Raw genomic sequence first — 72,089 nt, 5'->3', positions numbered from 1 at the left:
GGGCTCCACTGAGACGCAGTATCTTAAACTAAATCCAGGGTCTTGCCAGCAACAGGCTGAGATGTTCTGGCATCTATTGAGGACTTTATACTACAGCATATCCAGACGCTATATTTAAATGATCTATAAGTGAGGACTATTTTATTTTATTTTTACTTCCCCAGGTAATTCTAATGTGTAATCAGTTTTGAGAACCACTGACAATGGCAGACCAATACACCAGTTCTGGATGGAGCCTATGATTCTGCATTCCTAACAATTCCCAAGTGATGCCCATGCTACTGGTTCAAGAACCATACCTCAAGTAACAAGGCGCTACATGACCTCAGCTTCCATTTTTATTTTCTCTGCCCTCCAAATGACGTCCTTCATTGTACACAATGAAATGTGGAATGCTTCCTTTAAAAGTCTCCCTTTCCATCTTATATACTTTACCTATTCATTTCACAAATATCTGAGTTCTTACTATGTGCCAAACATTGTTATAAATAGTGTCTGAAGAGACTATAAATTATCACAATCAACTTCTTTAAAAATAAAAGTTTTAATAAAGCTCATCAAACTATTCAAAAACAAGAAGTTGATATTGGCATCCTACCTTGAAAATTTACAGACCCATGGTTGTCTTGGAAATGAACAAGGCAAAGGGAAGACGTGGGATATAGTGGGAGGATTACGTGACTCAGAGGAAAGAACGGAAGCCTAAGAAGTGTGTATCTGAGCCTCTGTTCCCTCAGCTTTAAAAAAAGAATGATGATAGCAGCAACGTCACACAACTGTTATGAGTCAACAACAGCATGCATTTAACAGTGCTTTGTAAACAGAAATGTATTATATTATTCTCGTAAACTGGTTCTTGACTTTGAAATCCTGAGAAAATTTTCCAAAAGATTAACTTCTCATTTATGAGTAATTCCTAACAAATAAGCTCTGCAAATATTTCTTTACCACTTAACAGTTTTATAAATTTAATCTAATTTTTTTAATAGTAGGGGAAAAATCAATAATGACAAAGCTAATATATCTTCTACTATAATAAAAGCCTTTACAAATATTCAGATTACGTATGCAGATCCTTAACTATTTTCTGAATGAGTGCTTTACACTTTTTAGAGATGTTATAATAACTTCAAAGCAGTAACGAGAGGTAATGAAACATACGAAGCCTTATTATGGAGAAAAAGGTTACCAAATACGTGCCTAGGAAAAGATATCTTTCTCAACTAATACACATATATGCTGTTAAGAAAAACCCCTTACAAATGGTTTCTTTACATCTCCTTCTGATAAAGAAAAGGGGATTGCCATCATACCCACCAAAAAACAGGATGCTTCCTGTTGTATAAATCATGCTAATCTGTGATTATATCCTTCTCTTCAGTCTGAGAAATTCTCTAACATGCAAAGTTTATCAGAAACAGTAGCAAGCAGAGCTCATTTCCCGTTTCCAGCCTTAGCAACAAAAAATGAAACTTAAAGGAAATACTATTAAATACTCATGTTTCAGTAAAAGTTAACTCCAGTCTTTCTTACAAAATTTCAAATTTGTACTGATTTTTCTTATCCCTCTGCATACTTTGATTATATTTGCCCAATCTTCCTTCTAAAGTCAACTTTGGCTTTAACTCTTATAAGAATTGCCAAATGAGACAAATTCTAATGTCTAACAGGGTCTTGAAGAAAGCTAACTGTATATTTCTCTCTATTATTTTACAACTTCAGCTGAGGGTATGTGGGTGCCTTTTTAAGATTTTCATCTTTAGTCTGTTTTTATGAAATCAATATGTTCTGCTACGTGATTTTTTAAAAAATTACTGCTGACAAGTATACGCTTCATTCTCTCTCCTTTGAAATAGTCACAAGAAGCAAACAAATACTATGTGAAGAACTAAAAAAAATAGTAACAAACAGCTCTGAAAAAGACACGTGGCCATCAAAGTTGTGCATATCATCATGATTAGTTTGAGAGGCATAATGTTTATGAACAAGAAACATATTTTTGCTACTGGTCAAATTCAAATATTCTAGAGACTTAGAATTACAAACATTTGCTTCTCTGCCTGCCAGGGGACAAATATGGGCAGGAGCTAGAGAATAATTAGTAGAAATATGACACCAGGGAGTAACATCAAATATTATTAGTTAAAATGACAGAAAAGCAAAAAATGTGAAAACTCAATATATGGTCAGCAAGGCATAAATGGAAAAGATTCTGAAAAAGATTAGCTTGTGATTTAAGGAATTTTAATCTAGAAATAGTACCTCCTAAAAAAATCATTTCAGGATATATCACACCCACCGTATCTTCACAGGTCAGAATAGACTGCCCTTTTCCTTGTGATGGTGAATCATAATATTTCTAAAGTATAGTCTAAAAATCCACTTAGGTGACAAATGATTTGAAATAATGAATTCTAGACTTCTTCCTTTTACTATCAGTCACCTTGAAGATGAAAGTGAGAAAGTTGGTAGCTACATATTGCTTTCCCAATTCATAGCACCAAAATCCACACACAATGGGTTCTGAGGAAAGCAAATTGGCATTATCTTCTCATACTTTCTAGCACCATAGATTTCAAACTAACTAAAAGGGCAAATCATTAAGAGGACAATACTGGTCATTCATTTACATGATGATTTGATAGAAGGGAGTTGTGAAACCTGCACCATCTCTAAAATGTCCTTCTTGCTTAACATAACCTGTCATGGGCATGGATACTCTGGTTTAAATAGAAATGTGACAGGGTCTGTTACCTATGAATATTCATACGAACATATCTTTTATTACTTGGAAGGGAATAAAATCTCTTGGAGTCTCCTCTAGCCTTATCTCATTGGTTTAAAGATGTAGATTAATGTAATAAAGTGAGAAAGTTGGACCTAAAATGAAAATTACAAAGAAATGTTGATTGGTGACATGAGTAACGAGGACACAGGTAGACAGCAAAAATTAACCTGGCAGAATGAGAGACAAGAATGAAGGTGTTAAGTCTGGTTGGGAATACCTACTAATGGAACAGAGTGTGGGTCTTGGGTTGGAAAGAGGGAACACCCCTTCTTCATTTAGCAATTTTTCACCGGACCAGTGCCATAATAACTTGTCCTCCCACAATGATACCTAAGTCTAGTTGAAGTGTCACTCTATACTTAGGAGAGGATTGCTCAGCTTGTCCTTCCACTCAGGAGACAAAAATTTATAGAAAAAGAGATATATGGTAGACTCTTGCAATTTATGACAAGTACATCTTGAAACATCCATGATTTTCCAAATTCATAAGTACTAATTTTATAATGAATCTCCTCATAAAATGCAACAAAATTCAACTGAAAAATTTAAGCAAGCCCTTCAAACTCTTAATGAAAATAAGCATACAAGACTAATGAAATACATAATTTTTTCTAACTAAAAATAGTCATAAATTTTTTTTTCACTTTCTCTCCTCTTTAATCCTCTAGAATTATCTTTCTATCCCTACTCCTGTGCCGGATCTGGGTCAATTTAACAAAGAACCCTAATGCCTAACACTTCAGGCCAGTTACAGCAATGTTTTGAAAAATATGGAGGAAAAGAGGATGCCTGGTGACAGCCAAGGCTTTCTGGGCAGAAAAGCTTTGTGGAGGACATTCTGATTACATTGCCAACGTGAGCGCATCCACGTCTCGGCAAAATGCAAATCATCGCCAACACTATCTAACATGGATGTCTTGTTGCTCATGCAAAATCAAACACACGTTGAATCTGTAAATGCCAGCCAACAATCTACTTTACACAGATTATGAAACACTTTACGTAAACGTTGCTATTCTCACTTCCTCTCTTCTCACTGAGGAATTTGGGAAACTAACAGCTGGTGAAGTTATGTCCTTCGGGTCCTCATTTTTCACTGGTGTTCCATGCAATCTTCACCCACCAGTTTTCCATGAAATAGGTATTGTTTTTACCATAGTGTCATATTTTCCCTGGGGATAATTTTCAGTTCCTCATTCTCTAAGTCTCTAACTGATCAAACTGATATTTTAAATAAAGAGTCATCACCTTTGACATTTCTAAACCAGTTTTCCTTCACCGTCAATGGTAGCTGCCAATTCTTCTCTGGCAGCACTTCTCTATTTGCTTGGTATTTTAGTTTTCTCATTATGATATGAGCAAATTCTCAGCAGCATCTCTGTACCTCTCTCCTCAGAACTACCATCTCTCTAAAATACTCCAAACTATACTATAAGAAGAGATTTTTATGTAAGCCCTGGCCACAGGGGAAAAGAGAACAAGTTGAGTTCAAACTGAAGAAAGACCACCCTCATGGAGAAGAAATTACTCGTTCTCTGATTGTTACCATCTGAGTCTCCAAAACCCTGACTCTGGTTGTAGTTGCCTAGTGTCTACTCTTTAATTACAGTATGCTTATTATTGCGGCATCCAGAATAGCACTAATGAGACCAGAAAACAGACAAATTTACAAGTAATGCCTGCATTTTAGTCTAATTAATGACTAATTTCCTACATCTAAAGGTAAAAGTCAGAGCAGAGTCTTTTCCTCTAACCTAGTGAGTCCTTTCTTAGGAAACACAGACTAACACAGACAAAGCAAGTATTTACACTTCCTGTCACTCCAAGACTGAGAGGCAAGATAGAGAAAGTCAGCCTTGCAGGTCTGCCACTCTAGGCCAGCTGTAGCCATCTGGGACCAGCTGGTGGCCCAGGTCTCACAGACAAGGACTTACCAATTTCAGTTGCTATAAGAAATAGAGGTGATCCCAGATGTCTGTAAAGGAAACTGCCTTTATATTGAACTCTCCCTCGAAGGTTTCCTAGAGATACACATTTAAATCTCTTCTAGAAACTTTATCATCCATCTTGTCACTGCAAATTTCTTTTGTTTGTCATGAGTGCTGGGTTCATTGAGGAATATCTAATATAATATATCTAATATAAAATAACTAGTGTTTTAATGACATACATATTACTTATCTATTTCAATTTACTTTCAAGCAAAATTCTACATCCCATGCCTCCTCATGATGACAGAGAACAACCGCTGTCCATGATCCATTGGTAAAGAATTTACTCGATTGACCCTAAAGTACACAATTTCGACTTAAGTTACTCCTGACCACTGAGTGGAATTATAGGATCAATCTATAACTCGGTGGAATTTTTCACTATTCAAAGCAGACTTTCTGGTTTTGGAATCCAAGCCATGATTTTGGCCACATAACATCATGATTTAACAACTGAATTAAACTGCCCAGATCCCTATGCTCTATTTTGTCAACTCTAAGTGTATGGATATTTACAGTACGCCAATTTTAGGTTCACAACAAAAGTATTTACATGGGGTTTTGATTCAAGTAGAAACAATGACCAGGTGTATATCTCTATTATTTTACTTATCATCTTGAATAGTGATTCTTCCTTTGCATGTCAATTACCTACACCTGGACATTGACTTCGCTGAAGACAATAATAGTGCCTTAGCCATTTCTCTGTGTGGCTCAGTATGGCCCAGTATGCTTGTTAAATGAATAACTGCTGTCAACAAACACTTGTTAAATGAATGAATCAATCAATCGACCAATGAAGAGGCACTGAAGAAATATCTTCCCCACAGAATCTCTCATGAGCAGACTACACAATTGCAAAACCAAATTAGTAGTTAACAGTTTGAACTCCTGTATAAAACCAAGAAGCCTCTGAATAAAACAAGTTTCTATTTGCAACAGCAATATAATAGTTAAATCCATTTTATCATAACCATTTAATTATCTACTACTGTCTACTCATTTAGGGAGGTGCTAATCTTGTTGATTGTATTACAATTAGAAAAGAGTTCAGACTTATGGGGGGAAATCTGAGCTTGTAAAGAGTAACTAATATTTTGTGCAACCACACAAACCTCTGAGCGCTATTAAAATCACTGATAAGCAATCTTGGAAAAACATTCTCCAGTAATGGCTAGCTGGGCTCTTGGAGCAAAGCAAATTGTTTTTTCTTGGCAAACATCCCACAAGCAATAGGCAGCAAGAAATTGTTTGTTCTACACATGCAAGTTCTCATGTGTATCTGCAATTCTAATGCCAAATTTGGTTCTATCTCAAAAGCCACTTTAATTGCAAAGAAAATTGCCAGAGACTTTACCAGGATAGCTAGTTGACCCTTAGCAGAGGCTCCAAGGCCATCAGAATGAATTCCCCTGTGTTACTGCAGTTAGTATAGAAAATCACTGTCCATTTGGCTAAAGATTTCTGAACTTTTTCTACCCCTTTCCCTCGGCAAGAATTTTTGTTTGGTCAGGAACATCTGTTTAGCATGTAGCACACAGAAGACATACTGCTTGCCCTTTAGAAACTTAAAAAGACATTAACACCAAATAAAAGGAAAAATAGAAGAAATATGCATTGGTGCCTTGTGATGGACCACCGGAGGGATTGCAGTGGCCAAGCCAACTGGGTGAAGCTCGAAAGCATCAGTGAAGATCAAGAATTTGAAGCAACGTTTTTAATAAGAGACAGATATAGTCAAACCACTGGAATTTAAGTAGACATTTCTCAAGAAAAAGGTTTCAAAACAATAACTTGGCAGGAGAGAAGAGGACCAATACATATAATGAATGTAGGATAAGTATTCCTGAATAGCTGTGTGTGAGTTACATATGCATGCACACACACACACATATGCATATACACTACACATTAGATTTGGTAAGAAATGATCTTCAGCTATTCTGATCCACAAAGACAATTTCTTGATTATTGACCAAACAATCTAGGGTGTCTGAAGTCAAGAAAAACATAAATAATAATTTTCAGAATTTTTCTGCTTCTAGATTGTGCCTATAGCTTAACACTGACTCCTTTGTGCACTTGTGCATAGATAAGAGTTAGGCAACAGAGCGAGAATAGAGGTTGGAGAAGGATTAGAAAGCAAAGCAGAACTGCCACCAGGATCTGGATAGCTGCTCGATGACATGGAGTTCACGGGCGATCACCCAGACATGATGTGTAGTTGGAATTTGACAGTTAGCATCAAGCTGTCATTTTCTTCCAACATTCATCAAACTATACTATTCCATCACTTATATGTACCTCTGCTTTTTCTGTGTCAGAAATCATACCCAAGAAAGAGTTTTTTGTCTTAATTTGTTTATTGATTTAGTACATTAAATGGAGGTTTATGTGGTGATAAGGCAAGAAAAATGAGAACCAGATTGTCACTCTGTTTTCACTAATTCCTGCCAAGAAAAGGAGCGAATTAAGCAAAAGTCTCTTAGATTTTAAAAACTGTAAAGTTTCCTTTTTATGAGTCTCCACATTATTTTAATTCTTTTGTGACATTTTCTTGCAATATTTTTAGTTACATGGCATGTGGATGAAAAAACAAAGCAAGATAGAAAACAAAACATTCAAAGAATAAAAACGAGATTATTATTACTTTGAGGTTAAGGAGTCTACATAAAAACAAAATATCCAGATAAAATGTAGATAAAAATTTTACTGGTGACTTACCTACATGGCATATTTTACTATTTCCAGCTGTCCTTGCGTTGTTAAATTCTATGCTCAAATGCTCAGTGTCATGAAGATACAATGTTTTTCTCCATAAAAGAAAATACTCAGAAAAAATATATTGATATATAACTGATTTTGAGACTCATACTCTGGATATACACTTATTCCTAAATGAATTTTATTGTCAATTCATATTATTCTTCTGTTATCAACTTGGGATGGAAACTGCGCACATTTAATGTCCTGGTGTAGGTAGGTGATGACTGGCACAGAGAGCAGTATCTGGTGGAGCAGGTCACCGTTCCAACCCAGCTGTCTTAGCAGTTTGTAAATGCAGTAAAGTCAGATTTGGTATTGGAAGAAACTGCAGTTCTCAGGAATATGTCAGTAGTTAAGGAAATGGAAGAAAAAAAAACATTCCATGAGCTATATGTAGCAATAAGGAATGTTTAAATGTGGAAAAATTCCAAGGAATAAAATCAGAGACGAGAAGCAAGAAAAACAGTGCTAAAATATCTTCAAAAGAAAATTAAACTCTATGGGATACTATAACGGCTAGCAAGCGTGGTTTATAAAAACCAATATCCTGCATGCCCAACTGACCCCACAGACTTAGCCCCTTTCCTCAAAAGCACAGCTGATTGATAAATTTATTCACTTTTTCTCCATGTGAACACTCATCCCATTTTATAATGGAGGAGATACAAAAATAGGATTAGGTGCTTGGAGATTCACTTTGCAGTAACACTTAACTATACAAAGAGATTGCTGGACTCCTGAGTGGGATATGCAACAAAAGACATCTTAAGGACTTTGCTTCTCAGTGAATCAGAGGATCACAATGCTACTCACCTGCTTTATCACACAGATCACCTGAGCACTCCAGAATCCTGGGCTAGGATGAAAGCAATTAGACAAATCACCTACTATTGCTGGAGTTGCCTCAGCAGGACCCCTGTCCAAACCCAAGAGGGAGAAAGGACAAGGAGGATTGGGGTCTGAGCTCCAGGCCTAGGCCTTTTAATCAAAACTGTTGAGGCTACAGATAGTGCACCTTCTCCTAAGACACCACCCTGCCTCTGACGCCAACAATGAGAGTGTTCTCCCAGCCCCAGGTGGTCTCTATATAACCAGGGCCTCCAAATAGGCAAGGGGAGGCCCAATCTACTACTTCCATCTATAAAAGGAGCAAAAGGTTTGAGAGTTATCAAAGTAACTGTTCTTTGAAACAAAAACCAAAAAAGTAGTGCTTGGGAGCACCTATTTTTATAGACCTGCCTCATATGGTGGCTTCCTAGAAGCATCACCTCAGTCTTTGTTTATGAATTCACCTTAGAGATAGATTGGACTACTGATCAAGAAGAGTACTGGCTGTGGGTTCTCACCACCTGGGTTGAAAATCCACTTACTAGTTGTGAGATTTTTGGCAAATTACTTCTCTGTTCTTCAGTTTCTTCATCTTTATGAAGGGTAGAAATTGCGTCTCCCTAAAAGCATTGTTATAAAGTGAACTTAGTTAACATTCATGAAGCTCTTAACACAGAATCAGAAATACGGCATGTGCTTACTAAAATTTAGTCATTACTATTACTAACCCCACATGTGACCTACTGAGAGTCTAGACATCACAGCTGTCTTCGCCTTTCTCCCTTGTTCCCTTGTCACCTTCCATGGCTAGCACTGCTAGATTGGGGCCTTGGTCGCCTATGTCTATAGTCTGGGGACTCAAGCAATCAAACATGCCATATGGCACAGTTATGTTCCATTAGAGTTCTATCCTAATCTTACCATGTGATTTCATTCATCTCCTTCTCTATGGTTTAGTTGTTCCAACAGTGAAGTGACTTGAGATTTTCTAAAAGTCCCCCAGGGCAAAAGCAGATATATTGATATTTGTACTTCCAAAGTATTCTTAACTATAGTTTTGAAAACAATTTTGAAGCAATAAATTTTTAAATATGAGACTGTTCCAGGTATTGCTGTATATCATTATACAATTCCATAATTTTTAAGTAGGCTGCTCTTCAGTTCCCAATTTATCATGTGTATAAAACTTCTAGCTATCATGTTCAAGTTAAAATAAAAGTCTACAAATGAAGATATAGAATCAGCTTCACGTTTAAACATCTAAACTAACTTGCTCCAGGAAAAGGTTTACACATTAAGAATTGAGAGAGTTTCTGCTGACAGCCAGGTTCTGGTGTTATATTTCAGTTGTATAGTCTGCTCACAGTTCACAACTGCAGAGACAATAAAAGGGTCACATGCAAGTTAGCTGATATTCTAACACATATAATTTTGACTTCAAACTTACAAAGAAAGGAATGTGATATAAACCCACAGTCATGTATTGCATAACGATGTTTCAGTCAACAATGGGCCACACATACAAGGGTGGTCCCATAAGATGGAACCTAGGTATGTACAAGGCTACACCATGCAGGTTTGTGTAAGTACACTCTCTGATGTTCACGCTATTGGGGGCTGAGGATTGGACCTCATGGGGCAGACTCCCATCATGGTGCTTGCGCCACTGGCTTGACGTCGCTGCCCCACTGGGAGACCCAGTGGCTGCCCTGAGCACTTTGCTCAGAGGACCTCTCGATGGAGATTAGAGCCACTGACTCTGCGGGACATCATGAAGAGTTATTTCTTAAGCTGTCTCACAAAGTGTGTTTAAGCCTGGCTCTGGTTTTGGGAGTTCAAGGCCCCTCTGGAGTAATTAAGGGAATGCACAACATCGCCTAGATGATCCATTTCTCAGAACTTATCCTCATCGTTAAGCCACACATGATTGTAGTTAATGGTTGGTACCCAGGGTCTACAAATCAAGCTCCCAGTCTTCTGAGAAGATCGAATACAAATGATGGCTGGCCGCAGCCTCAGCAAAGCGCTTTCCTACCAGACGTCCAAGAGCTGCAGGTCAAGCTTTGTCAAGAGGAAGGGTTTGAACTGAAGCACTTGAATTTTTTATTAATGCTGCATATAAATCACTGCTGGCAAGAAAACTGTCATCAGTAATATGCACCAGAAAGCCTGCAGTTTAGAGCTTCTAAACAGCAAAAGATACTAAAGAGCAGGGTACATATACAAACAGAGTTTGGCATCTAACATGAGCGCACATCTCAGTTTTGTAGTCCAACTAATATAAGAAAAACGGCACTTCTATCTTAAAAACTTTATCAAAGCACAGTCATCTTCTGACATCCCCAATAAAGGTCTTAAGCTGAACCTTAGGTGCTCTTTTACTCACTACTCTAAAATAGAAGGGACTGAGAAGAGGAGAGGATAGTGAGAAAGACGAACAGGAAAGAACATAATTCTGTTTCTAGAACCTACACACCAGCTACACCATGGTAGAATTACAAATATCTGTATTTAAATTATGACAAGTTTGCTAACAAATTAAGGGGCTCCAATTGGAACTCCCAGGAAAAACCAGCAGCAGCAAGTAGTTAATTGTCCTGAATGTGAAGACCAAATGTCCTGAAATCTCTTTTCACCTCTTCTCCAACTTGGCCTGTTTGGAAGTTGCTTTGCCGGCTTCAGCTCAGGAAAAATGGGACAAGAGAACTCACTCTGCCTTGAGTGAAATAAGAATGCTTCATATCCCAGAATAATACCTGTCATTAGGTGCAACATAAAATATACCATAGAGTGAAAAGTCAACTTTTTACTCCCTTTCTACTGTTCAGCACCAACAATACAAAGCCTTCCTTCTTTTTCCTGAGCTACCTGACCAACGTATTTTGCCTTGGTCCTCCCTTGATGACACATCTCCCTTCCTTTCCTGGGAAACCCAATGTCCCACGTCTGTTTTCTACAATTAAGAAAATTCATTTCTTTCCTTATAGAAAACATACTCAGCAACCAACTGCTTAGCTTCTCCCTAGCAGTTAGATGCTGCAAAATTTAAGATTACCTATTGATAAATGGAAAGGAGCAAGAGAGATTTAAGTTAGTTGGCCTATGTTTTTCCCATAGTTGCTTCCCATCATTGCTGAGTTTTGTATATATTAAAAATGAAAATTGCATATTCTTGGGCATTTTTTATAGATGGAAAGACATCTATCAACTATTCAGAAAATATTAAAGTTAGCTAAAGGTAACAAATACACTGAGATCTTCTGAGAATGAGGCTCACTCATTTACAACAGAATGGAACATCTCTATGGTAAGAAAGAGGCATTAGAATACACAATCGATAGGTAAGACAAATGGTGATAGGGAACTGCGCATGTCCATTATGCTGTTAGTTCCCTGAAGTGGTCATGAGTAGTTCTTTCCTTCCTTCCTTCCTTCCATCCTTCCTTCCTTCATTCCCCTCTCACTCCCTCTTTCCCTCTCTCCCTCTCTGCATCCCTCCCTGCCTCTCTCCCATCCTTCCTTCCTTTCTTCTTCCCTCCCTCCTTTCTTTCTTGTCTTTAGTCATATTTGGAATTGTTTTTCAGAATGTTTAGACTATTCTCCTCACATTGTCACCAGCTCATTACTGCAGAATTGCACTTCACAAACAAGAGCTGGCTGGAGACCCAACTTGGCTTAGCTGTGCCATCTAAGGGAATTATTAAAGGATGAATTTCTTTCTTTTTGAAAAGACAAGCACAATCTGATCAGCAGGCAGGCAGGGCCACTGCCTGCTTCTCTCTTCAGTGCAGTCTCGTGGCCTTTTGCTCTCTTAGAGTCACTCACTGATGAAGTGCACAGCGGCAGTGTTGTTTTTCAACTCAGAACCAAGATCCCACATTCTTTGTTGCAAGAACACATCCTTCACAGCCTTATTGTAATCAGCTTTACAACTTGTGCTGTTGTTATATGTACTAACAACTAGAAGTCTGTATTTCACACCAATGATAAACACTGAACTTTATAAACAGACACAATAAGAATTAGCCAACATACTCTCTTTTACATGGGAAAGTTAAATGTAATTTTCATCATATTAGTAATATAAGACAATGATTCTTAAATTATGGTATCTATACCATGATTTTAGATGGTGTATTTTGAGATAACATGGATTTGAGATAGACATATGTCTCTCATATCCATCATTTTTGGCATAGTTTTGCTTTCCTGTTCAGATAGCTTTGATTAGGAAAAGAATAAGTAAAAAATCTTGGGTAAATAATAATTTGGAGGTATGTATATAACACAAAAATCTTATAAGTTGTAAATGAGTATTGTACATTTGGAAAATCATTCAATATAAAACTCTTCTTTAGCAGAAAACAACAACAACAACTAGTAGGACCTGCAACTAAGATATACAATTATCTATGGGGGGGATTTGGGGAGATAAAGCAGGAAAAAAAAAAAAAACTCTTCTTTTTGCACATTTAATTTGCATCACTTATTTAGAACTCACAGGTAGAAAATAGAGAACCTATAGAGCTTACAAGGGTCTTCGATGTTTTCCTGTCCAGGAGTCTGCTTTTCATAGTATCATGAATGAACTCTTGACAAGAGGCTAAAATGTCATCAGTGATTGTTGAAAATAAAAAAACAAAAAACTACAGAACTCTAATAAAAGTCTATTTATGCCCAGCAAAGAACCAAAGAATTTTGGTAGATTAGGAGATCTTTTATTTTAGAGCAAATATTTTGGCTTTTTGTCAATAAAATATCTTTGGTTATCTGACTTCCTTTGTTTTACATTCTATTAGTTTTATCAGACATGCAAAAAGGAATCTCTAGTTTTACCGACTAGGGCTTCTCATGGAAGTCTTATAAAGAGAAAGAGGACATTAATCATGTTAGCAAAATTAGGGCAGATTGGGGTTGGCCCGGTGCCGCAGCGGTTAAGTGCATACATTCAGCTTTGGCGGCCTGGGGTTGGCCGGTTCAGATCCCAGGTGCGGACATGGCACCATTTGGCAAGCCATGCTGTGGCAGGCATCCCACATATAAAGTAGAGGAAGATGGGCATGGATGTTAGCTCTGGGCCAGTCTTCCTCAGCAAAAAGAGGAGGATTGGCAGCAGATGTTAGCTCAGGGCCAGTCTTCCTCAAAAAATAAATTAATTAATTAAAAAAAAATAGCACAGATTATGGTTTAGAAATTGTCTGTTCCACAAAGTATTCAGGAAATACTGGGAGATATGTCAGAGGAGGTAGGCCCAGGAACGAGAACATGAAGGAGGATGACCTAGCTCAGCATCTTTATAGCCCTGCATTCATTCAATCATGATATACAAAGGAATCCTCTGCTGTCTACCTATGTCTCCAGTCTGTGGCCACATATGGCCATATCTAGAAATCCAGAACTTAAACTTGCATTACTAATCATCCTTTTCTTAATTAACTCTCTTTCCTAATAACTGACAGAATAGGCTCCTCTCTTCACTCATTCCCAGTCCTCATTAGCAATTCCTTCTCCTGGGTTCCATTTATTATGAATTGCATCAGTTTGACCAGACATCTGCTCTCTCAGGAGTGTTAAAGCTTCCATGTCTAATGTTCCTTCCAGAAAAGGCAAGGATGTTACATGCTCTTGACATCTGTGATCATACTGCATGGGTAATTTAAAATACATGTTATCAAGAATGCATGATAGCATAAGTGAATGAAGTGTACCTTGAAGCCTTGAACCCAGCGCATAGTCTACAAAGCTCAGCCTCTCTCCCCCATATCTGTGAGCTGGAAGAACAGTGTCTGGCCTGGCCTTTTGACCACAGATGGGTTGAACATGCCATGCTACCTAGAGGCTGGCATTAAGACTCTGGAGGGTCTACTGCTGATGCATAGATGGTTTCTGTTCACCGTGGGACTTGGCTCTTCCTAGAGTAGAGAAAGGGAGGACTAAAATACAGCCAGAGAAGCTTCCTTTTTGCTAAGTCTGTGAAACACCAACAAAGGGTAAAGCTCAAATAAAATCCCTTCGTACTTTTACCTTGGCTCTTTCACACAATATTTACTCACATCTCACTTGTCATAACTTAATAAAGATACCAGTTACTTTTGAAATAGGCTTTTGTCAGAATGCCAATATCTTGAAATCTTAGAAACCTACTGCAAATGTGAGCACAGATTTTGAACAAGCTGGCAGCTGGCCAAGCACTGAAGATATTTAAGACAAGAGTAGTCAGCCATCCCATTTAATGTTTTGATTTTGTGCTTGAATAAAAAAGACTAGACTAGATAACCTTCCAACTCTAAGATTCCATGACTCTATTTTTCAAATATCCTGATATTTCAAGTATTATATAAACAAATGTTCTACAAGAAAAATTCTAAAACAGTTGTAATTGTGTTTGCTTTGCTCTCTCTCCCACTCTCTCTCCTTCTCTTCTCAATCTCACTCTCTCCCCTCTTACTTTCTTTTCTCCATCCATCCCATTCCCAAATACAACTCAATAACAAATTCTCCCACCAAAGGAACAGAGTTGTTAGTGATTAAAATCGGTGTTTTTAAATTCTCCACTCACTTATAAAAACATGTGATATGAAATACTGAAGAAACCTCAGGGGCATTCCAAGCATTTATGGACACAAAAATCAAGACTTGTGGTATTTTCCCTCAAAATTCATGTGAACTGAATCAAAGAGACATAAGAATTTACAGTTAAGACTTCGTAACCAAAATGAGTGCATTCTGTCCTTGTCAGTCCCTGGATATCGTAACTCTGAGATAACATAAATCTGCCAAGTCCTTTCCCTCTCCTTGGCACACCTCTGGTGCACGGCTTCTAACCTCTTTTCTAGAGCATTAGAGTAGCCTCTACACAGGCCTTTCCAATCCCACTCCAGGCTGCCTTCCTGCAGATACTAGAGGGGGCCTCCCAAATTGAGCCTGACAAATATCATGCAACTGCCCTCTACCTACTAAGTAAATGCCTGACCTTGACATTTCAATATTTCTAACATTCAAGCCTTTAATCCATTTTGAGTTGATTTTTGTGCATGGTGTAAGGTAATGGCCTACTTTCATTCTTTTGCATGTGGCTGTCCAGTTTTCCCAACATCATTTATTGAAGAGACTCTTCTTTCTCCATTGTATGCTCTCAGCTCCCTTGTTGAATATTAACTGTCCATATATGTGTGGGTTTATTTTCGGGCTCTCACTTCTATTCCATTGATTTGTGCGTCTGTTTTTGTGCCAGTACGATGCTGTTTTGGTTACTATGGCCTTGCAGTACATTTTGACATCAGGGAGTGTGAGACCTCCAGCTTTGTCCTTTTTTCTCAGGAAGCTTTTGGCTATTCGGGGTCTTTTATTGTTCCATATAAACTTTAGGATTCTTTGTTCTATTTCTGTGAAAAGTGTTGCTGGAATTTTAATAGGGATTGTGTTGAATCTATAGATTGCTTTAGAAAGTATGGACATTTTAACTATGTTAATTTTTCCAATCCAAGAACACGGAAGATCTTTCCATTTCTTTCTGTCGTCTTCAATTTCTGTCAACAATGTTTTATAGTTCTTGGTGTACAGATCTTTCACCTCTTTGGTTAAGTTTACTCCTAGGTATTTCATTCTTTTTGTTGCAATTGTGAATGGGATTGTATTCTTAACTTCCCTTTCTGCTAGTTTGTTGTTAGTGTATAGAAATACAACCAATTTTTGTATGTTGATTTTGTATCCTGTGACTTGACTGTATTCATTTATTATGTCTAAAAGTTTTTTAGTCGATTCTTTAGGGTTTTCTACATATCAAATCATGTCATCCACAAAGAGTGACAGTTTCACTTCTTCTTTTCCAATTTGCATCCATTTTATTTCTTTTTCTTGCCTGATTGCTCTGGCTAGTACTTCCAATACTATGTTAAAGAAGAGTGGTGAAAGTGGGCATCCTTGTCGGGGTCCTGTTCTTAGAGGGATAGCTTCCAGTTTTTCTCCATTGACAATGATATTTGCTGTGGGTTTCTCATATATGGCTTTTATTATCTTGAGGAATTTTCTTTCTATCCCCATTTTATTTAGAGTTTTTATCATAAATGGATGCTGTATCTTGTCAAATGCTTCCTTGGCATCTATTGAAATGATCATGTGATTTTTACTCTTCATTTTGTTAATGTGGTGTATCACATTGATAGATTTGTGATGTTGAACCATTCCTGCATCCCTGGAAAAAAACCCACTTGATCATGATGTATGTTTTTTTTTAATGTACTGTTGTATTCAATTTGCTAGTATTTTGTTGAGGATTTTTGCATTGATGTTTATCAATGATATTGGCCTGTAATTTTCTTTTTTTGTGTTGTCCTTGTCTGGTTTTGGTATCAGGATAATGTTGGCTTCATACAATAAGTTGGGAAGCCTCCTCTCCTCTTCAATTTTTTGGAATAGTTTGGGAAGGATAGGAGTTAAGTTTTCTTTGAATGTTTTGTAGAATTCTCCAGGGAAGCCATCTGTTCCTGGACTTTTATTTTTTGGGAGGTTTTTGATTGCTGTTTTGATCTCCTTACTGGTGACTGGTCTATTCAAATACTCTACTTCTTCTTGGTTCAGTTTTGGACGATTATATGTTTCTAAGAATTTTTCCATTTCTTCTAGATTATCCAAAAATCAAGTTAAAATGGATCAAAGACTTAAATGTAAGACCCAAAACCATAAAACTTCCAGAAGAAAACATAGGCAGTACACTCTTTGACATTGGTCTGAGCAGCATATTTTCAAGTACATGTCTGACTAGGCAAGGGAAACAAAAGAAAAAATGAACAAATGGGACTTTATCAAACTAAAAAGCTTCTGCGCAGCAAAGGAAACCATCAACAAAACAAAAAGACAATCTAACAATTGGGAGAAGATATTTGCAAACCATATATCAGATAAGGGGTTAATATCCAAAATATACAAAGAACTCATACATCTCAACAACAAAAAAACCAACAACCCAATTAAAAAATGAGCAAAAGATCTGAACAGAGATTTCTCCAAGAAGATATATGGATGGTCAGCAGGTACATGAAAAGATGTTCAACACCATTAGCTATCAGGGAATTGCCACTCAAAACTACACCGAGGTATCACCTCACTCCTGTCAGAAGGGCTATAATTAACAATACAGGAAACAGCATGTGTTAGAGAGGATGTGGAGAGAAGGGGACCCTCCCCTGTATACTGCTGGTGGGAGTGCAAACTGGTGCAGCCACTATGGAAAGCAGTATGGAGTATCCTCAGAAAATGAAGAATAGATCTACTATATTATCCAGTATTCTACTGCTGGGTATTTATCCAAAGCACTTGAAAACACAAATGCATAAAGATACATGCACCCCTATGTTCATCGCAGCACTATTCACAATAGCCAAGACTTGGAAGCAACCTAGGTGCCCATCAAGGGACAAATGGATAAAGAAAATGTGGTATATATACATAATGGCATACTGCTCATCCATAAGAAATGACGAAATCTGGCCATTTGTGACAACATGGATGGACCTTGAGGGTATTATGCTAAGTGAAATAAGTCAGAGAGAGAACGTCAAATACCATATGATCTCACTCATAAGTAGAAGAGAAAAACAAGGACAAACAAACACATAGCAAGGGAGATTGGATTGGTGGTTACCATAGGAGAAAGGGGGAGGGAGGGGATTAGGCTCATATGTGTGGTGATGGACTATAATCATTTTTTGGGTGGTGAACATGATGTAATCTACAAAGAACTCAAAATATATGATGATGTACATCTGAAAGATATATAATGTTATAATCCAGTGTTACTGTAATAAAAAAATAAATAAATGAAAAAATATTTCTAGAGTTCTGCCTTGCCTTATTTTTTCAGCCTTATCCTCTGTAATACTCCTATATACCCCTACACTCCAGTATTTCGTGTACTTGTCACTATTGACATTTGGGACCAGACAGTTCTCTGTTGAGATGGACTATACGGTGCATTAAGGAATGTTTAGCAGCATCCCCAACCTCTTCCCAATAGATGTCAGTAGCACCCCTATGTTGTAGCAATCAAAACTGACTCCAGACATTAACAAATGTCCTATGGGGGTCAAAATCACCCCTGGTTAAGAACCACTGCTATAATCAAATCAAATTGCGTTACTTATTGTTCCTAAACCATACCCCTCTTTTATTTAACAATGTATTTTTATTGATAAAAATTTCTCCTAAGTTACTTCCATAACCTCCCTGTAGACCCATACACACACCCCATTAGTTTCACGTGTTGATATTTCAGGAGACATCTAGAGCTTCCTCCATGAAACCTTTCTCAAGTCCTGCATTCTGTTGTGACCAGTCCTTTTAATTCATCCTTTGTATCCACCTCATTCATTAAACCTCCATCTTCTTTGGGATTACAATATTCCCATTCATCCATTTGTCAAATTTTCCTTGAAATGTTTTAATTAATTCATTCAGTTTATGAGCACTGTGCTCCTACAATGTGCTAGGCATTGCTGTGTACATTGGGACTAGAGTGGTGAGTAGAGCAGCTCTCCGCCCTGTCAAACTCACAGGTCAAGGAAAGGGTAGATGGGAGGTGAACTGTATGGGGGTGGGGGTACTAATAAATTACTAAATTTAAAAAATACATTATTTGGTGATTTCTATGATTTTTCTTAGCAAACAAGTGGTGCAACAGACTATAATAAGTAGAAACTCTTTCGATATAGCAGGCAGGGAAAGCCTTAATGAAAAATGATATTTAAGCTGCGGATTGAAGTATGAGAAAGATCATCCTTGCATTTTTGCCCTTGGAGGTAACTGCATGTGCAAAGGCCCTAAGGCAGGATTGTGTTTGTCTTATTTGAAGATTTGAAGTTAATTCCTAGGGCTGGATTATAGTAATCAAAGGGGAAAGTTGTAGGAAATTAATGGGGAGAGGGAAGCAAGGACCAAATGATGCAAGGCCTCTTAGTTCAAGGTAAGAATTCTGGATTTTCTTTGAAATGTTTTAAGAAACAAGTAAAGAGATTTATGAAGGGAAGTGACATGATCTGATTCACACCATTAATACATTACTCTGGATGTTGTATAAAGAATGTGAAAAAGGAGTGTTTCTGTTTAAAGAATCTGAGGATTAGAGAATATCTTAATTTTTCCTATAGCTAAAACACCAAAAGGATTGAATTCTCCATTTTAGAACATTCCCCATGTTGTGCTATGAAAGAATTAAGGAGTGAAGTATTGATCTCTTCAGCCATTGGAACAGAGAGCTTTTGTTTGTTACCTCAGTATGCCATGGAAATATTAACATTTTCTATGAATGCCATGCATGAAAAAGGATCGGAGGCACTGCTGTAACATGGGACTAAATTAGTCATGCACACTATGTGTAAACACGTCCAAAGGCCTGGGAACTCACCACCTCCTAAGAGAGCATTTTCCAGACTTGGAAAGCTCTAACAATTAGAAAATTCTTTAAGCTGAGTCAGAAATGTGTGGGATATATTGATGAGATCATGAGTAGACGAATTTGGCTCAGGCAAAAGTTCTCTTAGAGGAGATTCATCTAACTCAACAACCCTCCTCCCCAATCTACCTCTCAGTGAAAATACCATCTTCCCAAGGGCTTACTAGCCCTTTACTCCTACCTCTCTGCCTCATAGCTGTGAACACATTGCTGACCCTCCTCTTACCTCTTTTCCCTGAATCATTCCAACTATTCTCCTTGCCTGTAAGATAGGACTTTAGTGCATCCTCCTTTATAAGCTTTCCCTGAATCCCCATCCCCAGTTCACAGTTACTCATCCCTCCTCTTGTGCTTCTTCTCTACTAGACTGTGAACACCCTGAAGACTAGGACTTGATTTTATTTATCTTGATATCCTGAGCACAACGGAGAGTGCCTATTACACTTTGGATGTCTGGTAAATATTTGTTAATCATTATGGGTGGAACAACTCTGAATTTTGGAGTGAAATTTTCAAACTTTAATTAGTTATGGGAGTCATAACTTACTTACTAGTCATGGAAGTCATTTATTCAAACATTTGCTCCACAAACATTACTAGGTGCCTATGCGGCCAATGATGAAATTGCATGGTCCCTACTTCACGAAGCTTATGGTCTAGATGGAGAAGCAAACACTAATCGAATGATTGAAAAATAAATAAACAAAATGATATGAATTCTAGAAGGGAAAATGCAGGGTTCCACAGCAATATACAGCAGGGAAACCCAATTTTGTCTGGGTTCTCAGGAAGGCTTTCTTCATACGGTAAAATTTGAGCTAAGACCTGAAAAACAAGTAAATCTTGAGAAACATACTTAAACTCGCTAAGCCTCAGATCTCTCGCTAATAAATGAGGATAAAAATGCCTTCTGTTTAGGGTCCTCTCTAGGATTAATCAGTTAACGTCTGTAAAGTGCCTGCCAATGAAAAGGAAATCAATAATTGGCAAGTTCTCTTAATGAGTGAGAAATGAAGACAGGCTGGACCGGAAGGACTATGGAAGGACTTAAATGTCTCATGTAATGTGTTGAATTATTTCCCTCAAAAAAGACATGTTGAAGTCCGAACTTTCAGTACTTCCTAATGTGAACTTATTTCAGAATAAGATAATAATAGAAGTAATTAGCTGATTGGTGCTATTGGAACAGGCCCTTTATCCAACATGACTGGTGGCCTTATTAGAAGAAGGAGATTTAGATACAGACACAGAAGAGGATATCATGTGGTAAAGGAGCCAGAGACTGAAATGCTGCAGCTGCAAGCCAAGGAATGTCAAAGATTGTCAAAGCACCAGTCTATGGTACTTTTTTACTGCAGTCCTAAGAAACTAATATATATCCTAAAAATGTTTGGATTGCATATTTCAGGCAATGATACAGATCTTGAAGACTCAGTTAGAAGGTAAGATTTAAACAAGAAAATGTACATTAAAAAGTGCTTTGAGAAGCTAAAGCTAGAATCAGTGTTTTCCATGTTAACGCATTTTCTGTTTCCACTGAATCCACAGCTCCTTGAGGGCAAAACCTGTGCCTTCCATGGAAAGCTGAACTCAATATATACTGGTTAAATGAATTATTTCAAATAAACATTTGGGTACACAAACTACTTGGGGAAAATTTAGCGGTGGAACACTTTAACACATTGAATTTTTACTCCTCTAAAGTAAAAATCATCTTCTCATTTAATTGAAGAGGCAAAGCATGCAGTGAATTAAGTCCAATTTGCACGCAATTGTGCATGCAATGTAGATCTTGCCTTTAACTAGGCAGCAAGCTGTGTACAAACTCAAACACCTTATATTTGAAGTCACATTGTTTGTTTAAAATTTTCAGTAGTTTCCTTCCTTGTTTCCAAAGAAAAATATCATAGCACGTCTCTTTCTAACTTACAGCCCACAAAATCCACAACTGATAATAAGAATGTATCCCCTGGAGGCTAATACATTTCTCTGATATTATACTAGTAATGCCTTCAAGTTCTGCAGCAAGCCTATAATTCTACAAAAAAAATTCATGATTTTAATTCATATAGTTTTGCTCTATTTAGTTACATTTATAATCCAAAAATATTCTACACTTATAAAAATAGTAAATAGTGGGTAGAGGAAGCAATGTACTGTATCATATTTTATGAAGTTTCAAATGCCGTGTGTATTGATCTGGTATAAAGTAGAGAACAAGCTTCGTTTAAATTAAGACTTTAAATTTAATTTTATACCAATTCCTTGAACTCATTATCCATAATATATTTGTTTACATCCATGGAAATGTTACCTGGTTAAATGATGCAATTTTGGCTAATTCATATTGATTTGCATTTTCTATCTTCTCTATTTGTGTGATTTCATGCTGTAATCATTAAATAATGAAAGAGGGGCCCTTAGTTTGAGAAAATCAATATTATTGCCCATGGATGTTAAATATACATGGAAAAATAAAACAAATACAAGGATGTGTTTGAGTATCCCACGCTGGTCCTGTAACAATCTTTAGAAGAAGCAGTTCTCAGAGGTCTCCTGCACCCACCACTTCTGGGGCACAGGAGACCCCTTGGTGCCCTCATTCTATTTAGCATCAGTTTTTAGAAACGTCCCTTGAGTTCCTCTTTCTGGGAATTAGCTCCTTCTTCAGACACTCCCAGACTTGCCCAACTACTCCCTACCAGTGGTTCTTAAACTTGAAGGGTGATTACAGAGATTCCTGGACCCCAACAAAACTTATTGAACTCAGAGTATTGAGGGACAATCCTCAGAGATTTCATTTAAAAAAATACTCCAAGTGACCCTGCTTGAGAAGATCTCAAAACCTCAGATGGGAAAACATCGCCCTGGACTTTCTGACTCTTGGGTGTTCTCCCAGCTCACTCTACCTGAAGCTGCTGAATCTCCCTCCTTCCTGCTCTACAGATACGTGTCCCAACCTGCCCTCCTATGCCTTTTCATCCCCTTGAATGTCATGTAATCTGGCTGACCATCTCATGCTAGTGGCAGAGTCTGGAAGGACTCTGATGCACATAGATGTATCTTCATAAAGGCTTTCTGATGGCTGTGGCCAGCCCCACAGGGAGAAGTCATAACCTGAACCAGAGATTCTAATAGTGGGAACATCAACCAGGTGGTAGTTGGGATTTCACCATGCTCCCTAAATAATATGTTGTACATGTCCTGCATTTGCATAGTGGTGAAGAAGGACAATGAGTATCTCTGAGAAAGGCATTCCTACTGGAGAGATCTCAGCTTGAAGCCCAGACCTGCCAAATGCAGCCTATGTGGCGCAGTGCCAGTCAAGTGACCTTTCTGAGCCTTGCTTTTATGGAAAAGAGATAATTTATACTTTCTAGAATTAGTTAGATTAACAATAGTGTATAAAAAGTGTCCATAAGTGCATAGAATTTAATAAATAGTAGTAAAAAGATATACTAGAAAGCTATAATTTTTACAAAAAGATTGGTCTCATTCCCTTTAGCATCCCAGGAGCTTATGCAATCCTTGTACTTCCAACAAAGGTCGTGATGGTGGAGTTTGCTCCAAACTCTCAGCTGCAAACCCAGGGTTAAAATTGAAGGTTGAAATAAGGATTAAAGGCAAGACCATTTAAATTAATTGAAGTTCCTGGATTTCTTCTCTTTAGGGTATAGAACTGGAAAGGGGTTAAAACAGAAAAATCTCCATTAAAATGATCTTTAAATTGGCAAACAAATGCCTTTTGCTTAATACTAAACAATGGAATTTAATGTGAGAGAAAATTATTTATTTCTTCTGTCCAAGTCACCATATTTTAAAGCCTGTTCATTGGTATTTTTCCAACATCTCAGTTTCTGGGACTGGGGCAAAGGGTTAGGACTTCCAGTTTTGTTTACATTTTATTCTCTTCATTTATTTGTTTAATTTTCCTTTATGAATTGAGTGTGAAATGCACACTGAATTCATGCATTAAATATCCCTGACATAAGGGACATCTCCAATGTATTCAATCATTAATGAGCTTGGTACTGAGTTTCCATCACAAAAGAGCAGCAAGTTTCAGTTCATCCTACAACAAATGTCTGAAGGTTTTCGTCATCCTGTAACAAGAACAAAGCACCAGCCCAGTTATCACCTCGCCCTGGAATTAACATGTGAGTAGTTTCTATGTCCTAGATCTTACTGCCCTGAGGTAAAGGATAAAATTACAGAGTAGATTTACAGCCTAGAATCCTGGGCTTTTGGGATTTTATGAGATCTTTGGAGTATCAGGTATACACTTTATTCCCTTTTTCCTGGCATCATAGTTGGTCCTCAATATTGAGAGACTTCCATACATGCAATACTTACTCTCAAATACATATTTTTAAGGAATTTTGATATCTATTTTTCTCAAAAGAGGATTTAGATTCTTGAGTAAAAGGACCTGGACATACAGTTGTGTCTTATCTTCTACTGGTCAAAGCAATTTAGGTGAATTTTTCTCTCATAATTCTGCAAAATACAGTACAAGAATAATGACTTGTTAATTCTGTAGACTAACGGGAGAAAACTGAGCTATGAGGACAATCAAGAGCAGAGGTTGGCAAGCTACGGACCATGAAGCAAATCCAGCTCCCCATCTGTTTTTGTAAATAAAGTATTATTGATTGAAACACAGCCATGTCCGTTTGTTTAGGTATAGTCTATCGTTGCTTTTGTGCTAAAATGGCAGAGTTGAGCAGTTGCAACAGACATTTATGATCCACAAAATCAACAATATTTACTACCTGTCACTTTACAGAAAAAGTTTGCCAACTTCTTGTCGAGAGCACAACCCTAACAATATTGTGAAGGCCAATGTCAGTGGCCTTCCACAAATTTTCTTTTGTTTACAATTCCTGGACAGTGGATAAAGTTTAAACTTAACAAGTCTTGTTATGTTATGTTCTTAAATATGAGAAGTTACCTTAATTTTGTTGTCTTAAATACTGGATACCTACTGGAAACATATTTAATTCTCTATTACACGATTTCCAAATAAGCATCTGAAAGCTGCTATTGTAATCATTATTCCTCTTCAGAACTCTCTGAGTACATTTTTAAATATAGATCAAATGAAAAAAATAAGTGTTTAAAGTAGTACTTTGACAGGAAATGTATTATTGTGGAGAAAGAAAAGGACAAGAAGGCAATACACAAAAATTACCTCTAGATCTTTAAGGAAGAAAAAAATATACAGATAGATAGACATGCATCTTACCTAAAATCTTACTGGTTCTGGATCTGATTTGATCATCCAGATCAATAATCAAATTCAGATGATTGCATATTACATGTCTATTAACGTTTTTAGGTAAACACTAACTTTTAAAGAAGAGGCTGATAACATCAAGTTAGGTGTGGAACTGCTTCATTTGGAATTTGCTTTTCTTACAAAGAGTCAAAGTATTCTTTAAGAAAAAACAAACCATGGGGAGGGCACGGAGGGGGAAGTGGTGTACCCACAACATGACTAACAAAAATGTACAACTGAAATTTCACAAGCTTGTAATCCATCATAACATTAATAAAAAAAAAAAAAAAAAAAAGAAAAAACAAACCAAAAACACAACTTTCCTTATGCTCTCAGTGAGCCACAATGACTACAGGCAACATCTTTTAAAAAGATAAGTAAAACCATTTTTCAAACTTCCACTTGTCCTTGCAAAGTGTCCTGGCTTAAAAGGGTATTGAGAAACTTTGTCTATTCTTAATCCAAAGACACTGCAAAGCAAATCCAAGTAATAAAGAAGGATTAAGACTAAAGCTACTACATAGAGTTCATCAAGTCCTACAAAAGACTTTCACAACGTTTCTGACTCCATGTCTATGTTCCCCTAAAATAGAAGCTATTCTTTGGGCAATAGAATCCTTGCACTGATCTGGAACAATGATGCAGGGACTAATTGAGTGACTCAGAATTAATAGAACACACTCTTACTGGGTGACTCAGGCGTCAGGCACTGTACTGCATGCTGAGGGTTCAAAGTCGTGAACCCTTCTTAGGATCCTACCTTTATGGAGCTTACACCTTAGTGGCAAAGGGAGACAAGTCAATCCAGAAGAGTGTGGAGAGTATTAGGATCTACTGGAGTTGAAAACCATGACTCCCACCCACACAGAGAATGAACATGTTTTACTCAATTAATGAATCAGATGTTACGACCCAGATCAAAGAGCATTTTAGAAGCTAGCTGGCTGGAGACAACCTTAGGATAAGATTGATGGGTGGATACAAAACTGGTTCATGTCCAACAGGGTCATAAACCTTTGAAATTATCCACTTGGCAGGAATCATTTGCATTTCTACTTTGTAAAAACCTACAAGTTAATGTGCAACTTCAGGAAGTCTGGCATTTTTAATTAACAGCAAACAGTGAGGTGACCTAACTACATTCCTCCAGTTAATCCTTGGGTGGCCCTTCCTTCTATGGGACATTTTTGCCCTATTTCTACACTTCAGTTATGTTTTCTGAAGCCGGGTGGAGGTTTCTTTCACCAGTTGGAGTCGAGGTGGAGTGGGGCAAGTTGGTAATATTTGAGCTGAGATTTGGAAGATAAGTGGGGGAAAATCTAGACAAGAATGGGAAGTCGAGCATTCCAGGAAAGGGAAAACATGTGACAACTTCATGTTCATTCCTGCACTAGTCTATGTAATCCACCCACAGACTGGTAAATCACAAAACCACTGGGGAAAGGCAGCACACAGAAGTTTCTTTCCCTAGAATGCAGAACAAACTGACCAGCATTTGGTAGGCGTGGATTAAGAAGTAAACTCCCAGGGTGGCAGGATCCAGAAGCTGAGGAAGGATTGGAATGCCTCCTCTAAGCCTGGGCATGCCCTATTTTGGGCCATGAGTTTAGCAGAAGACTGAGAAAGAGAAAGAGGAAAAAAATCTGTAAATCGTCTATTTACTCCCCACATGTGCTGTTTGTCTGAATCAGTTTGTGGTCTCTCACTTACTCTATTTAGAATTCTGTACATCTGGGTGTATTTTTTCTAGTGTTTCCTATCATATCAGTGACAGAATTGCCAACACAGAGGTATCCATAAATTATACTGCAGTCTAGTAGTGTCTAGTGTCTGGAAAGCTTGGAACAAAAGACTCCAATGCAAATGTTAGCTGCTTAATTCAGTGAGTATTTGTGATATTACCCAGGTGCCAATGACATCTTTCTGACCAGCTCAGAAGCACCAGGGACCAACCCAACATACATTTTTAATGTGCTCAGCTGTGACAGCATAGATACACAGAAGACCTTAAGGCCTTAAAGTCATCCTCTTGGAAACCGCTGCACTTTTAGGGATTCAGAAGAAATGGTTTAATTAATCTTTTTCAGGACAGCTTTTTTTGATATAAATTATGTACACTGAAAACCTGCCAATTATGGCAAATTAAAGGACTTGGCAAGTACGTTCCTTACAGGCAGATGGTAAATAATATCCAGATTCTGACTTGAAATAGCACCAGAGATTAGCTAGTGCTGAATGCAAAAGCAATCCAGATATGAGAAATAAATGGGTTTAATGTGAGCTCAAGAGGAGGGTTTGGGTTTAGGATGGCTTTAGTGACGTGAGTACAGTGGATGACTCATTATCATTATACACATTTCCATGAGATGAGCCTATTCTTCCTGTGATTCTTTGATGAACAATTATTTATTGTGTCAGCATCTTTGGGATGGTACTGTGGGGGAATGGAATTAGCCACCCCAAGATATGTCTCTTTGGCATGAAGATTGTTTTGGGCCGGTTACTTTTAAAAATGGCAGACAGGAAAGAAACTCTGAAAAGTAGAATTTACTTACCCTTTGTTAACAGACATCTACATTTGTAAGGGAAATCTCCATCTTTAAAAGCATCTCGTTCTCTGTACCAGGAAGAAGGGGGATGACTTTATCTCTAGAAACTCTTACCAATGCAGAAGGTAAGGAATTAAATCTGCATATAACCTTACTCTTGTTTACTGTGCTTGTCTAGTAATCTCCCATAATTGACTCCTCCCACCCTCAACATCCTCCTTTGCCTTTAGCTGAAGATGATATTTAAGGTGCTGGCTTCAGCCATTTTGGCGAGTTGCTCAGTTTGCCTGAGCCTCTCCCATGTATACTTGTTATAAAGCTTTGTTTAATTTTCTCCTGTTATTCTGTCTCATGTGAATTTAATTTGTCCTCCAGCCAGAAGGACCCAAAGCGGGTAGAGGAAATGTCTTCCTCCCCCACAGTACTCACATGCCTCAGTTTCCTCATCTGTGCAATGAGCATACAGCAGGTTGGTGAGAGTTTTTAATGACATTACCATGCAATGTGTTTAGCACAGCACTTGGCAGACAGTAAGTGCTCAAAAATTTTAGCTGTTTTTGTTAGCGTTGTTATAATATGACTACCAACATAAATAACAACTCTCACACACCCCCACCCAAGGTGATGGTATTAGGAAGTGGGGTCTTTGAGATGGTATTTGGAAGCAGAGCCCTCATGAGTGGAATTAGTGCCTTTATAAAAGGGACTCCACAGAGCTCCCTAGCCACTTCCACTATATGCAGTAATGGCAAAAAGACAGCCTTGTATGAGGAAGCAGGTCTTCATCAGACCCTGAATCTGCCAGCACCTTGATCTTGGACTTTCTAGTCTCCAGAATTGCAAGAAATAAATATCCGTTGTTTATAAGCCATCCAGTCTATAGCATTTTGTTATAGCAGCCCAAAAGGGCTAAGATGGCTTATTTGCCTAATAGGTGGATTTCTTTTTCATTAATTCACCACAGAAAGCATTTAGAACAATTACTAGGCTCAGTTACAGACCCCACTCTTTGAGGAAGAAAGCAGTGGAGGAGAGAGGTGGGGAGACACCAACAGGATGACAAGGCAGAAACAGCACCAGGTAGAACTGAGGTAAACTGACACTGCCATCAGGGTAAAGCTTTCAGCATCTGCTTGCACATGCCCCCCCCAATCCCTGCAACTCTCACAAAACACCCCCAATCTCAGCCAATCCGAGGCTTGGAATCTTCCTGGCATTCGAAGTCACAATAGGACAAACTCAAGTGTATGTTCGTCATGTAGTTCATGTTCTGCCTAGGTTGCTAAAATTAGGGCATGACTCAGTCACAATACATCATTACGGCTATTTTCAAGGCTGTAAGTGATGTGGTGCACAGGCACTGATGCAAACGCTTACCCCAATTAGCTTCTGCAAGCGCTCTTCCTGCAACAGGGCTCCGTTTCCTAGGAACCTTCGATCTAATTACAAGGCTTGATTCTCCCACAGGGCTTGCCTGGCTCGATGATTTCATCTTACTTTTAGGCTAACCTTTGCCATCAGTGATGTCATTGGAGTGTTGCTTCTCTTGAGAGGCTCCTAGGAACACACTAAAAGGTTAATTTGTTTGATATTTGGTTAAAGAGACTTCCCTCCTGGAGCGGCCTTGTTTTGCTGTAGGCAGGTAATGGTACAAAGCAGGCAGCGTCAAAAGAAGGCAATTTGCACCCAGCCAGCACCAGAATCGCTTTATGCACTCACTGCCCAGGAGCCATTCGGATCGAAAATCACTGCTGAGAAGGAAGTCAGTGGATCCTTTCTACAATTCAGATTATTCATTCAAAGAAACTTTGCATATTTCCTAGTGTGTTTCCTCTCAAAAACAGGAGCCACAAACCTCAGTGGAAAATGTAACTACTTATGCCACAGGAAAAACTTGTGTTCAGCCATCTTAAACATTAGAAAAACGAAAGAAAGATCACAAATAACTTATACATAACAATTCCATCATTATTATTCCCAAACATGAAGTGTATTTGCTACCTCTGGAGAGCCTCTCCCCTCCTCCCCGCCCTGCCCCTGCATTCCCCACCCACGGCCACCAGCAAAATACTCGTCCTTCCTCCAAGAGCCAGTGCTGACCATGAGGGTGAGAACCAGGCCAAGCTTGCCAGGGGAGAAACTCCAACTCTTGAGACCCTAGCATTTCTTATGAGCTACACAAATGAAAAATAACTGATTCCACTAATGTTCTTCATTTACTAATATAATTCAAAATAAAGATTCTGGCCTTAACTTTATCTTTTCTTCTTAAATCAACCTTTAGTATTCCTCTTATATACCAGGGTTTCCCACAACACCCAACTCTGCTATTCAATAGCACTGTCTAAATCATTATTTTTGCTTAATTAAATAAAACCTCATCTCCTATTTATCTACAACATTTCAATGTCTATTATTTCATAGAATAATAGAAAAACCTCTACAACATAATGAGAGAGTTTGAAGCATGATATGAAATCAGCATATGAAAGCAGCAAATAAAAAAGTGTAAGAATTTTGGAACAAAGAATAAGAGAGTCCATGATCAAATTTGGCAAAACAATAAACTACATGGACAGAGTGCACACAGATTTACACAATTCACCCTGAATATGAGAATGTAGCTCACATCAAAATCAGAAAGCTGTAACATAAAAATAAGTAAAAAAGAAAAATCACTTTATTCAATAGGTAATAAATATATGAGGTGTCTAAGTGGTATTTTGGGCTGAATACAAATAAATACATCTCCAGATAAGTTTGCAAATAATAAAGTAAAAGTTGATTGTTTAAAGTTTGTGTAAAGAGGCAGATGGCAGAGTGAACCCAGATCACATCATTTCCATTTTCTATTCTGCCTTCTCAAATAAACAAACTTAAAAAAGAGAATTAAAAAAAATCAGCAGCAGCAGCAGTCAAAAAGGAAAGAAGTACAATTGAAAGTAATAAACATTAATAAGAAACTAAAATGAAGCAACGGAAGATTCTAGAATGTATGAAGACATGTGAGTAACTTAGTTGGCTTCTAAACATTCATGAATATTCTAGAAACAACAATTTTCAGTCAATAACATACTGACGCTATCCAATAACACTGACAAACTTTGGAAAAGCAAATTCAGATTATAACCTTGAATTTTTCTTTTTCTGACAGATAGTGGAAATAGTTCCTGGGAGGGATCGTGAAAAGGAGGAAACGTCAAAAATGAGGATAACTTTACAGGAGTTCAGAATGAATAAAGATAATATGAATGGAAATGAGAAGAAAACCCTGTTGTTTAGAGGATACCGTGGTTTAAGATATTCAACACAACCTCAACTTAGCTCATTGTCATTACTCATCCTCTTAAATTGTAGTTCCAAGGAAAAACAACCAAAATAGAGATCAACCACGGTGGGAAAGGAGGAAAGGAAAGTTTATTTGCATTTTATTGGTAAAATCAGCAAATCAGATAATCTGCGCCAAATAGTTTACATCAATTACAAGCAAGATTAAAAGAACCTGTGTGCCAATAATTCAAAGATGTTACAGGGGAAAAAAAATTAATCAATAAATAGTAAGTAAAAAGTAGGGGGAAAAACATGCACGAGTCAAGAAAAAATTGTCTATGAAGGGAAGAGTGACACAGGAAAGTGGGTCCAGCCCAACGGTGTAGTGGTTAAGTTTCCACGTTCCCCTTGGGTGGCCTGGGGTTCCCAGGTTCAGATCATGGGCATAGACCTATACACTTCTCATCAAGCCATGCTGTGGCAGTGTCCTACATACAAAATAGAGGAAGACTGGCAGAGATGTTAGCTCAGGCATAACCTTCCTCACACACAAAAAAAGCACAGGAAAGAAAAAAAATTCTCCATAAACGCTTTGTTGCCATAGAAAAATGTAATAAGATGATTTTGCTTTAAAAAGTAAAATGGAAAAACATAAAAAGACAGCATCCAGTATTAAGAAAAGTTGATGTCCAAAGCAACAATATTATGGAACATATCAATAAATTTTCAACAAGAAAGGAATACAATAGACAGGGCAAAGAAGAAATAGAATAGACAAGGCTAAAAGTAAAATTGCTACCCTAAACTGAGATGTTTTTAACATAATAAAAAATATAGAAAATGCAGAAAAGGATATCAAAAGATAGAGGGGGGAGAAAGAAAGGAGGAAGGGAGGAAAGAAAAGAAAGGAAGGAGGGCGATAGCAAAGACAGATAGGACAACTGGTTCCTTGACGAAGAAAGCCCAACCATAAAACCAAAAAGATGTTAAAGGGTATTAAACAAGAAAATTTCCATAAAATAATTGGGAAAAAATAACTAAAGATAAAGAGAATGCACTCTAATCCAGGAAAATTAATTCAGAACACTCAAAGCCAAAACACATGCCGGTTTACTATTGGATATCAAAGAGAAAGAAAGACTTCTCCAGTCTACCTCCAGAAAACCCAGGTTACACACCAGGAGATAAAACCAGGATGCCCCAAAAATTCTCCACAGCAACATTTAAGGCTGAAAGCTTAGAGAGAAAAGTCTACGAAGTTCTGAAGAAGAGAAAACGTGTTCCATGAATTACGTATCCAGCCAAGTTTCAGGTTCAGAGGTTATAAAAAGGGTATTCAGAATCACAGAACTCAGACAATACAGCATCTGAATGACTAATGTTGAGAAGCCACAATAAGCCATTGGGATCCACTGCACTTTTGTCATTTTTAGATAGGAAAGTATTTTAGGAGATTGAGATTGAGTTGCCTTTGAGTACCAGAGAGAAGTTCATTGTAATAATGAAGAATGGATTAAATGAAGCTGCTTTACACTTGTGGCAGTACAAGTGGAAGGGAAAAGACACATTTAAGTGTATGACTACAAAGCTTGCAAACAACAGTAGTTAAATTTGTATTTTCTTGCAAGCACACATCTCTCAGCTTCACAGAAGACAGCTATCCCAGTATGTTAAATGACACTTTATATTTGTATACATTCTATTCTCATTTTTGTCACTGTCTAAAGCTTGTTTTGTTTGCTAAAAATATTTGCAAGTCAAATTATAACACTTTTTCCTTCCAGAAATTTAGAAATTTATGCAACTTTTAGAATTGGTAATGTAATTTATACAAAATAATTGGAATACCCATTGTAACATGAAAATTGATAAAAACTTTGGGTATTATTCCATTTCTATTCATACCTCAAGATTTAAAAGGCCATATTCGAGAATGGAAATTCTGGTAACTTTCTGCCTTATTATCGTATTTTTGATGTAATGCCATACTAACCAGGCCCTGAGGAATTAGCCTAGTGTCTGTAGGGTAAGCAGGTACTTGAACAGTCTCTGTAGAAAAATTCACTTCTCTAAGAGTCTATGGGTTCAGTGCTTACGTATCGATAGAGGTGCTGACTGATGCATTCAAGACCCTTCTACAACTTAATTTCAACCACAGTTGCCTTTATTTACTAAGATTATTTTAGCCCTTGAACTCAGAATGCAGAAGTCAGCCCTCTCATTAATTTCCAAAAGAAATTTATTCATACAAAAGAATTATTGGGCATTGTAGGCTTCAGTGAAGATTTGGATGATCATGGGATGACACGTCATATCTTACAACACTAAGCATTCTCTTCTCCTGCCTTCCTTCTGCCACTCTCCTCCTTCTTTCTCCCTTTCCCACAGTTTCCCAAACTCTACCCTCTACTTTGTGTAGAGTAACTCACTTCCAACACTGGAGTCCACTTGCCAGCCAAGCCCAGACGCGAGGAATGTTACTCAAGGCTTATTCTTACAAAGTTGGGGAGTCTCACAAAGAAGTCTTCTCAGAACACTGGAAAGGAGAACATCACTTTCCCTGTAATGTGGCAGAATTCAATGTGGAGAAGTTTACCTACGGTTAATATCCAATACATTCTTTAGTAATTCATTCAGTGAATACCAACTGAACCTTTACTGTACACCCAGCCAATTACTATCAATTCAGTGAAGGCCTCTGTTTGGGGGAGCTTCATTTCCCTGCTCTCCTGTTTCTCAACTCTAACTACACATGGGGCCCAGCATGTGTGTGTGTGTGTGTGTGTGTGTGTGTGTGTGTGTGGTGTGTATTTAGTTCCCCAACTAAATAATCCTATTGGGCAGCCAGAGGTGAGAACCACCTACTTGGGCAGTGTGCCTAGTCTCCATCCTCACCCTTACCCACTCCCCATCATAGATACAAGTGTGATCAAAAGAAGTTTAAGAACCTGTGTTGTATAGTCTCTTCCTTTCTCTATTTTTGGATTTTTCTTCTTATGAAGGCATACCTTCTGGAATTCCTGCTTCCACGTAGTAGGCACACGTGGTTCAGGACCAGGCCTGCCTTCTTAAGATGGATCTGGAGACCAATGTCTCTCTCTGTCCCAAATTTGGCAGAGATACAAGGTAATGAATTTGGGTAAGTATGTCTCATCCACATACCCAGAAAGTCCCTCAGCTGGGTCATATCAAGGTCTGGCGTGGGGAAAATGATGGAAAGCTGAGTACGGCTATACACTTATCCCTTCTCCAATCCAGCTTGGACAGTGGTAAGCTAAATAGTTTATCTGTCTGACTCCTTTGTCTACTTTCAAAAATTACTTCCTAAAACACAGGAAATATATATGTGATTATCAGTCCGTAAAACACCAACAATATCCAACTCTGTTACACCAATTAAGTTTAAGAAAAGAAAAAAGTGACAGAAAAAATATTCCCAAATGATTTTCCCCTTGACATACTAAGAGGTCCATGAAGTTAGCCAAAATTTATTTTCCCTCCCTCCTTCCATCCGTCCTTTCTTACCCCCACCCCTTCTTTCTTTAAATTCCTAGATTATCCAGGGCTGCATAGGTTAAATAGAGCTTAGTCCTATCATCTGCAGAGACCGTGCCTCAGCCACTTCAACCACATAGAGTCTGTCCCAGGGTACCTCTGTGATAGCTGTCCTGGGGCAGCCACACATCAGCCTGGTATAAGGAGTGAAGCCTTCCTTTAAAAATTAGCCTACTTCCCATTTAAGTTGCTCAAACAAATATCAGGCCATACATATATTAAGAGCTATATTTTCCCATGTTCATATCCCCAATTAAGATCCTATTAACATCCATCAGCTTGTGTGTTCTGTGATAAGAGACTTCTCATGCATATGATTTGTTTCATCTCACAGACCACTGACCTCCTTGAGGATAGATATAAGTGATTGCTTCTCCTTTTCTTTGAGGTCTTGCCCTACTTACCCACTCTTCACATAATATTCTGACTATAACTGATCCTCAGTAAAATTGGCTTTGGGACTGAAAAACCATGTGCTAAATGGTGGAGTCAGCCTACTCTTGAGCTTATACTCTAAAATAGAAGATACTAATGCAGACGTTGATGTTTACAAAAAAGGCAAAATGATATATGTTGAAAATAATTTTCAGGAATCTCAAAGCTAAATTTGATGCTCAGTTTCAGGAGTGATCTTTAACCTATAAATTCTGGTATAGCTATCTTGACCTGGTATAGCCTGTAGTCACATTCATCTGCCCTGGCTTAAATAGTTTCAGCCTATCTGTGTCTTTTATTCTAAGCTACCTCAAATATTTTTGGAGGAAAGAGGGGTTATAAATAACAAGTGTAGTTTATCTCTAGCAAAATCCATTAAGACTTAAAATATAAGAACTGCATTATTCTCATGTAATGAATAGAGCACAGCAAACACGCAGAAAAATAAATAATGAATGATGACGAAAAGTAGTTTTGTAACTCAAATTTATTTTGGGGAAACAGAGATGAGCAGCTTGATCACCTGAACTTAGAAAGGGCAAAACATCAATGTTATCATCTTAGCTGGTCGTGAAAATGATTGCACGATCTTTAGTAAGTGGCCTGGAGCCGGATCTGTGTTCAATGACTCATCCAAGAGGTGGCCCTTCCATTAGCTCCCCAGCTATAAAACTGAGACAGTTATTTAATTCTGACTCACATTGTTAAATGCTGCACACTGAATCACCAATCCCACCACACAGAGCACCTGGATCAAATGTCTCTAGAAAACACTTATCCAGGCTGAAAACCTCCATTTCGGCCTGGGAGACAGTGGGAAGCGTGGTTACAGCTAGCTGCTGCGGAAGTCACATGTGAGTTTAGGTTCACTGGCGCTCTGGACGCAAGATAAAGCCCAAAGAGTCAATATGTTTTATTTCTGTGGGGTGCTTTATGACTACACTTATGGCTTTATTGTGTGCAATAAAAATTCTCATTGACAATCCTACTTCTAATAATTTATTTTTTAAAAAATATTGCTTATACTGGATGTTGCTTTCCTACTTATGTTGTTTTCTAAAGGGACGTTCCAAATAAGGAAAAAAAATGCTACAAGGGCCTGCAAATGAAATGCATTCTCTAACTGTCCAGATGTTCATTTCAAAGCAAGCATCATATAAATCTAAGCTGATGAGAAGGGTAATGGCCCAGCTCAGTCTGTCTGAGTTGGTGAACTCTGAAACAAGAAAAATAAGAAATGTACTTTTTCGGAGGTTATAAGTTTTAACAACCCAGAAAAAGAAAACACTTTTTACATTTTATTGTTTCAATTCTGTGGGCAATAAAGTTGACTTCCCACAATGGTATTCTTGCTATGTGACAGAGAAATATCATCTCTGTTTCAAAATGAGGTCTAAAAGTTTCCTCTGTAATGAGCTATGGTTGTAAAAAGACAAAAACCCAAAGTTATACCCCAAAAAATCCTAAAGTGTGACCATACTTCCTATTGCTTTTCTTTCTGAAGACTTTAATAGGTACCTTATTTTTTCATTATTTCTCACACATCTCAAGAGTGAGCAGATGTGATATTCTTCAATTCTTCTACCTCCAAGAACTTATCTGATTATACAAATGCTGTATAACACAGCTCCAATTGCGGTTTGATGTCCTTTGAGAGATTGGAAGAAGGCTTTATACAAGGCCTAGCGTCAGGACCCCATAGCACCCGTGTTGCTGTGTTATTCACGAATCCATTTCCTCAGATTAACAAACATGGCCAGGAATCCTCAGAACTGGGTTCCAGAAGGGGCAAGTGCCCTGGATGCTGCATGATGCGGTAAGTTTTCACTCTGGGGAGAGGGACACACCTGCCCACCCCTCCAGTGAGGCAACCCAGAAGAAGTACAGGTGTTGCTACAGCAACCTGAGTTCCTGGGCTGTCTAAACTGTGTGTTGTCAACTGAGGTCTGGTGCTGTACTGCTGATGCTTCACCAGGGCCGTTCTCCAAAATATAGCACTTCCTGTAGACAAGCTTGAGTGAGGAGGCTCTTAACCTTCATGTGTATCTGCTTAAGTCATCTCCATATTAACAGTCAGAGCTAACACCTGCTCTGACCTACAAAGCCCAGACTTGTGATGCTAACATCAGACTCTAAGAATATTTTCAGGGATCCCACCTCATTATTTCATTCAGGTTGTAGTAAGACACCACAGAATCGGTGGCTTATGCAACAGAAGTTTATTTCTCACAGGTCTAGAGGCTGGAAGTCTGAGATCAGATGCCAGCATGGGTGGGTGAGGAGTCTCTTCCAGGTCTCAGACTTCTTGTTGTATCTTCACATGGTGGAGAGGGCTAGGGAGCGCTGTGGGCCTCTTTTTTAAGGGCACTGATCCCATTCACAAGGCCTCTGCTCTCATGACCTACTCACCTTCTAAAGGCCCCACCTCCTAATACCATCACACTGGAGATTAGGATTTTAACACATGAATTTGAGAGAGACACAAACAGTCAGACCATAGCACTACCTTACATATTATTAACATTAGTTAACTCATCAACTAAAACTCATTAGTTCCTACTAATGTAGCAAACGCTAAACTCAGCCATCATTTTCAGTACTGTACAAATATCAACACATCTCTAAGAAAAACCTTGATTAACCCTATCTGCTCATAACATGCATTCACTGCGTGTGTACTCTTGGCCACGTCCAACTCAGTTTTCTACAAACATATTCTTGATGCTTTTCATTTATACTTCCTCTCCCCTCCCCTACTACTCCATTATAAACTCCCCCAAATGCAAGGACTGGTCAAGAGTCTATTCTTTTAAAATCTTTCTACAGCAATTAACATAGGGCTTGAACACCTTAGAATGTTCGTGACGAACAGCTAAGTCAATAAAACTGGAAACAAAAGAAGATGCCTTTTAGCATGGAAGAACAGCTAGTAATTTTGTTGGCAACAAGAAAACAGCAACTTAAGTATTTATAACAGTAAGATTATTTATCATAAAATACATTTATTGTCATAATATAACTTGATTTCATTCAAGGAGTTAGCCAAGTGAAAAGGACATTCATGGTCTTATATACTGCCAAATTAGCAGTCATTTAAAATTTTAAATAAGAAGATCTTAAAAAACTTCCTGAAACCACTGAAATACCTTTGAGGGATGGAGTTAGTAATTTATCTGATGGCATTAAAATTAAGTATGTGGTTATAATCTGGCACAGTGATGTTTCCCCAGATTAGTCTCTAAGTCTTTGGGATAATTTCCAAGGGGACTGTCCAAAAAAGGACTGAAGCTCAGAAAGTCCTCTCTAGCCCAATGACTATGTAACTCATAAGTGCAGCATGAGGGTTGTGGTCATGGCATTTTTCCAGCAGCACTACAGCACATCTTAAAACTCAGGAGTCTTCTCTCATAGTCTACAGCCTGATGACCACTTCTTCTGCTCTTAACTCAAGCACCGTTTGGTCTACAGAGAAGGGCCTTCTCTGAGATCACCAGGACGCCTCTGCTTGAGTGAGCTTCCTCAGCATCCCTCACCATGCCCCCCCCCCCCGACCCCCGGCCTTGACTCAGTTAAAGATTTGAACTACTTTGGAATTTTCATTTTAACACCTTCCTTTACGTGTGCAATGCATGATATTTTATTTTAAGTGTTTTTAAATCTACTCAGTTTTCACAAACTTATCTCATTAGCACTTTCTTCTAGCAACTCTCCATGTATATATGTACTACTTAAGCAAAAGGTGTCATTATTCATTTGCACATTTTTTTCATGGAGTGATAAAACCTGTCCCCAAATACTCAGATTTACTCATGAATTTGGTGGACATCTTTTATCTTCCCACACTAATAATAGCTTTGTATTTTCAAGATAACATCATGTTTACAGAATACTGCTGGAATACTCATGATCTCATCACGGCGTATAATGTAAAACTACTCAATGTGCTTCTGGAAACTTCTTGGAGGAAATATTTTGTCTCTGCTCCCTGAGCTGACCGAGTGGATAACCTCCCTCGTCTAGAGCTCCGTGCACATAATTCCAGGGGCAAAGCTGGGTCTACTCGCGCTCTGGCTCTATAAATATTTAATAAAGAGTTTGAGAGGAGGTTGACTAGAGATCCATCTGTTAAACTGCTAGGCACACACCAGACACCATGAATTAACTAGAGAATAGGTCCATTATATTGTCAGGGTTCTACAGAGGCCCAAAGACAGGCAGCTGATCCCACCTTCTGAGTAGACCAACATTGTAATAGGAATGAGTCAGCCAAAAGTAGATGAATTTACTTCTGCCATCAAATGAAGCTAATTCCTTATGACAATCAGTTAGGAATGCTCTCATCAGTTTAAAAGAACGCAACTAATTCTGATGTATATACAAAAGCTCTTCTCCAGGCCCAACCAAAGTTCTCAGGGTCTGATTTCACCTGCCAATAGCTCCTGAATATTGTCATTTCTCAGTAAACGAAAAATCAAGCCAGGAGAAATGCAACAAACATAAGCTAGATGTATTTGTTCTTTGACATTCATTCAACCCTCAACATTTTATAAAGTTAATAAATATAATTTTAAAAACCAAATACCCAAACAACTACAAATCATACTGCCCCCATGCTTTCTATCACACTATGAAAGATGCTGCTTGTTTTTCGTAGAATGAAGGATGTCAGGATTTCTAATCATTGATAGATCATGAAAGGGTATGTCAACCTTGTTTAGAGCAAACAGGCCTATATTAACATGGCAGATAAAGAGCAGAATACAATGATGCCAAGTTCCCTCTCTTTTAAGCTTTTACCCTGTTTTCCTTTCCAGAGACAGTTTAAAATTGAAATAGACTCAAATAGAGACAAATGCAAGTTTTTGTACACTCACAGATTTTCCCTTCTTCTTTTCCCCTGCACCCTCACTTCTCTTCCTGCCCCAACACTCCAGTGCTGAGAAGGAAAACTGCTTCAGCCAAGGCAGCCCCAGGTTTCTAGTTCTGAGCAAGCCTCCTGCTGCCTGTGCTGCTTCCATTTCTTTAGCAGCCTTGCCCCTTAGACACAAAAAGAGGGAGCATCTATTAGAAGAATCCCCTAAGGCATTTGTGTTGGATGGGGAGGGGAGGAGGCAAAAAAGTGCTGGACACTGAGAAAATAAGGAAATGATTTAGAGCCCTCAATTGCATTCACATTCACATGCCAGGAAGGAGAAATTAGCTCCTTTCTTTCCACCCCCACCTCTAACTTAACACGTGCACACACTCACACACACACACACAGAGCAAATGAGCATATACACACACAAACTCACACTGGCATGAACATACAACACCTCCTGCGGTGTTTCAGGTAAAAGGTAAGAAACCTATTTATCTCCGACATGGGGTACATATATATATATATAACCTTATCTAAAATGGGTAAATACATGTTCCAAGAGCAGCATTTCTTTGCTAGGCCTAACCAAAGCACCATCAGTAAACAACCTATTATCACTTGTACAATTCATGCCATTTTATGATGAGAAACGAAGACAATGGGAAAGTGAAGGAATTGCAATCCCCCAATAAATTCTTTTCTATGTGTCTACTGAACTTTATTGTACATTTAAATGTACTTATTTTAAGAATAAATGTTCCATATTATAGATAGAAACAGTCCCACCATTAAAGGATGATTACAGCTTCATTTTGTTTGTGGTCCCAAAGGATAAAAACAAACCCCTTTTCAATTTAGGACTGTAGAAAGCAAAGCTTGCAGACAGGTCCAGCTCACACTGTCGAAAGGAGCATCTGATTCCAACACAGGCCTGCTTCAGCGCACAAGAGCATTAAACAAAGGCACAAGTGGAACAGAACAGAACTTTAAAGCTCCTTGCCATTGTTCATAAAGAATAACTCAAATCATGATGTTATTATTAAAATTTTCAAATCCAAGTTCTACTAATGCCCAGGTTTGGGAAGGAAGGAAGTTCCTTAATGTATTTCTCTCCTCTGTAGGATGATTCTACCAAGTCATCATGATACACGAGATGTGTGTAATGTGTGACGAAGTAGTAACACAAAGCAATTGTTTCAGGTCACTAGACTCACCTTTGTCCTTTGCACTGGGAAATGGGTTTCTTGGGAAAAAGATCAAGCCCTTGAATTTTTCTTCCTACTCAAAAGGAAAAAACTTAGCTATCTTTCCTTAGGCATTAGATTTCTGGGTATAAGAAGTCAGCAACTGAACGGCCACCCATACCACTTAAAAATGTGCACACTGGAAGAACAACCAGAAAACAAGTGCCAGCTCTCCACGTATGGTGGCCAAGCACTTCTATGCACCTCTGAGGTGGGCCCTGCCATAAGCTCCATGTTGCCCTCTCACCAAGGCCTCCTGCTAGGAGGGTTAAGATCACAGAGTTATAATGTATTAGAGCTGAAAGAGGCCACAGAGGTCAGTTAGTCCAAGGTTCTCACCTCAGAGATGAGGAAATAAGATCTGTGCATTAAATGACATGCCTCACACAGTAAATTTTTGTCAAAGTCTAGACTAAAACACGTTTCCTGACAACTAGTTCTCTAGAATCTTGTTATATGAAGCACAGAGTTCAGACCAACTGCACTGGGAACTCAAAAGAAATGCAGAATCTCAGGATTTGCCCCAGACTTACTGTATTAGTGGAGTTCTTAAAAAAAAGAATCAATAAGATATATGTGTGTGTGCGTGTGTGTATAAAGAGATTTATTTTAAGGAATTAGCTCATGCAATTGTGGGAACCAGCAAACCTGAAATTCATAGGAAGGACTGGCAGGCTGGAAACTCAGGCAGGATTTCCATGTTACAGACTTGAGGAAGAATTCTTTCTTCTCTGGGAAACATTTTTTTGCTCTGAAGGCCTTCAACTGATTGGATGAAGCTCCCGCCATTATCGATGAGAAACTCATCTACTTAAAGTCAACTGAGGGTAGATTTTAATTACATCTACAGAATATTTTCACAGCAACATCTAGATTAGTGTTTAACTAAACAACGGAGCACCACAGCCTAGCCAAGTTGGCACATAAAATTTATCCATCACTCTTCCTCAATCAGATTCTCAATTTTTACATGATCCATGGATGATTCATGCGCACATTAAAGTTTGAGAAGCTCTGATTTAGCTATTTGCAAGTTTTTGGGATATCATGGCCGCACTTCTGTAATAGAGAGACCCAATGTAACCACGTTAAGTAAGTTAGAAGTTTATTTCTCTCTCATGGAAAGTTTGAGCATGGCAGTCTAGGACAAAGAAAGAGGCTTGACAGCCAGGAGCCCAGGCCTCTTCTAACATCTTGCCTGCCAACTTCAACATGATTTTCAGTCATGGTCCAAGATAACTGTTTCAGCTCTGGACTTCATGCCTTTGTTTCATCAGCAGAAACAGAGAAAAGGGCAATGGAGGGAATACTCCTTTCCTTTAAAGACGTGACTCAGAAGTTACACTCATCGTTTATGCTCAAATCCCACAGTACAGAACTTGGTTGTAAGGCTACATCTAGCTACAAGGAAGGCTGGAGAGTACAGTCCTTTTATAGGGTTGTCAACTATTCAAAAAAAATTTAGTAACATTCAGAATTTTGTAACTAAACAAAGATGGGGAGACTGGTTACTAAAGTACAGCTAACCATTTCTGCCCCCTATTTTTCTTCACTAGGCTTCCTGCAAGCACTTCTGAGACAGCAGATGAGGAGGTGGGGGTAGCAGCAGGAGAAAGGGAGCATCTTTCCTGCTTTCTTCTACAGTAGGGAGAATTGAACCCAGTGTATCACTTGATGATGTGGAAACAGAGTGATGGCATCCATTGTGCAGAAGGTGATTACAAAATGGAGTCACACACGTCAGGGGCACCTAAAATGGAGCCGGGAGGCCATTAGGGAAGTGGGGCCTATGCATGTCTCTACTCAAGTGGAATATAAACTTTTGAACTGTGCTTCATCACTGTCGTCTTAACCTTCTTCCAAGAAATATGCTTATTCCCCTAGATGAGAACTTTCTGCCTTAGACATGGCCTTAGCAATCAATCATGTATAGCCAAGAAGTGACAGTTGTTGCCAGCCTCAATCACGAATCTTGTAAGACAACCTAGGTAACTTTGCTGGAATTTCTCTCTTTTTCCTTTTATAAACACTTGTCTCTCTTGTTCTCCTCAGAGCAAATTTGAGTTTCTTCTTGAATCTAAGTCTTCCAAACTGCAATTCCCAAGACCCCAAATAAACATTTTTGATTCTCTTATGGTTTATACCTCTTATTCATTGACAAATGGCTACTTCCTCAATATGGAGCCGCTTTTGGCCAATGCCCCCAGAATGTAAGTTTCCCTTGTCCCTAGGAAGTAGCAGTGGTGGAAGAAGGGAAATTCTACACTCTGGCTCTTTTTATGTTTCATCACTTCCATCCCCTCACTGCCAGACAGGGATGACTCACTCCTCCCTGTTTCCAAGACCAAGAAGGAGCATGAAAGAGGAAATAACTTCAGTCAAAGCTCCTTTTTTTCTTGTTCAATCCTGGTAATTCTCATATCCCACAGCTGGGGATCGAAGCATGTAGAGCCACTTTCAACATTCATGCTGACCACAAAACTCCTTGTTATTTCCTTTCCTGCAGCAACAGGCTGTGTGTTCGGGGGTAACTGAGAAATATACAGAGGTATGCCTAGGGATAGTTTTATATGGGGGAAAGATGTTTGCGTAAGTATGTTTTCATTTAATTGAAGGCAGCAGCTTTACACAAAATATTACTTAATAGCAGAACAAAAATATCTGCAAAAATATATCAACTTCTCTGTACTACTAACTCCCATAATAATCTACATACATACACAAAGTCCCTTCAGAGCCCAACAAGGCATATTGTACAGAATTTGCTGTAACCAAGGTAACAAAACATCGTTTCTTTGTTTCAACTTTTAAGACAAAAAAATCATTGTTATACTGAACGTTTCTTTGTAAAAGTGTTTATTGCTATGATGTGTGCTGTCATTTTCAAGATCTAGGTTATATCAAGCTGTTTGTTTTCTTCTAGACACTAGCTATAACTTTCAACAGGTAATTAGAAGTACTTGGATTATAGGTCAAAAATTTTTATGTGCTATAAATAAATAAAAATACAGCTGTGACAGCATTCTACTTAACTTTTATATCTATGAAAAATTATTTATTAACATAACTGAATATCAGTTATCTAATACCTACATATTAATTACACAGTCCACAACCATGCATGAATACATAAAGAATAAAATTTACAGTATAAGACTTTATAAATAATTTGCATGTCTATCATTTTATAACAAACCATTTGAAGCCTTTCTCACCAAACTTGACTCATTAATAATTATCTGCCATCTAGTTCTGTGATGAAATACAGTGAGACAATCCATCCGGATCTTATGCACCCTTGTAAGAGGACCATGCCTCCCAAGCACATACACACACACATTTCTTAATGTAAGTACCCTTTTCAAAGTGTTCACTAACATGAGGTTTCCCTGAGACCCTCGGTGTTGCTCTGCAAACAAAGCTTTTTTGACGTGTGGAAGAGCAGAGCTCAGTAGCAGTCTGGAGTTCAGTGACACCACGTTCTCCCATTAAACTTAACCTTATAGCATCAGTGTGATAGGAATCTCTGGTCGACATGCTCTTATGGTGCTCATTCCTGCAGGAATTCCACATTAAGTTTTAAAAATACCACTGTCACTTTGTGCAAACTTGACTCAGAAAGGCACAGTGAGTGTTAATACTTTCGGCTCCTGGCAAATGCTGATGATGCGGCTATTATCAAGTTCCTGAGAAATTTTACCTTGTGTGTGGTGTGTGAGTGAGTGTGTTTGTGTGTAACTGGTGGGGCTTACAATTTATCACATCGTGTAATTACAAATACATATTGTTAATATCATTAATGCAATGATTGAGTTTACACTTCCACTAATTTAGACAATGGCCATTTTTACTTTGGAAATTAGCGATTGGTTATAAAAGTTTTTGCCTACTAGCTAAAATTTAAAAAAATATGTATGCAAAAATAGCAAAAAATTGCTAGATGGAATTCAGGTCATAAAGAGTGACTCTTCTGTGTTTCACAAGGAATAAACATTTTCTTATAGTTGAATGAAGTTAAGAATTAAGTTCTTATCATAATGCTCCCAATTTTCTCTGGGGGTGTGTCTTACTCAGTCTGCTTCTTTTGTATTTTTTCCTATGTCAGGGAGAAATTGCTGCTCTAGCAATCTGGATTTCTATTCCCTTAGACTATGTTCCCATATAACTTAGTTTGACGAGAACAATTTCCAATCCCAGTCAGGAAATGAAAGCACAGGACAGCATAATAAGCATGTGATTGCAATTTTCCAAGAGTATAGACTTATTAGCTCTAAGAATTCACTAATTTACATATGAGTTTTTTCCTACCTCATGATATTCACCCTGTAATTCTTCAATTAGATTTTTTATCCACCTTCACAGATGTCATTTTGGTTTCAGACTTAAACATTTCTAGAGACTCAGACTAAGGGCTACATTTACATTCTTAAAGTGGGAATTTTCATTCTGTTTTTTCTTCTGAACTAATATTAAGGAAAGCTTCAGTCACACTACAATTTAATCTGCATTCTCAACTACTTAGAAGGAACCAATGACTAACAATATTAAAGCCATCTGCCTAAAAATAGGACTGTATGGAATCCTGCTCATGGTCTCTCAAAAGCGTCAAGTCTTGTCAAATACATTCTAGTTTGGACCATTACTTTAAGCAATGGTTATTAATTTCCTCATTGATGTCTAGAGAGAAGAAAAATCATGTTTTTATTTATAAAATCAAATTACATCTAGTTCTGAGTTCCACCAGCCTGGATAGCAGAAAACCTGTCATGTATGGGGGGCATATGCTTCTATGTAAGAGTCTCTCCACTTTAAGCATCAGGGTCTAGAGCATGCCGGCAGCTTCAGCACTCACAGCCTCCACTCTCTACATAGTCGACTTGACTCTGGACCACTGCCTAACTCCCAAAGCAGTACCTCTTGGAGGTTCATCCCCAAGCCACTCTTCCATCGACATCAAGGGACCACCACCAAGCTGGCATTGCTAGGGAGACATGAACAGACTACTGCCTATGTATTCACCACCCTTGTCACTCCTCAGTAACAGGGAGCCACATTCTCTCACACGTTGGCCATGTTCTATTTATTCCCCTCCTCCTAACAGAGCCTCATCATCTTTCAGGGCTGGAAAATTCAGGCCGTGATCTCAGTGAGCCCAGGCTTTGAAAAAAAATTAACAATATAGCAAAGATCAATAATAGTATTTACTATATGTGAGCAATTCAAATGCATTAACTTGTTTAATCATCACAACATGAAGAAAGAGGTACTATTATTGTATCCATTTTATGAGACTATTGAGGCACAGGGAGGTTAGCCAGACAAAGTGACAGAGCCAGAATTCAAATCTATGCATTCTGGCCCCAGAGCCTATGCTCCTAGCCACTGCATTATACTGTTTGTCCACCTGACAATATGTTTATCTTTTCTTAAGTAAAATAAGTAATCTATGACCTCAATCTATAGAGGCTTGATTGTACAGAGTGGCAACTGAGGTTGGGGAAAAAAGATGTGTGTAGGAAAATACTTGCCATACTTATTCCTTCATGAAATGCCTCCAAGAAAGTGTAAAACACTGTTAAATTCTCAGTCAGGTTATTTTGCTACATATGTGTAGCAAGGCCTCAGATCTTCTCACATTATAACTGGGAGGTACAGTAAAAATACATTTTTTATATTTTCATTTTTAAGTGTTTTAGTCTTCCCCATGAGTCCCATCCATTAGATAATGCATTGGGAAAATTACCAATTACCAATATCCATTGTAGATATCAATTTAGTTTGATTTACTAGTTTAAACCCTCTAGGTCTGCCCAATCTATTGAGTTAATTACCCAAATTCTCTTATTTCTAAACCCTCTTTCTTTAATTTCTTTTTAAAATGGTGTCCAGGTATATGGCAAAGGGACTTACATGACCTCACGGCTTAGAGGGCTTAGAGTCCCACAGCTTTGCCTTATGTTTGCTATTCAGTAGATAAGTGTTGAGATGTTAGTGGTTCCAGACTTGAATTTTTTTGTGGCATCTGCTGATGACATCTGCAGCAAGAACCATCATTCTCTCTCTCTTGGCTTGGTTATAGGCCAGGGACATCTTCCTGGATACTATGGTCTCATGTGGACTCTCTAAGCCCCTCTGAAACTTTATCACATTTTCCATCATGTCCTTGGCCTAGGTGGGCCACCATTAACCTCTATTCTGGTATTATCTTGCTAGCCACTAGGTTATACTGTCCATATGACAATCTGTTCATCTTTTCCTAAGTAAGATAAGTAATCTGGCCATTGGACTCTAGAGGAGGCCTAATAACTCTCAATTCGGTGGTCAGGCCATATAGAATAAAAGGACAGGAAATGGAGGTGCAAACTAGGCCCCATTTCTCCTTTGCTATGCCAGTCTGCTCTCTTAACTCTGCTTGTTAAACCCCAGTGCTGGTATGAAACCTCCTGCCTAGGGAGCTTGTCACAGTCATCAAATTGATGGTAGGGCAAGAACTGCCACCCATGTGCTCGGAGCTACTTCTCTTTATTGCTAAGCTAGCTATGCAAGGGTACTTGGAATAAGCAACTGATTGTTTTCCTCTCCTTCTTCTGTCATTACATCCTCTCCCTTAGCTCCACAATACCCTGCATAAACTTCTTTATTCCTCAATATCACAGCCACCTTCTACGCAAGCTAACAAGCTTTACTTACATAGTCTTTTTTATTTTTTTAGGTTTTATTTTTACAATTCACTTTTGTTGCTATGAAAATCTTACTTGCTAGGTGGGTGATAAATGGATATTATAATAACTGTTCTTAGCTTTAATCCCCAACTCCCATTTCTCAAGAAGGCAGAAAATTAAGATTCCAGTTATTTATGGCTATGTAACAAACGACCCAGACACTTAGTGATTTAAAACAACCATTGTCATTTATTTTGCTCACGAATCTACCATTTAGGAAAGGTTAGGCAGGGACGGCTCATTTTTGCTGCAAACTGAGTCAACAGTGGTGGCTCTACTGGCCTAGAGGATGCATTTCTAAGAGGGCTTACTCACACAGCTGGCAAGTTGGTGCTCAGCTGAGGCTATTGGTCGGGTATCTTACTGCCTTTCCACGAAGCTTTTCCACACTGCTGCGTCTCCCTCACAGCATCATAACAAGAAAGTGAAAAAAAGTGAGAGCTGTCAATATCTTAAGTCCTAGGCCATGAAATTAGCTGAGAGTGACTTTTGTTGTATTCTATAAGTCAAAGTTTTCACAGAGCCTCCTAGATTCCAGGGACTTTGAGGGTTGGTTGGAGTGGGGAAGAGGGACACAGACTTCACCTCTTGATAGGTGAAGTACAAAGAACCTGTGGTCGCTGTTAACCAGCTATCCTCAATTTAGTCATTTTCAGTTAAATTAAATCATTCCTAGGCTTTTGCAGTTAGCTGCTGTGTCAAGAAGTCAGGGGCCAAATCTTCTAGTGGTGGCAGAGTAAAGAAGTCAGCAAACCCTCTCTCTCAAAAAAATCAAAATCTATAAAACTGACAAAATTGTCAAAAGCAATCACCAAAGGGTTCTGGATATCAACCAAAGGTAAAAAACAAATTAAGAAGTGTTTGTTTATAAACAGCTGCTGACCATCAGGTAAGAAGAGTGGGAATCTGTAGCATTCTTCTCTGAGGTCACTCCATCTCTTCCCACAGCTCAGATGGTAGAATGCCAGGGCAGAGCTGGTCATGAAAACAACTCACTTCACTGTTGGCAGGGGCTAACTTGTTTTTGAGCAGAGGACACAAACTCCATTCCAAGTCACTCTGTTAGTAAAAATAGAAAACTTGGTAGAAAATGAACAGGAAAGCACACAGTTCTGCTAGCCTGAGTTGTGATTCCACTTGTCAAAGGCAGCAGATCAAAGGACTAGAAGTTTAACGAGGAGGTCCTAGAAATGAGAGAATGATAGATGGACTAGATAATTTCTCCACATATTCCTGGCTAAGGTGACATACACATGCAGGGGAGAACCCAAGAGGGCTCAATTCTACCACATACTCCAAACTAATTTAGAGTCTGTGTGAACACAGAGAAATGACCTGCCAGAGCCCACAATCTCCACACAACGATGGCTGAAAGAGGCTATGAACTTATGCAAGAAAGATGTACGAGGGCCTAGTGAAAAGAAAACCTGGAACAAATTAGAAAAGTGCCTGAATTTTGAATGCACTAACCACCCCACACAAAAATTCACCAATAGATGGTGGAAGACTTTTTAAGTATAAGCAATTAAAAAAACAAAACAAAACCAGTAACAACAACCCCCAGGGGGAAGATCAGAATTCATAATTTCTTAAATGTATTACCTAAAATGTCCAGTTTCAAACGAAAACAATTGGGACCTGCAAAGAAACAGAAAAATGCGACCCATAGCCAGGAATTTTTAAAAGTGGTCAAAAGAAACTAACTCTGAGTGAGCCCATATGGTGGATTTGCCAAAAAAAGATGTCAAAGCAACTTATAACTATATTCAAAGAATTAACGGAAACCTTATTTAAAGAATTAAGGGAAAAATATGGTGATAATGACGTAGCAAATAATAAAGTTCAACGGAGAAATAGAAATTACTAAAAAATAAACAAAACGTAAATTTTAGAGTTGACACAAAGAAGAAATAGCCAGCAAATTTAATGATAGCTGAATAAAAATTATCCATCTTGAGAACAAAAAGAAAAAGACTGGAGAAAATTTAATGGAGCCTCAGAAACCTACAGGACAACATCAAGCACAATACAATATATGTAATGGTGTACCAGAAAGAAAGGAGGGAGATAAAAGGTAAGAAAAATACTCAAAGAAATAATAGACAGTAACTTCCCAAATTTGATTTAAAAATATCAATCTACAGATCCAAGAAGTTCAAAAATACTCAAGTAGGATAAGTACAAAGAGATCCACAACTAGACACATCATAGTCAAATCGCTGAAAGCCAAAAAAGAAAAGAAAATCTTGAAAACAAAACGAAAAAACAACTCATCACATACACAGAACAACAATAAGATTAATAAATAACTTCCCAACAGAAACAACAGATGCTAGAAGGCAGTGGAAGGAAATATTCTAAGTGTTGAAAGAAAAATCACAGTTGACAAAGAATACTATATCCAGCAAACCTATCTTTCCAAAGTGAAAGCAAAATAAACTCATTCCCATTTAAACAAAGACTGAGAGAAATAAAATGCTACCAGACCTGCCTTACAAGAAATTATAGTGGAAATCCCTCAGGTTGAAAGAAATGACACCAGATGTTATCTAGAATCCATAAGAAGAAATGAGAGCACCAGAAATGGTAAAAATTGTGGATAAATATGAAAGAATGCATAAAATATTTTCTCTTTTCTTGATATAATTTCCTTAAATGAAATAACATTGTATCAAGCAATAGCTATAATACTCTGTTTTGGGTTTATAACATACATATATGTAATATACCTTAAAACAATAGCACAAAAATCATGAGGAAGTAGAGCTATATTGGGGAAAATTGCTACATTTTACTGGAATTACATCACCTGGATAGACTCTAATAAGTTAAAAATGCATATTGTAGTTCTAGAGCAACCACTAAAACATAACTCAAAATATTTAAACAAACAACAGGGTAATTAAGACATTAAAAAAATTGTTAACACAAAAGGTAGAACAGAGGAACAAATATGACAAGGTACATATAGCAAATAAATAAAAGGCAGGCATAAATCCAACCAGATTAATAATTACATTAAATATGAATAGACTAAACACTTCAATCAAAAGGGAGAGATTGACTGGATCAAAAGAGCACTGCCCACCTATAAGCTATTTACAGGAGAAAGAGTACAGATTCAAAGATACAAATAGATTGAAAGTAAACAAATTACGAGATATATACTATGCAAACTTTACAGTTTAAACATTCCCATATCAAAGAGCTGGAATGGCAAAATAAGGACTCAGAAAAGAAATATTACTCGAAATAAAAGCAAACACTTCATAATAACAAAAGGGTCGATACACAAAGAAGATATAATAATTACAAATGTATATGTACCTAAAACTAGCCCGTTACATGTAGCAAAAACCAACAAAATTGAAAAAGGAAATAGATACTTCAACAATTACAGGTGGAGATTTCAATACTCCATTCTCAAATTGATATAACAACAACATGGAAAATCATCACAGATAAAGAAGACTGAATAACATTATCAAGCAACTTGACTTCACTGATATTTATGAAACATTCCACCAAAAAACAGCAGAATAGTCTTTTTTTCAAAAACACCTAGAACTTTCTCCAGGATAGATCAAATGTTAGGAGATAAAACAAGTCTCAATAAATTGAAAGGAATTAAAAATCGTTCAAAGTATGTTCTACAGTAACAATGCAATAAAACTAGAAATCAACAGCACAAAGAATCTAGAGAAATCTCCAAATATTTAGAAATAAATAGCACATGGTTCAAAGGAGAAACCAGAAAGGAAATTAGAAAATATTTTGAAGTGAATGAAAACAAAAAGAATATGTCACACACATCAAAGTAATGTGATGGAGGTAAATCAATCAATGCTTAGAGTGATATGTATGGCTTTAAATACCTATTTTAGAAAAGAGGAAAGACCTCAAATTAATAATCTAAACTTCCTCTTTAAGAAACTAGAAAAATAATAGCAAATTAAATACAAAATAAGCAAAAGGGAAGGAATAATAAAAATCAGAACAGAAAACAATGAAACAGAAAGAGAGTAACAATAGAGAAAACCGATGAAATAAAAAAACTGGTTCTTTAAAAAGATTATGACATTGAGAAATCTTCAGCAAAACTGGCCGAGAGAGAGATGGAAAGGAAGAGAGAGAAAACACAAATCACTAAAATCAGGAATGAAAGAAGGGACATTGATTCTGACCCTATAGAAATTAAAATAAAAGGTAATATTATAAACAATTCACTGTCAACAGATAAAACAATTAAATGAAGTGGACAATGTCCTAGAAAGACACAAATTTCCAAAACTGACTAATGAAGAAACAGCTAATCTAAATAGATCTATAACAAGTAAAGAAATAGAATTAATAATTTAAAATTTTCCCACAAAGAAAAACCCAGGCCCAGACAGTTTCAACCATGATTTCTATCAAATATTTTAAGAGGAAATAATATAAATTCTACACAAACACTTCGCAAAAATATAGAGAGAGGGAACACTTCTCAACTCATTCTATGAGCTATTAATATCCTGATACCAAAGCCAGACAAAGACATCACAAGTAAACAGCAGACCAATAAGCCTCCTGAATATAGATACAAAACAACCCACAAGAAAATGTTAGCAAGCTGAATCCAACAACACATTAAAAGGATGGAGAGAAAGTAAACATAAAGACTGTCAACACTGTAAGTTATTTTAGAAATGCAAATTTAAACCACAAGGAGATACCCCTACATAACTACTAGAATGACTATAATCAAAATAACGGTCAATATCGTGTTGGCAAGGGTATGGAGAAACCAGAAGCCTTATACATTACTGAGAGAAAACAGTTCAGCGATTTCTGAAAAAGTTAAACATAAACATAATCCAATCAGCAAGTCCGCTCCTACGTATCTTCCCAAAAGAAATGAAAACATATATCCATGTAAACACTTGTACATGAATGTTTAGAGCGGCATTATTCATAACAGCCAAAAACTGGAAACAATCTAAATGTCCATAATTTGATGAATGGATAAAGAAAAATGTCTAATATCAATACAATGAATACTCTTCACCGATAAAAATGAATGAATTACTGGAATATCTACAATACGAATTATATCTAAAATTTATGCTAATTGAAAGAATCCAAATACAAAAGACTACATATTGGAGCATTCAATTAATATAAAATTTTCCAAAAAATCTACAGGTGAATCTATAATACGGGAAGCAGCTGAGTGGTTGCCCGGGAACTGACAGCAAATAGGTAGGAAAGAACCATTGGGGATGAAGAAAAATTTCTTAAACTGGATTGTGGAGAGTTTTATAGCTTTTTAAATTTACTAAATATCATTGAATTGTATACTTATAACGGATTCATTTTGTGGCACACAAATTATACTTCAATAAAATTGTCTTAAAACAAGATGATTTAGTATTTTCCTTCTCCCCAAACCTCTCACTTTCTCCTAGGTTGCATTCTTCTTCCTCAGTTAGTATATCAACATTTTGGAGGAGTTGTGCATGACCTATTGCCTCAAACAGTCCTACACTGGAATTCATTGAAAAGTACTGATGTCTCATTAGGGTCACTGTGAGCCACCTTTTGTGTTCTCTGCTGGCTGATCCACAGGCCTTCGCTCACATGGTTGACATTGCCATCTTTGGAGAGCAATCTTTCAATTGGTAATTCTCTTACAGATTTTTCCTGATGAACATCCTTCAATAAGTCACATGCATGCCCATTTTTGTTTTAGACTCTGCTTCTAGGAAACCTGACCTCTCACCCCTGAAACGCCATGCATCATACCCTATTTACCGACCCTCTTCCACTGTTGGGTGGGATGCATCTGTAACCTTTCCCTACACAGAGTTCCCGAGTGGACATGCCTCTCTGCAATTTCTACCCTGCTGTTGCTGTGCCATGTTGATGTGGAATAATTTTCTATGACCCTTGCTGTCTTCCCAAGCTTCACTCAAGGAGTGGAACAAAGACTCACTCCCCTCTCAATCCCAGAATCCCATGAGTGGAATATGAGGAGGGGTGCATTCTAATCTAAATACAGACAATCCTATCTCTAACCCTTGATTATTCTCCAAAAATCTTACCTTGGTCTGGGGAACCAACTTTTCTTCTCAAATCTTACTCTTTAAAAGCCAAATGTGTAACATGTTTGTTTCTTAGTTTGGCTGAAATATTTCTCTAATGAGACAGTAATAAGCCTAAACTGATGGGAAGAGAGACAGTCTGGGACAACAAAGAAAGTATGGGATTTGAAAAACACCTTGATTAATATCAAAATATCACCCTACTCTATATGACCGTGTGTAACATACAAATATATTGTATATAATTTATAGACATATGGATGCATTACTATTACCCTTTTTAGTCTTATCTCAGCCTCCATGAAGTCTAATAATTAAAATTTAGTGACATATTGAGAAAATTCCCATGATTCTTAGAGGTTCTTCAAATGGATACATTTACTGATTGTCAATTTACTGAGCTGACAATATTTTTAACGGTATTACATTTTTATTTCCTAACAATGAAATTCAACAAATAGGCATCATCATTCTCTTTCTTCTAGTACTTCTAAAGTACTGTGGAGATTATTATACAGAATAATTTATTGAGATAACATAACGTAATGAAAACTGCAGAGGCTTTGAAGGCAGATAAAAATCTGAGTCTCAATCCTAGCTGTTCAGCATCTTGCCAACAGCAAAAAACACTTCTCCTTTGACGCTTGAAGCGTCAGTTATTGACGTAAATGGGGAGAGGTTGTTTTGAAAATTAAATGTGATAAATATATATGGAAGCCCAATATAAAACATAAAACACTTTAAACGTGTTAATGCAGTGACTTTATAAGGATCCACTGGGTTCATGGAAGGAACGAGGGCCAAATTTCAAGGCTGAAACGGTAAGAGACAGAGAGAGCCAGAGGCACACAGAGAGACAGAGAGAGAGAGACAAGGACAGAGAGAGTTTCATTCTCCCAGCTTTATTCCAAAAAAGAAGGAAAAGAAAAGATAGTGACAAGAGAAAGGGAATCACATCCTTTGTTTCTTTTTCTCCCCTTTTTTTTAACGATTTCACATTCTCTTGATGGGCTGAGTTGTCAGAGAAATTGGGATCCTGAATTACAAGTGAGCAAAGTCAGAGGCAGAAGCTGCGCATTAAATTAAAGACCTGGGAGAGGCTGGATAGTGTGATGTGTCAACTTGGTGGGGCCACAGCATGCCAAGATCCCTGGTCCAACCTTCGGGATGTGTCTGTGAAGCTGTTTTTCAATGAGATTAACATTAGGAGCTTGAGTAAAGCAGATTGCTCTCCCTGATGTAGGTGGGCCTCATGCCATCATTTGGAGGTTCCAATAGGACAAGAGGCTCAGTAAAAAGGAACTTCTTTGGCCTGAATGCTTGAGCTGGGACACTGGCTCTCCGGTTCCCGCTTGCCAATGCAGATCCTAGGATTTCTCGCCATAACAGTCAGATGAGCCAATTTTTTTTATGATACATATATATACACACAATAGGATATATGTATGTACACACACACACATATATATATATACACATATCGGATATACATATATATCCTATTGGTCTGTTTCTTTGGAGAATCTTGACAAATACAGTAATACAGACAGTGAAGAATACAGATGCTAACAGTTACACAGCAGTGTATGTGAGTGTGTGTGAGGCCATGTGGCACAGCAGAAGGTATGGATGAGACTGAGTTCTGCCTCTGTCCTTTACCAGCTGCTGGGAAAACTTGTTGCTAAGATGTGATCCTAGTAGTAACATTTGGGAAGAATGGAAGAAAGAGGTCAGCTGAGGCCACGGGAACGCATCTCAGCTCCAGTTTCCTTATAGACAAACAGCAGCAGTGCTGGGAGAATTGGAGAGAATGTGTGTGAAGGGCCAGCACATAGTAGGTACTAAATGAATTGTGCCTCTAACTATCTTAATGTATAAAAAAGAAAATGTTTTCTACCATGCCAGCCAAAATAAACGAGATGAGATACTTAGAAAAAAAAACATGGTGATTTTCACAGTTTTCAGCTTTCATATGCCATCTGTAGGCATAATCATTTTTGCACTTTTATTGTTGTTACTAAACTTTAAATTGTCTTGTGCTAAGAGGGCTCACAAACGATGAGAATGAAGAAAGATGTGGCATCCAAAACAATGGATTTCTTCTGGTGCATCTAACACAATCCTGCCAAGCTATGTGAGAAATTCCTAAAATAATAACCTGCATTCCCACTACTGTGGAAATGAAAATATTGTTGTCATTGTCACAACTATTATCATTATCCCAATTTTCCGAACCCTATACCAGACCAATTAATTCCTCAGGTGATGTAGTGCTATGAGTTCCATGTCTGTACAGCTCTACCTGGAGGAGCCATGAGCACTTTGAGCTTAGTTCTTGTCCAAACTGAACTCATGGCCTTTCTCCCCACAGCAGCTGCCTGCCCGGCTGTCCTATCTGGCTTAGCTCTGACACCATTCCCTCAGTTTCCCAAGCTCAAAACCTCAGGTTCATCATATACTCATCCATCTCTCTAGCTCTTCCCTTCTCAGATAGAGTCAATAACCTATTCTTGGCTATCACACCTGCTAAGAGTCTTCTGAATCCCTTCTCTCTACTTCTTGCCAGCTGCAACGGCCTTATTTCAAGGCCTGAGAAATGCACTTTCCACTGTCGACATTTAAAGATGTCTCAGGTTAATGATTCTTTTCCAAAACAGTGCTGTTTTAAAAAATTTAAAGCTTGAGAGACAGCCCATAATATGGAAGACTTTGGGATACTCAGATAACAAGGCACTCCCTCTGTTTTAGGGTAAATGTAGAATAGCCTCAATTAAATTTTTCTTATAAGGTATTTAGTCACTCCTTCTACCAGACTCCCTTTGACTTTGCACTTATCTTTATTTTGACATTCATTACATTCCACTTTAAATATTTATCCTGGGCACTATCCTATACACGCTAAGAGACAACCGTCATGTCTTATTCCCCTATGACTCAGCTCAAACACCTGGAATGATGCAGAAACCATGACAATATCTGTTTCAAATGGCAACTGAAGATTTTGCCTTATATAAAAGCAACAGATGTGAGAGAAACAGCAATGCAATAGCTCTCATGTCAGGAAAATATGTATATGCCACTAATCAAAGTTCTGGGCTTGAAGGCAGTGTTTGATTGAAGACAATCCCAGAGAATAAGCAGAGAAAATACTTGCCAGAGTAGACTAGAAGTCACCTGGTCAGAAAAATGAAAGGGGTGATTTTGTCCTCACACACATCGCCAAACAGTGGTTACTGTAATAGTTATGAAAAATTCTGGGGCCGGCCCAGTGGCGCAGCGGTTAAGTTCACACGCTCTGCTTCTCAGCTCCCCGGCATTCGCCGGTTCGGATCCCGGGTGTGGACATGGCACCGCTTGGCACGCCATGCTGTGGTAGGTGTCCCACATATAAAGTAGAGGAAGATGGGCATGGATGTTAGCTCAGGGCCAGGCTTCCTCAGCAAAAAGAGGAGGACTGGCAGTAGTTAGCTCAGGGCTAATCTTCCTCAAAAAAAAAAAAAAGAAAGAAAGAAAGAAGGAAAAATTCTACCTCTAGAGACACCTTTAAAAGTCTCATTTTAGCAAAAATGCAAAAGGGGAGAAATGATCTCCTCACCTTACAATCAGTCTCAGAAATCTAGAGGGAACCTGGAGCAGGTGCTGTGGGCACTCTGTTCCTAGGTACCAGCATTCACACTTTAGCACACACTAGCTGGACTGGCAGCTTCCAACACCTGCATGTTTTGCCTGCAGGCTTACGGAAACTGACAAAGTCTGCTTGGCCCCCAGTGCAGCATTCTGGTTGTGTTTGGGAATTAACTTCCCCAGCAGTAGCCTATAACCAGTTACTGAAAGGAATTGGTGCATAAATGCCCTGGCAACCTTATTCCTCAGGTAGAACAACTTTGAGGTGAATGCTCTGCACTGACTTTCAGGGTTTCCCCAGTAGGATTAAGCTCTCGTGGACCACAGCGGGAGGTGCCTTGATAATGTTCACTTCGTTGGCTGCCTTTCTTTTGTTGTCTCACTTCCCCATTCTTCTACCACTGTTTTCTTCCCTTCCCAAATAAACTACTTGAGCATGAATCCGTCTCAAGATCTGTTTCTGAAGCAAATAAAACCAAGACTCTAACCATCCCTTCCACCAAAAAAAGGACTGATAGATAAATCAGAAATAGTGTAAACTCTATGATAAATTAACGTTTGAATTCAATTCAGCAAGCAACTATTGAGCACCTACTGTTTCAGGAGCTACGTAAAGATTGATAAACCCTGATCTGAAAGAAATCACTAATTTCAAAAGTAGACAATTGCTGATTGTTTTTTAAGTGCATTAATCAGTACATTCAGAAATAGCTATTAAGTCCAGAATAGGAAGCATCTAAACCCTATCAGTGTGGAAGTGTGATGTAATGGAAGACATGCCAAAAGAGGAAACACTTGATCTAGTTTTTTCAGGCAGAAGTAGAAAGGGGAGTATTGGATAAAGGGAACGTTATGCACAGAATAGCATGGTACAGTCTTTCCCATTACAAGGATGTGGAGAAGACCTCAGAAAGCCTGGATGATATTGCAGTGAAGAGCAAGTCCACTGAAACCAGACTGTCTAGATTCAAATCCTAGCTCTTCTACTATATTATCTGTGTGACCCCAGGCAAATCAATTAATTTCTCTATGCCTCAACTCAGTCATCTATAAAGTGAAGGTGGCTATATTGTACCTCTTTTTATTTACTTTTTTGTCATTTACAAAATTTAATATAGGTAAAAGGTTTAGAACAGTAACTGGCATATATAAAGTGCTGAATAAATGATAATTGTGATTTATTATCACAGCTGGTTAAATCACAGGGAAAGGGATAAGAGATAAAGCTGGGAAAGCAGACAGGAGACAAATCACGTAGGGTCTTACATTCCACGCTAAGGAACTCGTTCTTCATTTTTGAGGTCAAGGGTCAGCAAACTACGGGTGACCCACTGGCCAAATTCAGCCTACCACCTGCTTTTAAAAAAGTCCCAATAAAGTTTTATTGGAACACAACTATACTCACTAATATGGATATTGTCTATGACTACTTTCATGCTATAATGGCATAGTTTAGTTGCTGTGACATACCTTATGGCCCCCAAAGTAAAAAATATTTACTATTAGGCTTTTTACAGAAAAAAATTTTCAATCCCAGCTACAGATGGAAGGGAATGGCATGCAGAGGAAAGACTAAGTTCTATGGAATAAAAATCTGCAGGCTGAGTTACATGGTCATTCCATAGGTCAAGATTAAATTCGATGAAGTTCATAAAGCTAGATTTCATAGCCCCTAAAAAGGAAGAGTTTGGTGAATACAAAGGGTAGAAAAAAGCTTTCAAACTTGTAGTCTACAACCCATGTCCAGTCTAGAGATGAATTTTATTTATTCCATATTGTTTAGACATTTTAAATTTGTTGTCAATACTTAAAATAGAGAGATATCACTAATAAAACCTGAATTACTGGCTTCTTTTAAAAAATCGGAAGATGTGGCAAACGTTTGTTTGCTTATGGGCTTGAACGGCAGAAGCTTCTTTAGCTCCAAGGCAACTACTATATTTACATGAGGCATGTGCCTTCCAATATGTCACATCTTCTACTTCCTATTGTATTGAGTGGGTGAGTTTCACTGATGTCACAAGCAAGTCCTCTAGGACTCAAGAGTGCCACATTCTGCCACTTATGGACCCGAGGGCAGGAAGTATGGGAGAAGGAGCAGTTTTCTTTCAAAACAGCTATAATAGAAACAGTGGCCTTGAGGGAGACCCAGATTTCTGTAAGAACCTGTGAGGGACGAGTATCACATGAAGAAGCTGAGGTATGATATCAATTTATTTATAAAAGAGTGGAGGTTTACCATGACAGAAAAGAAAAATGTTTAGGAGCAATGGCATGAACAGTCGAGAGAGAGCATGCCCGCAGCAGAATAAAGATACCCGAATAAACAAGGACTGGTAATCAGAAATGTTGCCTTGTGGTTGATGTATGAGGCTGACTAGGATGAGAGCCAGAGGGAAGTGACTGGCGTCCAGGACCCACCTCTCCAATAGAGTTGCCATGGTGGTAGAACCAGGTTTGGATAGGCTAGGGTTAGTGTCGTTTTAAATTTTGTCTTCACAGATGCTGCCCACAAGTCTGTTCAAGTTAATTAGAACTGTCCTTAGGCTAAATCAGGGTTGTGGTGTTGGTCTCTGTCAGGAGAGCCCCAGGGAGAAGTGCACAATTGGTTCCGTTAAACAACGTCTGCTGTTGCTTGGAACTCTAAGGTCATATATTTCTAATATCTTTAGAAACAGAGGAGGAAAAAGTCATCTGAAACTACAACTGCCTTAAAAGGAAGCTGTAATCTCAGAATTCTTCCCTTATTTTCTGCTTCATAAGGAATGCATCCCCCTTTTGTTCACAGAGCACCTTAATGGGCTTTGTATATGGAAAAGCATTGTGCCCAAGTACCTGGGAATGAAGGTTTTTTCCCCCTGCATGTTGATCCTTCCTCTATTTTTCTTTTAATTTTTCCTTGATTTTATGCCCTTTTATTTCAGGAGTAACTTATCTATTAAAAAAGAAAATAAGGAATATAGTGAAAGGGAAAATGTCATTAAAACCCTCAGCCTTTTCAGTATCTAGTATTATCTTTTTCCCTGTAACAAAGAGAAACATTTCTTTGGTCTTATAATGGAATGTTCACAACTATTATTCAGTGTTTATCCTAGAAAATCCCATAAAGTTATATTTTTATTCCATTAACTGTTAGGAATAGCCATGAGGGAATGCCAACTCTCAGACGATCCACCCAGACACTGAAGAAGACAAATCAACCTTGAAAAAGAAGAAAACGTGAAGGCTTTGAACAACTTGATAGGCAAAATCCTTACAATACAAGCTTGAGATGAAAAGACATTTTAATGTCTGCATTCTTGGCTGAAGATGATTCTTTATTCAAAATGAAATATGGTACACTTCAGAAAGAAAACTGAAGCTGCACAGGGCGCAGATACCAAGAGTAATGAAGTTTGGTGAATAAATTCATTTAAATTTCTTCTCTAAGGAATTATCAATGGGGTTGGGAATGGAGAGGGAACAGGCAGTATTCAAAGAAATGGTTATAAAAAGATAAAAATTAAAACAATCGTAACCCTTTCTTATTAAAAGAAAGATTATAAAATATTGCATATAGTGATATTTCTTTTCTATGCAAAGATTCATTGTGATCTACACCCTGGGAGAAAAGTCTACTTGGAAATAGATAAGTAAGAATTATGGAGGACTTTTCAGAAGTTGTGCACAAGACTCTCTTTAGTGTTTTATAAAGCTGATTTCCCACAAAGTTTTAAGCAAAGATGAGACAGGAAATCCAAGTCCCTAATGACCTCTCTTTTGACCCACAAATACAAGAAGAAGAGAAAACACAAATTGCTGCTCAAAGTTAAATCATAAGAGCTCAAATTTCTGTTACAATTAGAAGTTCTTTACTTAATGGAAAAAAAGAAAGCTGGAGGTCATATTTAATCTTCTTCAAGCCTAAGGAGCCTAGGGATATAGAGATTGGTGTTTTTCTTGTTTTCTTTCTTCTTTTTTTTAAACGACCTAAAGACTCGTGATCTTTTAAAATAATAATGTATATGTCTCTCCTCATTCTTTTCTAGGCATAGAAAAAATGCCCAACTGGTAAAGAGTTGATGCAATTCTTCCTTTCTTCATATGTTTGAGGAAAGAAATCTTCCTCATGATACAAAATGTATCTATGTCATGCAGGTCAAATTAAAAATTATGTATGTTCTGTGTGTGCTACTGTCCTCTTAAATATGAGAAATTCAAGAGATCAAAACAACCACTTATTTTCTCCACTAGACACAGAGGTCAAGATCCAATGGTGTGTCACAATCTGTTGTGAGCTCCGTTGCAAGTAATTTGTTACTATTAACAGTTCAAAGTTTGCAAATGATTTACTTTGGTTCGTAAGTTAGAGAGAAGTCAAGGTTATCTTGAAGGGGCACTGGCACTCAGCTGCATTCTGATCTCCCCTGCGCAGGAGAGAAGGGGAGGATGCTAGTGAGGGCAGAGAGCAAAATACCCCACAGATATTGAAAGCAAGGTGCGATCTGAAAATTAAACTAGAAAATCAGTGCAAGATCGTGTTATCAGAGACACGTAAAGTCATTCTTCAGAGTAAGGTGTGTGGGGCCACGCACTGGGAGATTCCAGGCACCTCTCTTGTGGGGATAGCTCATCAGGCCCAAAGCCAGGAAATACGTGAACCTGCGCAGTGTTCCTTGCTCTGAATGGCATGCTCACAAAGTGCCTTTCTGAGTCTTATGCGGTTCTATATCATTTTTTGTTCTTCAAAGAGGGCAAGTATCCAAGACTTTTGGCATTTATATTTTTATTATAAATCAATAAATTAGCACTCTGATCTTACGACCAAATGAAATGTATTGACACTTTTGTTTCAGATCCTGTGCTGGGCACTGGTTTGCAAGATATTTAAGAAAGAGTTTTCTTCTCAAGGAATTTCCCTTGTGAAGTTAGTTAATGTAATTTGTTCCTGAAAGGTTAAGAGACCCTCTCTATGTGCTCAGAAAACCATAGTTATGAGCCTGCAAAATCCAAGAACAGACTGGCCTGTGGTGAGCCGCTCAAATGAAAGCATCTTATGAGGCCTCATGAAGACCAAACAGCTGATCTCAACTGAAAGGAATCCCCCATCACAATTCTCTTCGTGTGTATACAAAGTTTCAGTCACCACAGAAAGTCATTGTCACTGAGCTAAGAGTCAGACGATCCAGTCTACTCCACTGCTTTAATGATCGTAAATAAGTTAACATGTTTGAGACTCAGTTTTCTTACCCATAAAATGAGGTGTCATTCTTCCTGCTGCTCCACACGGGTATCGTGAGGATGGCATGGGCGGGCAGAAGCAGGGAGCCAAACCCTATTCAGCAACTACTGTGTGCCAGGCACCGTGTTAGGCGATTTCCCCAGGCTGTCTCCCTTAACCCTCACTTTGGGCATTATTGCCTTAAAAGCTGACTTTCTCTAGTCCACATCATGTAGTTGCAGGGGGAGGGATTAATAAACCTATCTGCCTGCCTCCAGGGCCCTTGTCCTCCACCACCTCATCCTACCTCCATCACACCTGAGACAATACCTCTAAAACCATCTTGAAAATTGGAAGCTAGTCCACTGGTATGATCCAAGTCTCTGGTCTAAGAGTGAAAGTGTCCCCTAACTTGCTCTGTTCCTTTGCTCATGGCAGTTTTTCCACGTGGAAGGTTATTTTCATTTTCTGTAACTAATTCTTACCCACTCCTCAAGGTAATTATCTTTCTCCAGACAACAGTGATCTTCCCTTGCTATAAAATCTGATATATCTACACTATTTTACTGTATCACACATTAAATATGTAGTATTTTTACGTATTATTTCACATGTACCTTGTTTCTGCAAGTAGACTGAAACTTCTTTTGGGTAAAAGCAAGCTTTGGTTCTCCTCAAAGACTCAAGCACCATGCAGTTACAAACTTAGGTTTTCACATATGTTTTATATTGATATACTAAAAATGTATTATAAAACCAAGACTGAAAGGTGGTTACTAAAATAGGTAATATCATTTATTTGCAAAATAAATTTAAACATTTATCCCATTTATGTTGTAGGAAAGACACATCTGTCTTTTAGAATCTTTTTCTCAGTTTAAAACCTATAATATAAAGAAAATAAAGAGTAAGTTATTGTCTGGATATAACAACTGTTACTTTTTGTGTACATAATATCTTTTTTTATGTGGCTATATTTATAAAGCTTGAATTTAAAAAAACCCTTGAATGACAAGGAATTCTTTTTTGTTATATGCTTTTTTACTTACAACCTATAGAGAACAAACTCCAAATTATACACTTTCTCACTGCACCATTTTAACATGAAACTGTACCATCTGTTTATGAATTTCCTTAATGCTTATTAATTTGTTTCATGTTTATTTTTGTCAGTTCACTGATGGAACTGTCATTCCTACAGGTGATTTTCATGTTTACTTTAAGTGCCACTTGAAAACTTCCTGCTCGGTTACCACTGCTTTCTGACAAGGGGAGGGCTCCATTTCCTTTTCTAAAGAATTAAGGCATTTCTTCCACTGTAAACTTTACGTCAAGTTGAAAAATACAGATTCTTCCCATCCTCATTCTTACACAAAACTCTTCCTTTAGGAGACATCATCACAGCATACATGTATATAACACAAATATTGCAAATGCTGTTTCCCACTTTCCTAATATATCTATCTAAAAATCACTCTAAGGATAAACCATATGTTTCCAGAAATACTGTTCAAAGCTTATAGCTATAGTCATGCACTGCAATGACAATGTTTCAGTCAATGACGGACTGCATTTCCATGGTGGTCCCATAAGGTCATCACCACGTAGCCTGGGTGTGTAGTAGGCTGCACCATCCAGGTTTGTGTAAGTGCACTCTATGAGGTTCACACAGCAGCAAAATCACCTAATGACACATTTCTCAGAATGTATGCTCATCGGTAAGCGACATATGACTATAGCTTGGTTTTTCCTTGACTCAACCAGATTGCAGGTCTGTGTATCTGCATTTCTGATTAATTTTTTAACAACTCATTCACAGAACAAATATTTGCAGATTACCCCAGGTGTGCCAGGTCCTGCTCTAGGTGCTTGGGATGCACAGCCAAGCAGTCAGAAATCTCTCCTCTCCTGGAATTTGTGCTCTAGCAGGGGCATATAAGGAATAACGATGCTGAAAGCTATGCCACTGGCATTTCAAATGCCAGCAGGGTCACCCATGCTGGACAGGTTTCCGTGAGGCTTCCAGACCAGGACAGACTAGGAAGCAGCAGCTGGTCACTCATTTCCAAAAAATTGGCCCTGAAAACCCTATGAACAGCAGCAAAGCATTGCCTGATACAGTGTTGGACGGTGAGAGGATGGCACAAAAGACCAGGCAGGACTCCACTCTGCTCTGCGCAGGGCTGCGAGGAGTCAGGAATCCACCCGAGGGAACTAACGACGACCAACAGAATTATACACACAAAGTACCTTTGAGCCAACTTTGGAAGGTATTGCTTCCTTGACTTCTAGGATCCAGAGAGGTTATTGGGAAGACCAGGGACCTGCAGAACCTAGAACATTCAGCCTTCTGCCTCTCTTGGTTACAGTCTACCAATATATTTTTACTGTTCTCTGTTTTCCAAAATTGTGTTGCAATTATTTTACAATGATGTCTCCTTTCGTTTTCCTTGATAGAGTTTACTCATCATCCCCAGTGGAATCTTAGGAAGAAAAGGCAATAAAGAAACGTGTCAACTCACCATCCCTCTCTCTAAAGCCCAGTATTTAACTACTGTGCTTCTGCTGAATGCTTAAGAAGCTTCTAGATTTTCACTTTTAAAAATACTTGAAGACCTTCACAGCTCAACAGACATCATAATTATTTATTTAGGTTAAATCACAAGTCAAATTCTTTGATGATAAGGTTTACAAAATTTCTAACGCGTTCCGTAGCTATTTCCTAGGGTGTTCACTTCCTGTCGCTGAATAACAACTCACCACAATCTCAGCGGCTTCTCTCAGTTTCCAGCGTTAGGGGTCTCAGCGGGGTCCTCTGCTCAGGAGCGCACGAGGCGGCCATTCAGGTATCGTTCACGTCCGCGTTGCCGTCTGACGCTTGGGATCCTCTTCTGAGCCAACATGATGGCCGGCGGAGTGCGCTTCCTCGCAGCTGCGGAACTCGCGGGGGCGTCCGACGCCAGCGCGCGGGCCGACGGGAAACGGGGCGCCGGACTCAGCGCGCGGGCCGACGGGAGACTGGGCGTCCGACCCCTCGGATCCCAGCGCGCGGGGCGACGGGAGACGGAGCATCCGACCCCAGTGCGCGGGCCGACCGGACATGGGGCGTCCGACCTCAGCGCGCGGGCCGACGGGAGACGGGGCGTCCGACCCCAGTGCGCTGGCCAACGGGACACGGGGCGTCCGAACCCTCGGATCCCAGCGCGCGGGCCGACGGGAGACTGGGCGTCCGACCCCTCGGATCCCAGCGCGCGGGGTGACGGGAGACGGAGCATCCGACCCCAGTGCGCGGGCCGACCGGACATGGGGCGTCCGACCCCAGTGCGCTGGCCAACGGGACACGGGGCGTCCGAACCCTCGGATCCCAGCGCGCGGGCCGACGGGAGACTGGGCCTCCGACCCCAGCTCGCCGGCCGACGGGACCACCCCAGCGCGGGCCGAGGCCCCTGCAGACTGACCGGGACCCTCGCCTGCGCCGCGCGGTGATGTAGTCACGAGGGTGACAGGCGTCACGTTCCCAGGTCCTTCCTGCTCTGGAGACTAGGGGACCGTACCGGACATGGACGCCTGCAGGAGGAGAAGAGGGAGTGGGTGGCCTTGGGGGTCCCCTCACAATCCGGCCCGCCGCAACGTTACCGTGAGACAGTCTGCGTATGGCAAACGTGTTCCAGCTCAAGACTCATTTTAATTGACTGCATTAAAATTCAAACAAGTATGAGAACTGTTTGCTCACAGCACGCTGATTCTCACTGTTCCCCCGTGGAATCCGTGTGTTGTTGCTCACGGAAGGAACGTTGCCGGACCTCTGCTCACCGTGGCTTTTCAACGACCCTGTTTAATATTCAAATGAATCACCAGCCGTTTTTCCTAAAGGGAAACACCATGGCGTTGTTCCTGGATTTTTATGAAAAATGTCACTAGACATTAGTATTTCTCCAGGCCTTCTGCTGGCCGCGAGCATCGGGGGCACACGAGGAGGTAAACCGCCGTCCGCGGTCCTGGGGGCGTCGGCCTGCGAGGAAGTGACGAGGACGTGGAGTGTCCGGGGAGCAAAGAATTCCCGAGACGCGGCTGTCTGAATGTGAAACCGGTGGAAGCGCTCCCAGAGGAGAAAGGTGATGACCTTCGCCGCGTGAAAAGTAGGTCCCTCAGTTTGTCAGAATGAAAAACGCCGATCAAAACGGTGTATAGAAAGACACGTGGTAAATACAGATATAGATGCACACTCACACTCCACACACAGACGAATAAAAACCCAAAAGCGTCAATGGGAAAATTTCTAAAGGATGTGGATCCAAAATTTAAAGAAAAACACAGTTGGCCAATAAATACTCCAAAAGTGATTCTCTCTAGCAATTCTATCTCTCTAGTGATTCTATCTATCTACACAGAAAGAAAATATTTTCACTTTTCAAAATAGTGAATTTTTAAAAATGTTATCAGTAAGTGCTGGCGAGGGTGTGACAAGCTAGCTGCTCCCGGACGTTCTGTGGAAGAATAGATCAGGCAACCTTTTCTGTAAGGAATTTGTTGATATTGAGGAGGATGAAAGAGCTTCATACTTGGATCCTGTAATTCCACATGTGAAAAAACTGGAAGGAACTGAAGATTGTAACAATAAAGAAATCTTTAAGTAAATGATATAGTATACTGTCGTTAAAAATCATGTTTTCTAACATTTTTGCGATACAGGAAAATACATGGATATGTTAAGTTAAAGAAGATCACGACAAAATTGATCACTTCTAAGTAAACAATGTACGTTGAAAAAACTTGAGAAATACACTAAAAATTTTAGCCATAATGATCTCAAACACGTAACTGTAGTTTTTACTTTCTTATTGACAGTATTCTCTGTTAACAAAAAATTCCTAAAACAATAGTCGTAGGCCCATAAGTTGCAAAGTTGCTAAACACAACAGGAAAACTTAGTGTCTTTCAGGTCTACGAAAGAAATCAAGGCCCTAAGACTTCAAAAATGTTGCTGGAAAGCAGCAAGTGAGCGCGAAATCCACTTATGTTTGAGGATGTGATGGTTGAAGACAGGGATGACGGTGGCTCATGGCGACATGGTTGATGAGAAAGCCACCAACAATGGAGCCCAGGTGGATGAGGATCAAAACCTGGAGAAAACAGCCAGCCAGGACGGCTCGTGTTAGCACAGGCTGATTGATCCTAACAAAAGACAGATCGCATTATCAGAACCATAACACACGTTTTAAATGTCAGTCAAACTCTGATCTTAACAATTGTTCTAGTTTGGAGGGTTGTGGTTTAAAAACAATGTACACAATTATTTATTCTTGAATGTTAAAAAATGTTAAATGTGAAATAAACTGGCATAGGCAATTTACAGGAGAAAGTCTAAGATTAGTTATATGAACTTATATTTTCTCAAAATTTTGTAGAAAAATTGTGTCAACAAACTTTCAAAAATTTGTTTGAATTTTGATGATTAATGTTTATATTCAAGGATATGAAGGGTTATGATAAAGCTGTTAACAAATTGTTCTTCGTCTAGATAAAAGATTGGATAAAAGAAGAGGAAATAAGCTTAAATCACGGTAAGAGAGGTTTTTTTTCCTTGCTTACTTTTCTCTTGGGGAGGAGCATGGATAAGGAATTTGTGATTAAATCGTTGCATCCAATTGCTTCGAAGTGTATTGTCTTGCCCCCTTGAAGACCTTCAAAATAGTGCATTCAACAGACTGACCTGCTTTAGGTTTTCACGTTAAGCCTTAAGCCTCTGCCAAGAAACAGAGGAATGGATGCTGTGACCTGTTCCTTTCCCCTGAAATTCCTATGTTAATAGACTACAGCACATTGTGTAAGACAGATTAAATAAACAGCATGCAACATTTTAGTTTTGGAAAAGAGTTAATAAATACGGCATTAGAAAGAAGCCAGTTATGTATTGCACTGTTTGCCTTTAATTCCATACCACTTGTCTGCACAGTCAGCCACAGTGGATGGGCAAACGTGGAGGGGGAAATTTGAGAGAAGAGATGTGAGGCTTGTGGGTGGGCCCTGCAATTGCTAAAGCATTAGTGAATGGGATCTTTTTCCTGGGGTAGAAATGCAATTTTGTCAGGAGAAAGAAGGAACTGTTTTCTTTTTTTATGAAGCAGAATTCCTTCCTAATTCTCTGAGCCTTTTACTATAACTGCTGTAGCATGTGTTTTAAATTATATTGTATGCATGTGTTCCCCATAAAATTAGCCATCATGACCCATTGTTCCACAGTCCTTCCTTTCATCACATTTTAGAGGCCTGTGTTCCATATTAGCAAATAACCCTTAGGGAAAATTATGCATTTTCCATACACCAGCTTTGTTACATATTTGATAACACTTATTGTATATTTTGGGATATGGGTCCATATATAAAATTTTTTAAGTAATAAAACAAGTGGCCGATTGTTTCCTCATGGCAAACAAACTAGGAAGTCAAAATGAATATATCCAGCATCAATCTCAAAAAGAATTAACAGCTCCACTTTTAACCCATATGTTCGAGAATATATATTTGTTAACTAGGCTGAGGGCACATTGCCAAGTTTAGAACCCACTCACATTCCTTGGGTTCTGAGTTTAAAATGAAATTTGAAACTTTCCAGGTTCAAGGTCCTTTTTGGTGCTGTAAAAATATGACTTCCTTGTTGAAAAAACTAAAAGTTTTGGACATCAACTTGCTCACACAAAACAACACGATAAGTGTGAATGAATCAGTAACATATGGATTACATTTTCTTTTTAAAAATCTTAGGATTTTTTAAAACATTTTAAATGGAAAATTCATGGTAAAAACATGCATTGGATTTAGCCAACTCTAAATCATTCGAAAAATATTTGTAAGGCATTTTTCTCTCAATGGATATGTGGCAGAATTTGCAGTCCTAATGTTAACGTAACTACACTCCTCCCCGACCCTCCCCCACGATCCTCAAATTAATACACAAGAGAAAACTATTGCTGCTTCATTCTTTCTCTTGTTCTTTTTCTCTCTGACTTTCTTGAGTGTGTCCTGAAAAACTTTGTGTCATTTTTATTGCGATGGCACAGATGTTTTTTGATTAAAAACTATTCTAAATGTAAAGCTCTAGGGAATAGCAGTAAAGGATATGCATTAATGATGAAAAAGAAACATTTGTTTAAAATTCAGAATGGACATCACAAAGATGAGAAGAGTTGTTTTCTTTTCCTCAGTGTACAATCCTTTAATCCATTAATAAAAATTAACCAATAAGGGTATTTTCTCAGAATGACCCCTGAGTACCCAAGAGTGGTAATTAAAAATTACAAGCAAATAACAGAATATTGTAATGTCTCAAACCTTACTATATTGTTTGTGTGCATGTGTAAAATACTGTTTTCTGTATTTGCACCTCCTTCTTTGAAATGTTTTCTGTCATCAGTTTCCTAGAATTAGGCTTTGACATCAGAAAATTTTCTAGGCTGTGGTCACAGTGTGTAATGTCTATCTAAGTTATTAGTATAGAGCAAAAACCAAGGAGACTATTAAAAACCAAGAGGACTGTAAGTTCTCATATTTTATGTGCTAGTACAAATTCTGCAACATTACATTACATTTATCTATACAAAGCCTAACTCTCAAGCCATTGGTAGTTGAAATTTCCTGGACTGTGGCAGATTAATCCATCAAGGTTGTCTCCCAACTCTCTAATTACAATTAAAGAATTTAATTACCATGATGGCTTGAATATTATGCTTTTGTCTTATAATCTACTGTGTTTGTTTTCTGCTTCCATAAAAGAATGTCACCCTAGAATCTTTAAGAATGGCGAAAATTTCCTAAAGGATTTAAGATTTAACTCTAATAATGTTGAGTTTCTTTATTCAACATTTAACAAAACTTGTTGAGTATCTACAAAATATCAAATACTTTCCTACATTCTAGGGATATTCAATAGCTATATAAATTTTATGCCATAATTATTAGGATTAGAAAATACTTCTAGGCTATAATTACTGTGATATTCTATTGCATGCTTCCAAAAATTAGTGAGTCAACTTTCAACTCTGCTTTCTCCAGATTTTCTTATTTACCTTTAACATAATATTATAGGGACGATCAAGTTTCTTTCCATCCTTCCAAATGAAATTTTACTTAAATAAAAAAGAAAACAGCATAAATCTATTCCCTTATGTTATAATTATTTGCTAAGATCTAGGTACAGTCTTAAAAGCTGAAAGAAGTAGTATCTTAATAGATGAATTTGGGAGGTTTGCTTTCTATTGATCAATTCTTAATCAAGAATAAAGTATCACTCAAATTCAAAATAAGAAGTGCATCTTCAGAATGTCTTATTCCACTACCAATCAAGTTAAGAATGACTCCTGTGTTTTACCCCGGCAACTTTTGTTTCCATATAATTGTGAATCAAGGTGAGTGAAATAATAAAACATTTACAATTGATAAATGTTTCTAATTAACAGGTTGTAATAGCAAACATACAGATGCCTAGATTCATGAATCAACAAATAAAAATAACTTTAGTGCCATTTCCAGTGTTTAATGGCTTTTTCCCTTATTCAGCATCCTCCCTCCCACAGACATAAAGTAATTGATGAAAATGACGCTGCATTTCTTTCACGGTGAAGAAACAGGCCTGGTTGAGAAATGTATTTGCAGAGTGTAACACTGGCCATCCAGCTTACACGTTTGAATTATTCATATCATTGAATGTAAAAACCTAAGAGCTGGAAATAGATGCCAGAAATACTTGTGGGAAGAACAAATCTTCCATAAACGTGTGAGAGATGGAAATATCGTGAAGAACATCTCTGGGTCTAGATGCATGGAATTATAGAGCCTTTAAGTTGAAAGAAACCTCCATGATGCCTCTAATTCTCTTGCTACTATCAAGTTCTGTCAGACAGCTATGAGCTTCAGTTTATACCATTTCAAAGATTGGGAATCCACTGCTTCACAAAACCAGCTGAACAGATTTTTTAAGAGCTCTAGCTATTTCATACTTGTTACTTATTCTGCCTCTAAAAATTCTACTTCTTGGTTTGAGTTCTGCCCTCTAAAGTTAAACAGAAATCCACTCCACACATCTTCCCTTAGTGTATACAAAAATAATCATCATGTCTGTTCTGTCCTCACTGCTTCACTTCTACAAGGGAAATGCCCTCATTTCATACAAATATTCCTCAAAGGTCTCAGCATTCGACTCATCCTATCGTCTTTATGGTCCTTTTGTCATTCTCCTCTGTTAGGAAATACCCCACCTGTGATTTAGCAAGAGTGAGTTGAATGAAAAATTAATACGCAAATATGTCCTCTGATGCCTTTATGTTTAGTTAACCCAATATTTCAGGATTATTAGTGGACAAAAAACATTCATTGGCTGAGGAAGCACAGAAGAGTGATCTTGACCAAATGTCCTCAAAGAAATCTGCTTATATGGGATATGGCAGAGT

The sequence above is a fragment of the Equus asinus genome, chromosome 1, assembly GCF_041296235.1.
Source record: "Equus asinus isolate D_3611 breed Donkey chromosome 1, EquAss-T2T_v2, whole genome shotgun sequence".
Lineage (NCBI taxonomy): Eukaryota > Metazoa > Chordata > Mammalia > Perissodactyla > Equidae > Equus > Equus asinus.
This window is presented reverse-complemented; position numbering follows the sequence as displayed.